Source organism: Nyctereutes procyonoides, unplaced genomic scaffold (genome assembly GCF_905146905.1).
Source record: "Nyctereutes procyonoides isolate TBG_1078 unplaced genomic scaffold, NYPRO_anot_genome, whole genome shotgun sequence".
Lineage (NCBI taxonomy): Eukaryota > Metazoa > Chordata > Mammalia > Carnivora > Canidae > Nyctereutes > Nyctereutes procyonoides.
In genome coordinates this window covers 968,987-1,041,075 of record NW_026575043.1, presented here as the reverse complement: position 1 = coordinate 1,041,075, position 72,089 = coordinate 968,987, and the positions used below count along the sequence as shown (strand labels likewise).

Below are 72,089 nucleotides of genomic sequence, written 5' to 3'. Positions count from 1 at the left end.
TAACATTTTTTTAAACATGTTTGTTCTGTTTTTATTTTTTATTTTTTTTTTATTTTTATTTATTTATGATAGTCACACAGAGAGAAAGAGAGAGAGAGAGGCAGAGACACAGGCAGAGGGAGAAGCAGGCTCCATGCACCGGGAGCCCGACGTGGGATTCGATCCCGGGTCTTCAGGATCGCGCCCTGGGCCAAATGCAGGCGCTAAACCGCTGCGCCACCCAGGGATCCCCCATTTTAACATTTCTTAAGGGCATCATCAGTAGCATTAAGTATATTCACAGTGTTGTACAACCATCACCACCATCTATCTTCTGAATTATATTGTCTTCCCAAACTGAAACGCTGTATTCCATTTGCGGTAACTCTTCATTCTCCCCTTCTCCCATCCTCTGGAAACACCATCTGACTTTCAGTTTCTATGAATCGGACTAAGGTCTTTTTGTTTAAAATGTTTGAAGCTTATTAATCTCTACTTTCCCCATCTGTCACCGGGATAATCATGGACAGAGGCAGAGAGGAAATGACATGAATTCTGGAGAACTGTTGGAGTCTTTATGATTGGATGTTCTTTGTGTGTTGATTTCATCACATTTATATCCATGACTGCAGTCTCTCACCAGCCATAATGGGAGTTGATTGGAACAGTTTGTATTAAATGAATGAATCCTAAAGGCAGGCAGGTTTCTTCAGACCTGAAATATTACCAATTGGACAAATTCCATCTCATAACCTGGGAAAACACATTACGTTAAAATTTCTGCAGGTGAATAAGGACTTTTAATGTGGGGATGTTGCCAGCGGCATCATTAGGGATTGGATAAAAGATAGGTTTACTGATTTTTTTTAAAAGCTCTCTCAAATCGGGGATCCCTGGGTGGCACAGCGGTTTGGCGCCTGCCTTTGGCTCAGGGCGCGATCCTGGAGACCCGGGATCGAGTCCCATATCGGGCTCCCGGTGCATGGAGCCTGCTTCTCCCTCTCCCTCTGCCTGTGTCTCTGCGCCTCTCTCTCTCTCTCTCTCTCTCTCTCTCTCTCTCTCTCTATCATAAATAAATAAAAATTAAAAAAAAATAAAAAATAAAATAAAATCGTTTGTATTTCCCTGGTGTTGGTAGTGATCTCTCCTTTCTCATTCATGATTTTATTAATTTGAGTCTTCTCTCTCTTCTTTTTAATAAGGCTGGCTAATGGTTTATGTATCTTATTAATTCTTTCAAAGAACCAACTCCTGGTTCTGTTGATCTGTTCCACAGTTCTTCTGGTCTCGATTTCGTTGAGTTCTGCTCAAATCTTAATTAACTCTCTTCTTCTGCTGGGTGTAGGATCTATTTACTGTTTTTTCTCTAGCTCCTTTATGTGTAAGGTTAGCTTTTGTATTGGAGTTCTTTCCAGTTTTTGAATGGATGCTTGTATTGCGATGTATTTCCCCCTCAGGACTGCTTTTGCTGCATCCCAAAGATTTTGAACAGTTGTATCTTCATTCTCATTAGTTTCCATGAATCTTTTTAATTCTTCCTTAATTTCCTGGTTGACCCTTTCATCTTTTAGCAGGATGGTCCTTAACCTCCACGTGTTTGACGTCCTTCCAAACTTCTTGTGTTAGTTCTAATTTCAAGGCATTATGGTCTGAGAATATGCAGGGGATTATCCCAATCTTTTGGTATTGGTTCAGACCCGATTTGTGACCCAGTATGTGGTTTATTCTGGAGAAAGTTCCCTGTGCACTTGAGAAGAATGTGTATTCAGTTGAGTTTGGATGTAAAGTTCTGTAGATATCTGGAAATCTATCTGGTCCAGTGTATCATTTAAAGCTCTCATTTCTTTGGAGATGTTGTGCTTAGAAGACCTATCAAGGGTAGAAAGAGCTAGATTGAAGTCACCAAGTATAAGTGTATAATTATCTAAGTATGTCTTCACTTTGGTTATTAATTGGTTTATATATTTGGCAGCTCCCACATTCGTGGCATATATATTGAGGATTGTTAAGTCCTCTTGTTGGATAGATCCTTTAAGTATGATATAGTGTCCCTCTTCATCTCTCACTACAGTCATCGGGGTAAATTTTAGTTTATCTGATATAAGGATGGCTACCCCTGCTTTCTTTTGAGAACCATTTGAATGGTAAATGGTTCTCCAACCTTTTATTTTCAGGTTGTAGGTGTCCTTCTGTCTAAAATGAGTCTCTTGTAGACAGCAAATAGATGGGTCCTGCTTTTTTATCCAGTCTGAAACCCTGCGCCTTTTGATGGGGTCATTAAGCCCATTCACATTCAGAGTTACTATTGAAAGGTATGAGTTTAGTGTCATCATGATATCTATTCAGTTCTTGTTTTTGTGGATTGTTCCACTGAACTTCTTCTTAAAGGGGAATTTTAAGAGTCCCCCTTAAAATTTCTTGCAGACCTGGTCTGGAGGTCACATATTCTTTCAGTTCCTGCCTGTCTTGGAAGCTCTTTATCTCTCCTTCCATTTTGAATGAGAGCCTTGCTGGATAAAGTATTCTTGGTTGCATGTTCTTCTCATTTAGGACCCTGAATATATCATGCCAGCCCTTTCTGGCCTGCCAGGTCTCTGTGGGGAGGTCTGCTGTTGCCCTAATACTCCTCCCCATAAAAGTCAGGGATTTCTTGTCTCTTGCTGCTTTAAGGATCTTCTCTTTATCTTTGCAATGTGCAAGCTTAACTATTAGATGTCGAGGTGTTGAACGGGTTTTATTGATTTTAGGGGGGGATCTCTCTATTTCCTGGATCTGAATGCCTGTTTCCCTTCCCAGATTAGGAAAGTTTTCAGCTAGGATTTGTTCAAATACATATTCTGGCCCTCTGTCCCTTTTGGTGCCCTCTGGAACCCCAATTAAACGTAGGTTTTTCTTCCTCAGGCTGTCCTTTATTTCCCTTAATCTATCCTCATGGTCTTTTAATTGTTTGTCTCTTTTTTCCTCAGTTTCCCTCTTTGCCATCAACTTGTCTTCTATGTCACTTACTCGTTCTTCCACCTCATTAACCCTCATCATTAGGACTTCTAGTTTGGATTGCATCTCATTCAATTGATTTTTAATTTCTGCCTGATTAGATCTAAATTCTGCAGTCATGAAGTCTCTTGAGTCCTTTATGCTTTTTTCTAGAGCCACCAGTAGCTGTATAATAGTGCTTCTGAATTGGCTTTCTGACATTGAATTGTAATCCAGATTTTGTAACTCTGTGGGAGAGAGGACTGTTTCTGATTCTTTTGAGGTGAGGTTTTCCTTCTAGTCATTTTGCTCAGTGCAGAGTGGCCAAAAACAAGTTGTACTGGGGAAAGGAGAAAAAGAAAGGAGAGAAAGAAGGAAAGAAAAGAGAAAAAGAAAAAAGGAAGAAAAAAGAAAAAAGAGAAGAAAAAGAGAGAAAAAGAAATAAGGGAAAAAAAGGGTGGGGGAAGCAAACAGAAATCAAAAAGCAAAAACAAAACAAAACAAAAAAACAAAACAAAACAAAACAAAAACACGGGGGAGTATCTTCTGATTCTGTGTACTTTAAGTCCCTTGACTTCCCCTGGAACTGGTCCGTCCAGCTGGTCTTCTGGGGGAGGGGCCTGTTGTGCTGATTTTCAGGTGTTAGCACTTGGGGGAACTGCTCTGCCCCTGCCTGGTGCAGGGGTTAGTGGGGGTTGTTTACCCCGTGAGGCCCCAGGAGGAACAACCGCAGTGGGCGCGGCCAGCTCTGGAGCCCTGGAGTCACCCCCGCAGGAACTACTGAGCTCTCCGTGTGCAGGGCCTGGAGGCTCCGGGGCGGGGCCGCTGATCTGCTCAGCTCGGGGCAGGAGCGTCCTCGCTGTCCTGGGCCCTCCCGGCCTCTGCCTGTCCCATGAGGAGGCCGGATCCTGGGCTATGCCCTGTGCTCCGGGGCCTGCGCTGTTGGATTCGCGCTCCCGCCCCGCAGCCCCCTCCGCGGAGCCGCCGCCCCAGCTCCTCCGAGCTGTTCCGGCCCCGCCGTGCGCGCTGCAGCCCTTAGGGAGCTCGGGGCGCTCTCCCGGGCGCAGGTGTCTGTTAGTGTCCCCGGGAGCCCGAGGGCATCCCCGCCCTCCTGGGTCCTGCTCTAACTCCCTGCGAGCCCCTTTCCGCCCGCCCGGGAAGGTTGGTGCAGCTCCTGCTCCTCCGGGACGGGGCTCTCCTGTCCTGGGGACACTCGCCCCGGCCTCAGCCCGGCTCCTCGCGGGCCCCTCCCCCTCGGAGGCCTTTTGTTTCTTTATTTCTTTTCCCCGTCTTCCTGCTTTGATAGAAGCACGAACTCTTCTCACTGTAGCATTCCAGCTGGTCTCTCTTTAAATCTCAGGCTGAATTCGTAGATTTTCAGGATGATTTGAAGGTTATCTAGGTAATTTGGTGGGGACAGGGGATTTGGGGACCCTGCTCTTCCGCCATCTTGCCCCTCCTCTAGATTTTATTTTAGATAAGGGCTTGTTAGAATGGGTTAGATTGGGCTGAGTTTTGATTATAGACAATATTCTCTTAATCCCATAAGAAGGTAGAATAATTAGAATATAGTTGATTTTTCCTACTTTATGAATTAAGTAAAAGGTGATACTGAGCCATGATGATATTTGTCAAGCGCATTATTAATACAGCTGAAGTAAAGAATCTGGAGATCCATGGCTTGGCATTTTCCATTTCTTCCACTGAAAAACAATTTGTAGTATGTGTCCTAGTGGCACAAAAACATTCTATGTACTTATAAGTAAACAAAAACTCTTTTAAAATCAACCTCTGGTGGCGCAGCCCCGGTGGGTCGGCAATTTAGAGATCCCGGATCGAGTCCCACATCAGGCTCCATCCATGGAGCCTGCTTTTCCCTCTTCCTGTGTCTCTGCCTCTCTCTCTCTCTTTCTCTGTGTCTCTCATGAATAAACAAAATCTTTAAAAAAATCAATCTCTGGTGAAAAAGATTATAATAATTTTTATGTAATTCTATGCTGTTTAGATATTTGTTATTTTAGAATCAATAACCTCTTGGGATGGGGGCAAGAGATCAAGAGAGAGTATAAGTCACTATAGAAATAGCAATTTTGGAAGCAACCTATGGAATTCCCAACTAATTCTCTTCAAAATTTCCCTTTCCCTCCCAAAATGGTTTTCTTTACACTCTTCTCTAAAAAAATTTAAATCAATATTACAGTTATGGGGAATGATAAGCATCAGACCTCAAGGGGAAAAAAAGGTGACTATGTCCTTATTAATATTGTCATGGCCCAGCACCACCTGTTACCTAATTTTTGAAGTACTTTATGAGGTTTCATTAATTTATTTATTTAGGCATAAAGTTAGAAGAACCAAATATATTCTACCTAGCCTACCATAGAAGGGAAATAACAGGGGATCCCTGGGTGGCGCAGTGGTTTGGTTCCTGCCTTTGGCCCAGGGCGCGATCCTGGAGACCTGGGATCGAGTCCCACATTGGGCTCCCGGTGCATGGAGCCTGCTTCTCCCTCTGCCTGTGTCTCTGCCTCTCTCTCTCTCTCTCTCTCTCTCTCTCTCTCTCTCTGTGACTATCATAAATAAATAAGTTAAAAAAAATTTAAAAAAAAGAAGGGGAATAACAGAATACCCCCCATAATAAAAAACACAGAAATATTTCATTTTTATTACCTACAGATGCTTCCTTTCACTAATTAATGCTTCATCCTTACAGACTGATCTTTTACACTAAGTAGATAGAGGTTTAGATAGAAATGAGCATCAGGATTCAGTTCCCCATGTACAGTTGTATATCTCTTAGAGCTTAAAATTTCTCCAAAGAAAGACATTGCATATATGTGTCTGTGTGTGTGTGTTTGTGTGTGTGTGTGTGTATTTAAACCCACTGTGATATTAAATTAAGAGCTATGGAGGCACCTGGGTGGTTCAGCAGTTGAGCATCTGCCTTTGGCTCAGGTTGTGATCCAGGTATCCTGGAATGGAGTCCTGCATTGGGCTCCCCAAAAGAATCTTGCTCTCTCTCTCTGCCTCTATCTCTGTGTCTTTCATGAATAAATAAGTAAAATCTTTTTTTAAAATTTATTTATTTATGATAGTCACACAGAGAGAGAGAGAGAGAGGCAGAGACACAGGCAGAGGGAGAAGCAGGCTCCATGCACCGGGAACCCGGTACGGGACTCGATCCCGGGTCTCCAGGATCGCGCCCTGAGCCAAAGGCACGCACCAAACCGCTGCGCCACCCAGGGATCCCATCTTTTTTTTTTTTTTAAGTAAAATCTTTCAAGAAAAATTAAGAGCTAGGAGATGATAGGTCAATAAATGCTTATCAGATTATCAGATCATTTTCCATCTTGCTGTCTTGATGGGTGGTACAGGGACCCTGAAGACAACCTTAACCTATTGTATATTTTGACTGTTCACATTTTTCCTTCTCATTCACCTATTCTGCAAATATATATTGTGCCAGGCAATGTTCTGGGTCCTGGAACAAAACACATGAAAAATTCACACTGTATTGAGCTTGCTTTCTACTGGATGAGAGAGAAAATGGACAAATTTGTGAAACCTCATAATGATAATGACATTTCTAAATGTTAGGAAGATAAACATGACAGGGGCAGAAGCTGGGAAACACAGCAGGGCTACAGTTTTCATTGGGGAGGATGAGGGGAGACCTTGGAAAATATGTTTAGGCAAAGACCTGGTGGAGAAGCAATGCACTTCTCTGGGGAAAAGGGCTTCCAGTAGAGGGAGCAGCAGGCACATGTAGGTCAGGAGGATGAAGAGTAACCAGAGAAAGGGATATACAGTTAGTGGGACAGACATCAAGAGCACGTGTGACCCTGGTAAGAACGGAAGGTGTTTCCAGAGGGATGACTGGTCAACTATCTAACATACTGCAAATGGTCACGTGAAACTAGGAATGAAAATTGACCAACAAATGTAGTGATGCGGGCCTCCTGGGCAAACCTGCAAAGAGCTATTTCAGTGGAGCGATGGGATGGGATTCTGGTTAGAGTTCCCATGAGAGACAAAGATGGATGTGAAATACAGGCAATGAGCACAGTCAAATCCTCCTAGGAGTCTAATAATGAAGAGAAATAGAGAAATGGATATTAGTCATAGGGATGAAAGAGTTATTTGATTCCCAGAATTATTTTTGAAAAGAGAGTAATTATAAACAAGTTTATAAACTGCAGGAAAGGGAATGATCTAGCAGTAAAATTTAGAAGACAGAAAAATGCAACAGTGATGACCTTGAGTAGGTGGAAAGGAACAGGATGCAGAAAGGAACAGGAGGGGACAGTTGGGCAGTGAATGGGAGCAAGAGTTTACAGCAGTCTGAGGGAAGGCAAAGGGCATGAGCACAGATGCTGATGTCAGGTAGCTTTGAGTCAGGGACTTGTGCAAGTTTTCTGACTGCTTTTCTTTTCAGTCTGAAATAGGAAGAAGGCATTGCAACCTTATTATTAACACTGCAAATATGTTAAATTAATAGAATAAGCTACCACTTAAATACCTGAAAGGAATAGATTATGGGACTTGTTGCAATTTAATCTTTCTCTCTTTGATACAAGTCAACTGTTCACTGTCTTTGTCTTTGTCATTTTAGCTGGAACATTCTTTCCTGCTTTTTCTAACTCACTCTCGTTCTTATGTTTCTCCTTTTATCAATGATTGCATAGCAACATTCTTAATCGGCACATTTCCTGTCTTGGTCAGGGTCAGTGCCATGTAGTACATCTCTTTTTTTCAGTAAAACAGTTGAAGCCAATTCCAGATATGCTGGAATTAACCCCCAAAATACATCCTAAATCCCTTCTCATTCAGTGGTAGCCTTCTGCAGGAGTGGAGTAAAGATTAAAGACTCAAGAGAACATAGAAGCTTCATGCTAGTCACCAAGAAAGATTTACAAAACTCCTCTTCATGTGGTTTATGCTTTCAAAAGCTCCTTCTAGTTGACTCCTTTCCTATCATCATAATAGCCTATGTCCAATAAAGAGCAGTCAGCACTGGTAACTTCTGGTGTCCTGGAGGGCTTGTGCCAGTTACCATGTGTTTTCCCTATGGCCCTTTGCTATGGTATCATAGCATATAGCCTACTGGCACCAGATAGTCTCCATTTGGGACAAGGTATATATAAATTCTCAAACATATGCTGCTCCATGGTATTCTGTCTTCCCTCAAATCTGGTATACATATGTCAAAGGTAAACCTAATTTTGAGGTTATGTGGATTCCCCAGTCAAGTGTTTAAGAACACGGACTTCTTGAATGAATGGAATCCCATCTCCACGGTGGATTTAACTTCTTTGTACCATAGTTTCTTTACTTGTAAAATGTGGATAGTAATATTGCCATTCTCAAAGGACTATTTTAATTTTAAATGAGTTAATACATGAAAGCATCTAGAACAGTTCCTGGCATGTAGTGAGTGCTAAGTGTTTGTTGTGTTTTTGTAACATAGAATATACTAAAGAAAGACCTTTCCTGCTTCCACTTTTTGGAATAGAATATTGTTTCTAAGGCCATTAAGCTCTGTAAGGTTCTCATTCTCACACTACTTTCAAATTCTTCTCTGCATTTGTATCTAGCCTCTATTCTTGAATCCTTACTTTTTCGGAGGCCTATACCCTCCCTTAACCCTACATACACCCAGCATCCTGTATAAGATGCCAGGATTACACACCTGAACCCTACCAGAGCCAAACCAACAATAACCCCAAGGGCAGTAATTAAGATTTGCTTGAGTCGTAATATTAGTTCATGGGAACCCACCTAATGCAAAGATATTCCAAATTTAATCTGAGCCTTTTACATGCTGAACCTAAGGATATCCTAAGACCTTTCCATCTTAAAAAAGGAAACTTTAAGAAAGAGGTTTGGATATCCTACTTTGATTTACACTTTAAACTAGCCCCTGCCATCATGTGCATGTTTCTAGCCACCGTTAATTCAAGCATAAACCCATGCATATTGTGGCAATAGTGCAGGAACTCCCTATGTTTTTCTCATATGCTGTTCTTCAGAATCCATAACCACCTGGCAATGAGCTTTGAGTTTATTATCTCTAAGTTTGAAACTGCCTCTGACCCATAAGCCTTGAGGTGCTTACTGTGACTCTGGGGTATTGAATACTTGGTGCTCCCTAATACACTATGACAGGTTTACCATTCTCAGTACTCAATTCCCCTGAACATGGTAGCTTCTTCCTGGGATCTAGCACTGAAGGATCTCACCCACGTCGGCTGTCACTGGAGTATCCCTGTGCACAGGTCTGTTCCATTCTCATACAGAGTGAATAGACAGTCAGAAATTAATACACTAAATTATGGCATTCTGGGAGCTCTTTCCTTACAAAAAAAAGAGAGTGAGAACTATGCCAATTAACAGCCCTCTGGGACATAAAGGTAACAAAAGGTGGAGAGAGAGATTGGCACTAGCCAAGAAGAGAAACTAAATTTCAATGAACCACAGTTATGTTTCATTGTTTATCTCTTGTTTCCTAACAGATTCCATAACTTGGGGGAAGTTTGTTTAACTTCTCTGAGTCTATTTCCACATTACCAAACTAAAGATGAAGGTGTAGCTATTTTAGAGGGCTTTGGTGAGGACAGTGAGAACCCACCAGATACTACCCCTGTTTGTAGTAAACTCTGCAGGTTCTTCTCTATTTCCAGGCCCTTGATAAATAGGTATTATTTCATAATTTTCCTGTTAAGGACTACTGAAATTTTTAAGTTTATTTATCTTGGTCTATTCTGTAAACCAAAGATTTGTTTTTATTCAGATTTTCTTACTGGTTTAGCCCTCAATTTTCTTTTTAAAATACTATTTTCTTGGGGTGCCTGGGTGGTTCAGTTGGTTAAGCATCCAACTCTCGGTTTTGTCTCAGGTTGTGATCTCAGGGTTGTGAAACTGAACCCCATGGTAGGCTCTAAGTTCAGCATGGGTATGTTGGAGATTCTCTCTCTCCTTCTGCCCCCCCCCCCACTCTCTCTCTCTATCTCTCTCTCTATCTCTCTATCTCTAAAATAAATAAATAAAAATCTTTAATTTTTTTTAAAAAATAAAATACTATTTTCTTTATTTAAATTACTTAACTATTATAAGAACTTGTGGGAAGAAAAAGGATAGCCTGCATTATGAGCATTATTTTTCCCCAAATGATTCCACCCTCATGCCCATTCTCACTTTCAGAGGTAAACACTGCTATTAGTTTGGGGAATTTAAGTTATTATCCATTATTTTTGGTGAATTAAATCTTATTTTTTTTCCTTTCCTGTTTTACCTGATGTTTCTTCCTTCCCCCACAGAAAGAAGGAATTCTCATTCTCATGTAATCCCATGCAGGGATATGATACATACAATTGTATTTAGAGCATTTTAGCCATTGTTTTATATAGTTAAGAGCGTGTTAGTGCAGATTTATTATTAGTCCATTCTCTATTGAGGGACTAATTTTTTTCTCCATCTTTGGCTATTGCAAACATTGCAACAATAAAAGTTCTTGTTCCTATGCTTTTATATACTGATAATTTTACTTCATCAAGTAGATTTCCATGAATAATATTGTTAGGTAGATAAATATATGTGTATTTTCAAGATTAACTGTCCTATTTATTTCTAAAAATCTCGTAATACTTTACATTTCTACCCATAATTTGTGAGAGTAGCCTTTTCCTTTTAGCAGGATTAGGAATAGGAGTTCCTACTGGTTACACTTTTTTTTTTCAATCTGGTAAATGACTTACTATTACTTCAACATATTTCTCTGATTGTTTGGGAATTTAAAATCTTCTCATATAGATTTGCTATTTTGAATTATATGTTCAAATTATTTGGTATTTTTTCTATTGTGTTATTTGTATGTCTTCATGGATTTTGTAAAATTTGTTAAAGTACTAAACTTTTCATAATTATATTTTAATACTTAATGTTTACTCCTCTGACAAATTGATATGTAGCTACTTAGTAGAACATATAAGAATAAATCCTGGGTAGATGGCACTATAGAAAAATATAAATCATTTTTTAAATCTTACAAAGACAAATCTATAAAACTATACTAAACAGAGGGAGAACTTCTTCACTAAGCCTAGAAATGCAAAAATCTTTTCTCTTTTTAGTTCCAAGTTTTTATTTAAATTCCACCTAGTTAACATACAGTATAATATTAGTTGTAGGTGGAAAAAAAATTAGTTTCAGGTGCCGAATTCGGTGATTCATCACTATACAACACCCAGTGCAAAAATCTATGAAAGAAGAGGTAGAAATATTTGGGTGTATAATAAATAAAACTGCTTTATGTAAATCAAGAAACAAAAGTATTTCTGTGGTAGATTAAATAGAAGTCTATTTTACTGATCTCAGAATTTCAGAGCAAATAGATGGTTTTCTTTTCCATGCTGCTTCACAGAACTCATTTGGTAGCTTACAAAAGCAAATTAACCCCAGGTTTCAGGGCACAATACTCAAGCCTATCTGATAAGGTAGTTTAGTCCCCATCGTCATTCTCTTTCATCTTGGAAAAAGCTTAGGAGATAGTCTCCAGAGAGAGGGTAATGGTGGAGCAAATCTAAGCTAAAAATGGAACTGGCTTCACTGAGCTCTCCCTCTCTGCCCATTAGCTGCATGGTCAATTACCATAAAGCAAAGAATAGGGTTGCCTTCCCTCATAAACCAGAGCACACACCAACACGATTCAATAAATAAAATTCTCTGTCCTCATTTATGTTGCAAATCTGGTGAGGAGAATTCTGAAAATAGCAGTTAATGCTTAATACTTTGCATTGTGATGCCAGAAAAACACAATCTGGTTACCTGCAATATTTTATTGCTTTTCTCATGTTTTCTGAGTTAATCCCTAATGGAGATCTCATAATTCACTGCTGGAAAAGGAGAAGAAGGACTTGGACAAACTTCGTCATACCCACTTTACAAATGAAGAGCTTATGAAGAGCTTGACTCTCATGCTTCTACTTGGTTTTATTTGGATTCAAAGCTTTTTGGTCAAGCACTCCCACATGTCATCCTATCTCTAATGCTTAATACAGAGGTATGTAGAACACTTTTCTGGAAATTATTCTATAAAACATGCTGCAATTTGAGTGTTCTGAAAACTCCTCTTAAGGACTTTATCATTATACTGCAAAAGTCTGACTAAGCCTCCCTTTCTTCATTCCATTTATTTGCTTATAGTGCTACTTTGCATATGTTTGTTACCTCTATGGAAAACTGAAACTTTGGAGCACAGCAGTCCTTGGTTCTAATCCTCAATCTGCTATGTACTAGCTCAGGAAAAGAAGTCCTCTGAGCTTCCTAACTTGTGTTTTGCCGAGTCAATCTTTCATGAAATGAGCGGGGAGAGGGGAATGACAAACTTTCCTCTCTATTCTAAACCAGATTGCAATGTTGTGTGAATAGTTTATTCCTTTTTTAAATAATTTTTTTAAAGATTTTATTTATTTATTCATTAGAGACACCTAGCACAAGAGAGAGAGGCAGAGACACAGGCAGAGGGAGAAGCAGGCTCCACGCAGGGAGCCCGACACGCGACTCAGTCCCCGGTCTCCAGGATCACAACCTGGGCTGAAGGTGGCGCTAAACTGCTGAGCCCCTAGGTTGCCCTGAATAAATTATTCCTATTATTTATCCTCACACTCTAGTAGCAAGACAGTTCAGTGTAGTATGTATAAGCTTTCCACAGAGGCATGATAACTTGAGGACACTTAGACCCCAACAGTTTTTACTTTACATGGAAAACAGAAAAAGTCCATGTTGCAAATTAAATTGCTTTCCAAAAAATAAAAAATAAATAAAAAATAAATTGCTTTCCAAAACCACTGAACAGCTGGCTAAGTTTTCAGTGACTTTGTGGTAGGATCAGAATGACAACTCTTGTCATCTTTCTTTCTTTTTTTTTCTTTTAAGATGTATTTATTTTAGAGAGAGAGCAGGCACATGAGGTGGGTGGAGGAACTGAGGGGGTGAGAGAAGCAGGCTCCCCAGGTGAGTGCAAAGCTCGATGTGGGGTGCAAACTCATACCCCTGAGACTGGACTTGAACTCATGACCCTGAGATCAGGACCTAAGCCAAAATCAAGAGGCAGATGCTCAACCAACTGAGCTACTCAGGTGCCCCTCTTATCACCTTTCTTATTTCAATGCTCTCTCCACCATCACAATTTCAAAAAAGGTTTCCAAGATTTTGTTGAACCTCATCATTCTGAATCCCCACAGGGCAGTCACAGAGTGAGAAAATCCAGCATTTAGCCAGGGATGTAACATCAACCGATACACAGGCAAGCAGATGGTAATAGTTTATATTTATCTCAGCAAAATAAAGGGAAATATTCTGAGCAACATACAGACAAATGCTCTATGGGTCAAAACAGCCCCCTTTAAACTGCTGCTTTTTAAAAAGCCTGATTGGCTTTTTAAAGCCAATGTAGTTGACTACTTTTATGTCTCACATTGTTTAAATATGTTCTATGTTGACCAAGGGAATGAATACTTGTTCCTCAAAATGAGAGTAATGTCCTCTGAAGATGCTGCAAGAAGAATCACACCCAGGAGCAGAGACACGGGTTGTGAGGTCTTCTCAGGCTTCAGCCATGACTAGGAATCTCTGGCTCTGTGTCAATGTCCTCCCTGCTAGGATTTCAGAGACACAGAGGACTTCTTCATTGTTTCCATTGCTAATAAATTCTTCCAATCTAATGTTAGTGGAAAGAATAACGATTCAAATTACTGAACTTTTTAAGATACAAAATGATATTTCAATTTTTTAAAAAGAAAGCCCTCTCTTCTAGAATGGATATATTTCAAGGTTACCAGGAGTTTGAAACGGAACAAAATTTGCCCCCAAAATGAGCAAAGCAGAACATGTGAATTAGGTGAATCACAATCTCCCAAGCACTTTTGTTCTCCTGCCTGGCCCTCTGGCTCACCATCCTTACCCCATCCTGCCTTCTCCAGTATTTTACTACTCCTTCCTCATGTCCTTACTGCTGAGGACAATGGAGAGACGTTGTCTGTGACAGTACACATCAACCAATGCATTCTATCAATTATAACAGAAACACATTTATTACTTTTATAGTTACTGTATCTCAGAGTGAAAGGGTGAGAAGTGCATTGAACTCCCCTCTCTGCTATCATCCTCAGTGATGACTTCCGGGAGAGGCAGTGTTTCCGCTGAGTTTTGGGAGAGAATTCAAGATGGACAGCCAGTCAGGAAAGTCCTTTGGTCTGGGCTAGAGGAGAAAACACATGCAGCGCCCTCGGAGAGACACCTCCTAAAGAACAGACAGACATTTACTCTTCAGTCTTATAGTTGGGGAGGCCTTCTAACCTGATCATCCAAACAAGAACACTTCTGAGAACGGAAGGGTTCTCTTAGCAATCTTGCCGGTACAGAAACCTCAGCAATAGCCCTCAGTACACAAGGCCATAAGCTGTCCTTAATTATAGGAACCTAAGGTGATTTTTTTCAACACTTGAGTAGCTCAAGGAAATTGTGAAGTCATGAAATCTCTACTGATTCCATTTGCCCTCTTTCAGAATTCCTATAATCAGGAGCTATTTATTTATTTATTTATTTATTTATTTATTGCCAATAAGATGCTCACTATCCCCATACTCAGCCTTTAGAAAATCTTCATATAGAGCCTGAATTCAGACTCAGTTTTAAGGATCTACTAATAAATAAAAGATTCAATTCATTTAAGACATTTTTAATGGTATTAAAGTCTAAAGCAATGTTGGTTCTTATACTAAAACCAGAGTGTAAGTGAGACATTTAAAGTTATTATATAACACAACAATTTTTATTAATAAAAGGTATTAATATACTTGTTTACTAAAAATTAGAATGAACAGGAGTAAAGATAAATATTAAAGTCTGATTTACTTTCTCTCCATTCTCACTCACCAGAGGTAACAGTGATAATATAACTAATGACTTTATTTAGTAGAGACTTGAATGCAAGTTTGTCTGGCTGCAAACTCCATGTTATTGTCTTTTTATTCTGATTCTGTGAGGTGTTAAAAGGAAATAGACATTTTTTAAAAATATGTCTGATGACTTGCTAGAACCTACTTACATAGTTTTAGGGGATGGTCTGAATAATTTTAACTATTTCAGTGATAAGGCTATCTCGATGGCATTGAGGAGAAATTAGAATGCAAAGATAGGATGGAAGGAATTATAACCAAATCTTTGCAAAAATAGCTATTAAGGTGGAAACAAAGATTAACAAAAATGACCAAAAAATCAAAGAACACATTTTATTTAAGTTGTTTAAATTGGGTATTTATTCTTAAATTTTGGCCTTCTTTTCTTTTCTTTTTTTTTTTCTTCCTTCTTTTTTTTAAAGTAGACTCTGCACCTGCAGAGCCCAATGTGGGGCTTGAACTCAGCATCCTAAGATCAAGACCTGAGCTGAGATCAAGAGTTGGAGGATTAACTGACTGAACTACCCAAGGTGCACCTGGGCTTTCACTTTGAAGTGCCTATACAGATATAGAAAGATTAAATTGTAGAAATACCTAATCATGAATATCTCTAACTATATATTTTTCACATTTCAAGCAATCTCTATTCTGTAAATATCTTCAAACATATAGTAAAGTGATTGTAAATAGTTGAAATAGTTAGTAAATATGGGTTCATTGACTTCCTGAATTTTCGTGTTTCAGGAAACGAAGAGTTGAAGCATTGATCATGAATTGGGTAAATAAGAGTTCATCCTCTTAAGTTTCTCAGATCAACCATGGCTAAAGCTCCCACTCTTTGTGGTCTTCTTCATTTCTTACACAGTGACTATCTTTGGGAATCTGACCATTATTCTAGTGTCATGGCTGGACCCCAAACTCCATACCCCCATGTACTTATTTCTTGCCAATCTGTCACTCCTGGACCTTAGCTACACCACAAGTACAGTTCCATAGATGCTGGTAAATTTATACAGCACTAGAAAGGGAATTAGTTATGGTAGGTGTGGCCCAACTCTTCATGTTTCTAGCTTTGGGGGCCACTAAATGTGTTCTGGTGGCTGTCAAGTCCTTTGATAGGTTTGTGGCTATCTGTCAGCCTCTCCATTATTCAGTTATCATGCACCAAAGGCTGTGCCTCCAGCTGGCAGAGGCAGCTGATCACTTTCTCTGTGAAGTCCCTGCTCTGCTCAAGTTGTCCTGTGTAGATACGACAGTAAATGAGGGTGAACTATTCTTTGTAAGTGTGTTATTCCATCTGATACCCCTGACGCTCATCCTTTATCATATGCTTTTATTGCACGAGTAGTGTTGAGAATCCAGTCTGCTGAAGGTAGACAAAAAGCATTTGGGACATGTGGTCCCCATCTGATTGTGGTGTCACTGTTCTCTGGTACAGCTATCTCCATGTACCTGCAACCACCATCACTACAAGGACCGGGAAGAGATGGTGTCCCGCTTCTAAGGGATCATTGCACCCATGCTGAATCCCCTTATATACACATTTAGGAATAAAGAGGTAAAGGAGGCCTTTAAAACGTTAATTGCCAGAGTCTTCTTAATCAAGAAATAAGGGATAAACAAATGATAAGCTTTGTAAGCCCTTAATATTTACTTGGCTTACTAATTTACTTCTCTTCAAGTTGCCCTGCTTTCATTATTCCTACACAGACACTATATGATGATCTTCCTCAAATAAAATGTCCTTGACAGAAAGTTACGATAGTGTTCTGTTGCCTAAACACACTCATTGAACTAGACTTCCAGTTGACCAGAAACTGTGTAACTTCAACTTCTTCAAACTTTACATTAATGTTTGTGTAATTTGGTGAACCTAGGCCTTTCTGAGAATGTGGTAAAAGCCAGAAATCCTTGCTGTGGAAATACCACAAGTACACACAAACTATTTTTTTCCACATAGTTAAAGGACGTTTACTGAAACCCCCCAAAACAACACTTTAAAGTTGGATCTTAGGCTCACAACCCTATCTTTAAATTTTCACTACCATTCCTGCACCAACATAATAAAAATCACAATAATTTTTTCTTCTGGAATTGCACCCAGACTTCCATTCACTTGCTATGTTTCTATATTCATGTTTTCCTCCTAAATGAAACCATCCATTTTTATTACCTTTATAGATCAAAAATCCTAGGTATTGTCAGGCCTAGTTAATTTTTACTTCTTTGAAAAGTTTTTTTCATAATTCTCCCAATTATCAATACTATTATTATCTCTTTTTTCTGTATATGTTTTTATTGGAGTTCAATTTGCCAACATATAGCATAACACCACTGCCCATCCCATCAAGTGCCCTCCTCAGTGCCCGTCACCCAGTCACCCCATCCCCCTGCCCACTTCCCTTCCCACTACCCCTTGTTCATTTCAAAGAGTTAGGAGTCTCTCATGTTCTGTCACCCTCACTGATATTTCCCGCTCATTTTCTCTCCTTTCGCTTTTATTTCCTTTCACTATTTTTTATATTCCCCAAATGAATGAGACTATATAATATTTGTCCTTCTCCGATTGACTTACTTCACTCAGCATAATACCCTCCAGTTCCATCCACGTTGAAGCAAATGGTGGGTATTTGGCGTTTCTAATGGCTGAGTAATATTCCATTGTGTATATATATATATGTAGACCACATCGTCTTTATCCATTCATTTTGCAAGGGACACCGAGGCTCCTTACACAGTTTGGCTATTGTGAACATTGCTACTATGAACATTGGGGTGCAGGTGTCCTGCCATTTTACTGCATCTGTATCTTTGGCGTAAAGCCCCAGCAGTGCAATTGCTGGGTAGTAGGGCAGGTCTATTTTTAACTCTTTGAGGAACCTCCACACAGTTTTCCAGAGTGACTGTACCAGTTCACATTCCCACCAACAGTGCAAGAGGGCTCCCCTTTCTCCACATCCTCTCCAACATTTGTTGTTTCCTGTCTTGTTAATTTTCCCCATTTTCACTGGTATGAGGTGGGATCTCATTGTGGTTTTGATTTGTATTTCCCTGATGGCAAGTGATGTGGAGCATTTGTCATGTGCTTGTTGGCCATGTCTATGTATTCCTTGGTGAAATTTCTGTTCATGTCTTTTGCCTATTTCATGATTGGATGGTTTGTTTCTTTGCTGTGGAGTTTAATACGTTCTTTATAGATCTTGGATACTAGCCCTTTATCTGATACGTCATTTGCAAATATCATCTCACATTCTGTAGGCTGTCTTTTAGTCTTGTTGACTGTTTCCTTTGTTGTGCAGAAGCTCTTTATCTGGATTAAGTTCCAATAATTCATTTTTGCTTTTGTTTCCCTTCCCTTCATAGATGTATCTTGCAAGAAGTTGCTGTGGCCAAGTTCAAAAGGGGTGTTGCCTGTGTTCTCCTCTAGGATTTTGATGTATTCTTGTCTCATATTTAGATTGTTCATCCGTTTTGAGTTTATCTCTGTGTATGGTGTAAAGGAATGGTCTAGTTTCATTCTTCTGCATATGGCTGACCAATTTTCCCAGCACCATTTATTGAAGAGACTGTCCTTTTTCCAGTGGATAGTCTTTCCTGCTTTGTCAAATATTAGTTGACCATAGAGTTGAGGGCCCATTTCTGGGGTCTCTATTCTGTCCCATTGATCTATGTGTCTGTTTTTGTGCCAGTACCACACTGTCCTGATGATCACAGCTTTGTAGTACAACTTGAAATCTGGCATTGTGATAACCCTGGCTCTGGTTTTCTTTTCCAGGAATCCCCTGGCTATTTGGGGTCTTTTCTGATTCCACACAAATCTTAAGATGATTTGTTCCAACTCTGAAGAAAGTCCATGGTATTTTGATAAGGATTGCATCGAATGTGTAAATTGCCCTGGATAGCATGGACATTTTCACAATATTAATTCTTCCAATCCATGAGCATGGAATATTTTTCCATCTCTTTGTGTTTTCTTCAATTTCTTTCAGAAGTGTTCTGTAGTTTCTAGGGTATAGATCCTTTACCTCTTTGGTTAGGTTTACTCCTACGTATCTTATGCTTTTGGGTGCAATTTCAAATGCGATTGATTCCTTATTTCTCTTTCTTCAGTCTCATTGTTAGTGTATAGAAATGCCACTGATTTCTGGGCATTGATTTTGTATCCTGCCACACTGCCGAATTGCTGTATGAGTTCTAGCAATCTTGGTGTGGAGTCTTTTGAGTTTTCTAGGTACAGGATCATGTCATCGGTGAAAAGGGAGAGTTGGACTTCTTCTTTGCCAATTTGGATGATTTTATTTCTTTTTGTTGTCTGATTGCTGAGGCTAGGACTTCTAGTACTATGTTGAATAGCAGTGGTGACAGTGGACATCCCTGTCTTCTTGATCTTAGGGGAAAGGCTCTCAGTGTTTCCCCACTGAGAATGATATTTGCTGTAGGCTTTTCATAGATGGCTTTTAAGATGCTGAGGAATGTTCCCTCTATTCCTACACTCTGAAGAGTTTTGATCAGGAATGGATGCTGTATTTTGTCAAATGTTTTCTCTGCATCTATTGAGAGGATCATATGGTTCTTGTTTTTTCACTTGTTGATATGATTTATCGCGGTGATTGCTTTACAAGTGTTGAACCAGCCTTGCATCCCAGGGATAAATCCCACTTGGTCATGGTGAATAATCTTAATGTATTGTTGGATCCTATTGGCTAGTAACTTGTTGAGAATTTTTACATCTGTGTTCATCAGGGATATTGGTCTCATAATTCTCCCTTTTGGTGGGGTCTTTGTCTGGTTTTGGAATTAAAGCGATGCTGGCCTCATAAAATGAGTTTGGAGGTTTTCCCTCCCTTTATATCTTTCAGAACAGCTTTAGTAGAATAGGTATGGTTTCTTCTTTAAACATTTGATAGAATTCCCCTGGGAAGCCATCTGGCCCTGGACTTTTGTGTCTTGGGAGGTTTTTGATAACTGCTTCCATTTCCTCCCTGGTTATTTGCCTGTTTGGGTTTTCTATTTCTTCCTGTTCCAATTTTGATAGTTTGTGGTTTTCCAAATATGCGTCCATTTCTTCTAGATTGCCTAATTTATTGGTGTATAGGTGCTCATAATGTGTTTTTTAAATCGTTTGTATTTTTTTGGTATTGGTTATGATCTCTCCTTTTTCATTCATGATTTAATTACTTTGAGTCTTTTTCCTTTTGTTTTTAATAAGACTGGCTAATGGTTTATCTATCTTATTAATTTCTTCAAAGAACCAACTCCTGGTTTTGTTGATCTGTTCTACAGTTCTTCTGGTCTCTATTTCATGGATTTCTGCTCGAATTATCAACTCTCTTCTTCTGCTTGGTGTAGATTTTGCTGTTCATTCTCCAGTTCCTTTAGATGCAAAGTTAGCTTGTGTATTTGAGTTTTTTCCAATTTTTTGAGGGATGCTTGTATTGCCATGTCCCTCTTAGGACTGCTTTTGCTCTATCCCAAAGATTTTGAACGGTTGTATCTTCATTTTCATTAGTTTCCATGAATCTTTTTAATTCTTCTCTAATTTCCTGGTTGACCCTTTCATCTTTTAGCAAGATGCTCTTTAACCTCCACTTGTTTTTGTTTCTTCCAAATTTCTTCTTGGGATTGAGTTCAAGCTTCAAAGCATTATGGTGTGAAAATATGCAGGGGACAATCCCAGTCCTTTGGTATCAGTTGAGATCTGATTTGTGATCTGGTATGTGGTCTATTCTGGAAAAAGTTCCATGTGCACTTGAGAAGAATGTGTATTCAGTTGCTTTTGGATGTAAAGTTCTGTAAATATCTGTGAAATCCATCTGGTCCAGTGTATCATTTAAAGCTGTTGTTTCGGGCAGTCCCAGTGGCCCAGCGGTTTAGCACCACCTTCAGCCCAGGGCATGACACTGGAGACCCAGGATTGAGTCCCACGTCAGGCTCCCTGCATGGAGCCTGCTTCTCCCTCTGCCTGTTTCTCTGCCTCTCTCTGTGTGCCTCTCATGAATAACTAAATAAAATCTAATAAAAAAAAAAAAAAAAAAAAAGCTCTTGTTTCTTTGGAGATGTTGTGCTTAGGATATCTGTCATTTGCAGAAAGTGTTGTGTTGAAGTCCCCCAGTATTAGTGTATTATTATCTAAGTATGTCTTTACTTTCCAGGTTTCCCGGTTTTTGGTTATTAATTGATTGATATACTTGGCAGCTCCCACATTAGGGGCATAAATATTCATGATTATTAGGTCCTCTTGTTGGATAGATCCTTTAAGTATGATATAGTGTCCCTCTTCATCTCTTACTACAGTCTTTGGGATAAACTTTATCTCATATGAGGATTGCTGCCCTAGCTTTCTTTTGAGGACCATTTGAATGGTAAATGTTCTCCACCCTTTCATTTTCAGGCTGTAGGTGTCCTTAGGTCTAAAATGAGTCTCTTGTAGACAGCAAATAGATGGGTCTTGGTTTTTTATCCAGTCTGAAACCCTGCGTCTTTTTATGGGCTCATTTAGCCCATTCACATTCAGAGTTACTACTGAAAGATATGAATTTGAGTGTCATCATAATTCCTGTTCAGTCCGTTTTTTTGTGGATTATTTCTTTGGGCTTCCTCTTTTTCTTTTTTAAGATTTTATTTATTTATTCATGACAGAGAGAGAGAGAGAGAGAGAGAGAGAGAGAGAGAGAGGCAGAGACACAGGCAGAGGGAGAGGGAGAGAAGCAGGCTCCATGCAGGAAGCCTGACGTGGGACTCAATCCCAGGTCTCCATGATCATGCCCTGGACCAAAGGCAGCACCAAACCACTGAGCCACCAGGGCTGCCCTGGGCTTCCTCTTTCTCTTACAGAGTCCCCCTTAATATTTCTTGCAGAGCTGGTTTGGTGGTCACATATTCTTTCAGTTTCAGTTTCTGCCTCATTCTGAATAAGAGCTTTCCTGGATAAAGTATTCTTGGCTACATGTTCTTCTCATTTAGTAACCTGAATATATCCTGCCAGCCCTTTCTGGCCTGCCAGGTCTCTGTGGAGAAGTCTGCTGTTAATCTAATATTTCTCCCCATATAAGTTAGGGATCTCTTGTCTCTTGCTGTTTTAAGGATTTTCTCTTTATCTTTGGAATTTGCAGGTTTCACTATTAAATGTTGAGGTGTTGAACAGTTTTTATTGGTTTTTTTTTTTTTTTTTAGGTGGGGACCTCTCTATGTCCTGGATCTGAATGCCTGTTTCCCTACCCAAATTAGGGAAGTTGTCAGCTATGATTTGTTCAAATATGCTTTGTGGCCCTCTGTCCCTCTCAGTGCCCTGTGGAACCCCAATTATATGTAGATTTTTCCTTCTGACGCTGTCATTTATTTCCCTTATCCTTTCCTCATCGTCTTTTAATTGTTTTCCTCAGCTTCCTTCCTTGCCATCAACTTGTCTTCTATGTCACTCACTCTTTCTTCTACTTCATTAACCCTCATTGTTAGGACCTCCAATTTGGATTGCATCTCATTTTTTTTTTATTTTTTTTTAACTTTATTTATGATAGTCACAGAGAGAGAGAGAGAGAGAGAGAGAGGCAGAGACACAGGCAGAGGGAGAAGCAGGCTCCATGCACCGGGAGCCCGACGTGGGATTCGATCCCGGGTCTCCAGGATCGCGCCCTGGGCCAAAGGCAGGCGCCAAACCACTGTGCCACCCAGGGATCCCTGGATTGCATCTCATTTAATTGATCTTTAATTCCAGCCTCATTACATCTAAATTCTGCAGTCATGAAGTCTCTTGATTCCTTTATGCTTTTTTCCAGAGCCACCAGTAGCTTTATAATTGTGTTTCTGATTTGGCTTTCTGACATTGAATTGTAATCCTAACTCTGTAACTCTGTGACAGAGAGTACTGTTTCTGATTCTTTCTTTTGTGGTGAGTTCTTCTTTCTAGTCATTTTTCTCAGTGCAGAGTGGCTGTATGAGTAGGTTGCATCAAGACTATCAACCACGACCTAAGTAAATTTCACCCTAGAGGATTCTTTTGAGGTCAGAGACCAGAAATTGAAAACAAAGATCAGAAAAAAATAAAACAAAAGGACCACTAAAGTGAAAAACAAATTTAAAACAAACAAATTTTATTAAACAATAAAATAAACAAATTTTATTAAAAAAATAAAACAACAAATTTTATTTAAAAAATAAAACAAACAAATTTTATTAAAAAATAAAAGTCCAGGAATCCTAAAGAAGAAGAGGAAAAAAAAAAAAAGGAAAAAAAAGGAGAAGAAAAGAAAAAAAGGGGGGGTACTGCGAGATGGTGGTGGTGAAGAAGTTGTAGTGGAGGGAGAAAGTAGTCTACCCAAGGGGCTCTAGAGGGTGATCCTCTTGTTTCTGAGTATATTAAGTTCTGTATATTGAAGATGCTCAGTCCCAAATTTATATAAACCAGAAATACTTGTAGAAGCCCCAACATTGACCACCAAAACATAAATGAGATAAAAGAGGAGGGCAGAATGGGGATGAGGAATCTCACAGAATGAACTTGCATGGTATACCACTTGGTTCTGGGTGCATGCTGGTCATGTTTTAGAGGGTATTAACTTCTGCCATTGTAGAGCAAAATGAGGCAGAGAAAACAAAAAACACAAAACAAACAAACAGAAAACATATCTTGTATATCTCCCAAAATTAAGTTGAGTATGTTGAAGGGAATCTAGAAGTGAAAAATATATTTAGGACCTGTAGAAATATGAAAGTCAAAAAGGAAGAATCTTAAAAATGAAGAGGTGGTAAAATATTGTAGTTAAGGTGGGAAAAGAGAAAAAAATGGAAATTTACAGTCTGATATAAAAACGAGTTGTACTGGAAAGAGGAAGAAAAAAAAAAGGAGGGGTACCCTCTGGTTCTATATACTGTAAATCCCTCGACTTCCCCTGGAGCTTTCCAGCGGTGCTCCGTCAAGAAGTTGCTCTTCCCCAGTTCCTTCCAACTGGCCTTCTGGGGGAGGGGCCTGCTGCGCTGATTCTCAGGTGTGTGCACCTGGGGGAGCTGCCCTGACCCCCGCCGGTGCCGGACTCAGTGGGAGCTGTTTATCCTGTGAGGCCTCTGTTCCCTGGTGGCCCCGATCTGTCCCAGGCACAGGGTGACACAAGGAGGAACACCACCACTCCAGGCGGCCAGCTCTCCAGCTCTGGAGTCAGCTTCTGCAGTAACTACCACAGTCTCCCAGTCCCCGGGGCCTAGATGCTGCAGGGGCAGGGGGTGCTGATCTGCATAGCCTGCAGGGCCCTGGGCAGCAGGAGAGTCCTCGCTTTCCTGTGCCCTCCCCGTCTCTGCCTGTCCCGGGGGAAGCGCAGGATCGCCGACTGTTTCCCCGGCACCCTGGGATCCGGGGCCTGTGCTGTTGGAATCGCACACCCAGCTATAGCTCCCGAAGGCAGCAGGGCGCAGCCCCCTCCTCCCGGAGCCGCCACCTGAGCTTCTCCCGAGGCCCCGCCGGGTGCATGCTGCGGCCCTTTACCGAGATCCGCCCGGGTCTGTGGTAAGCTTTCCCCCGGGGGGCGCGCTTCCTCCGTTAGTGACCCTGGGAACCTGGAGGCTCCACTGCCCCTCCTGCGATTCGGCTCGAATTCCTTGCTAAGCGCCTTTCCATCCAGGAAGAATCCGGGGCGAATTTTTAAAGTTCCTGCTTCTCCGGGACTGGGCTTTCCTGTCCCAGAGGCTTTCACTGCCTGGTCTTAGCCCAGCTCCTCATGGGGTCCCTCCCCTACTTGATTCTTTTTTCTGTTTTTTTCTGCCTTCTTACCTTGTTAAAAGCGAAAACCCTTCTGTCTGTAGCGTTCCAGCTGTTCTCTCTTTAAATCTCAGGTCGAATTCATAGGTTTTCAGGATGATTTGTAAGTTTTCTAGGTAAGTTGGTGGGGACAGGTGCTTTGGGGACCCTACTCCTCCGCCATCATGCCCTATCCCTCTATTATTATCTCTTATACCCCAAAACACTTACAGCCTAGATTTTAAAATAGCATGCCGTGTGGTGATTTTAATGATTTCTTATTTCATACACTTTGCACAATAACCATCTCATTGCATGTTCATCATGTCTCCTTGAGACGTTCATCCATTCCCAGGGAAGTAGCATGTGCTTACATTTTTAGTTGGGTTTCTTGGTGGTTGAGTGATTCATTTACACTATAGTTATTTAATTATGTTGCTTTTCTCCTTGTTTTTTTCCACCAATACATTATACATATGAGGAATACAGTAACTGAAAAATACATTTGTTTGTTTCTTCTTCAAACTTGCAGTAACAGCATATATTTTTGCCATAATATAATGCTAACTGATGAAAGAAATAAACATGCATTATTGGCAAGTTCCAATTTCAGTTCTCTCTTTTCTATTAGAAATAAATATCATTAAAAGAGTAAATGGAAGCAAAATACTAATAGAGTATATTGAACACATAATACTTTCCTCAGTGAAAATGAATTCATGCAAAAGGTCCTAATAAATGATATGTCAAATAACTAGAAGCAAATACGTGTTTCAAAGCCAATGTCCGTGAAACTTGATAAATTATAAGGACATAGAAAAGAAATCAAAATTGAAATTTGATTTTATCCTGTCATATAATTTTGTACTGGTAGAAAATGATTTATAGGGGAATTCCATAAGCTATTATTAAAAATATATATAACTCTTTATGTGTATTCATTTAGAATATGGATTTAATTGGAATTAAATGTATTAAACTAACTTCATCTCCTGTTTTTTGTTTGTTTGTTTTTGTTTTTACAATTCTGAGAAATTAATTTTGTAATCCCAACCATTTTTAAGGAAAATGTAGTTTGGGGTTTTTTGTTTTCTTTTTTATTTGAGTATAGTTGACACACAATGTTACACTAGTTTCAGGTGTACAACTTAGTGATTTGACAAGTGTATACATTATGTTATGTTCACCATAAAGTAGCTGCCATCTGTCCCAGTACATGATTATTATAGTATCACTGACTGTACTCCTTATTCTCTACTCTTTATTCCCCTGACTTACTCTATAACTGGAAGCCTGTATCTCCTACTCTCCTTCTCCCATTTTGCCCAACCCCCAACCCTCCCCTCTGGAAACCACCAGTTTATCCTCTGTATTTATTATTCTGATTCTGCTTTTTATTTGTTTATTCACTTTTTAAGATTCAATTTATGAATGGAATCATATGGTATTTGTCTTTCTCAGTCTGATTTATTTCATCTAGCATAAATACCCTCTAAGTCCCTCCATATTGTCTTAAATGGCATGATCTCATCTTTTTATGACTGTGTAATATTCCATTGTGTATATGTATCACATTTTCCTATCCATTCATCTACTGATACACACTTAGGTTGCTTCCATGTCTTGGTTGTTGTAAATAATGTTTCAATAAACATAAGGGTGCATATATCTTTTTGAGTCAGTGTTTTCATTTTCCCTGTGTAAATGCCCAACAGTGGCATTATTGAATCATACGGTATTTCTAACTTTTTGAGGAACTCCCATACTGTTTTCCAGAGTGGTTGCATCAATTTACATTCCCTGCAACAGTGCACAAGTGTTCCTTTTTCTCCACAACCTCACCAACACTTCTTATTTCTTGTCTCCTGGATTTTAGCCATTCTGACAGGCATGAGGTGGTATCTCATTGTGGGTTTGATTTGCATTTTCCTGAGGATTAGTGATGTTGAGCATCTTTTCATATGTCTGTTAGTCAGCTGGATGTCTTCTTTGGAGAAATGTCTATTCAGATCCTCTGCCCATTTTTAAATTGAATTATTGCATTCTTCCCAGTGACCCTTGTTACTCATGTATCTGTTCTCTGGTGCCAATCACATGTATAAAAAGGAGATAACATTAACCCAAATAAGGATCAAAATTCACCATTGTATTTGGCAAATTGGAGGCAATTTGGGGCATTGACAAAAATGGTTTCTGTATAGCAGTGGGGTCCAATTCCAGACTACAGGTTTTTTTTTTCATTTGAGATTTGTAACTTTATTACATATAAATTATATCTCAATAAAATATATATCCAATTATAAAATATTTTTAAACTTTATTTCTCAAATATAATGAATCTCTTTAAAAACATTTTTTTCTTTGTTCTTTTTTGTTCCTTTTTTATATTTAAATTCAATTAATTAACATTGTATTGTAATGTATTACTAGTTTCAGAGGTAGAGTTCAGTGATTCATCAGTCTTACGTAACATCCAGTGCTCATCACATCACGTACCCTCCTTCATGCCCATCACCCAGTTAATCCATTCCCTCCCTTCTCCCCTCCAGCAATCCTCAGTTTGTTTCCTATGATTCTTATGGTTTGTCTCCCTCTGATTTCGTCTTGTTTTTTCCTCTCTTCCCCTATGATCCTCTGTTTTGTTTCCTAAATTCCACAAATGAGTGAGATCATATGATCATTGTCTTTCTCTGATTGACTTATTTCACTTGGCATAATACCCTTGAGTTCCACCACATTGTTGCAAATGGAAAGATTTCATGTTCTCCTGGGGGCTGAGTAGCTTTCCATTGTGTATATGTACCATATCTTCCTGATCTGTTCATCTGTCAACGGACATCTGGGCTCTATCCACAGTGGACATTGCTGCTATAAACATTGGGGTGTAGGTGCTCCTTCAGATCACTACATTTGTATCTTTGAAGTAAATACCCAGTAGTGCAATTGCTGGGTAGTTGGGTAGCTCTGTTTTCAACTTTTTGAGGAAACTCCATACCATTTTCCTGAGTGGCTGTACCAGCTTGCATTCCCACCAACAGTGTAAGAGGGTTCCCCTTTCTAGGCATCCTCACTACAGTAGGTTTTAAAAAGAATGGGATAAGTAGAGTTTGAGAAATTTTTCTGTGAAGAGGAATAAATTATATAAAAAGATACCTGGTGGGGAAAGTGGGGCTAAAGTTTTTTTTAAGGTGTTAGAATTAATGGTATATTGGTTTCTTCCTGGGAATGACATAGTAAAAAGTGAGAACTTGATGATATAGAAGGATGAGCAAATTTCTGGAGTTATACTCCTGAGCAGATGTGGCAGAATGGAACATAATCAACTCATGGAGGGGCTGGCTTTGCTTTGACAATTAGTGTTCATTTGCAGTTACAGGAAGAAGGGCATGACGTCAGCAGGTGTTAGAGGCGGTCACTAAAGAGAAATCTAAAGTTCTCTACTGATTGCCTTGATTTTTTTTTTCAGGAAAACTACATGCAAAGTTCATAAACTATGAGAGTGAGAGTGAGCAAGGAGGTGTTGGTGGTTTGAGGAACTAGGAGATGTGCCAGTGGGAGGTACAGGATTAAGGAAGTAGGGCACAATCTCCCAGCAGCACTGAGGATTTACTTGAGGTAAATCATCAGTGTGGTTGTAGATTAGAAGCAAGATAGAGTTTTCTCCAGTCATACTGAACTACATTAAGAGAGGTAGGCAGTTGGTAGAGAGTTGAACATAACCAAAGTTTTGATATTGCAAATTTTGGTGAAGAAAGAAAGAGGACAGGAAGGAAGAAGAAAAAAAAAAGTAGACCAAAGAATTAGAGTGGTTGAAGGATAATTAGAAGTAGATTTCAAGACAAAGTCAGCTGGAAAAATAAGAGGTTTTGCTTATGAGGGAGATGTTTGAAACTGAGATTATAGAGAAGATTCAGTTGGTCAAACCAGAATTTCAAGCAACACCCACAAGTCAGTTCTTTTTCTACTGTTTACATGCAATCAATAATCAACCAATACCAAAACTTTCTTCATTTTCATTTAATGTCACATGAGATTCCTCCATTTTGATTCATTTTCTATACTGTGGTATATTCCTTTGTATGAGTGGACTGCCATGTATTAATCTCCAATTGATATTCAGTTAGATGCTGTTCAATCGTCTGCTGTGACAAATAAAGCTGTTATCAACATTGTTGTATCTATCTCTTGGGCATAGGTGCAAGTTTTTCCATAGTTATGGAATTTCTGGGACTTTATATATGTGAATCTTCAATTTTTCTATACATATCATCTGTTTCCACTTACCATTTTTATTATTTAACTATATGTTATTTATTATTATTTAACTACATGTACATAGTTGTAAATAAACAGAAATATTTACTTATGGTAAATGGAGATGCATGAAGGTAAAAGACAATCAGATGTCACCATTTCTAATCTACTCTATCAAAACTACCTGTGCTTTTTTTTTTTTAAGATTTTATTTATTTATTCATGAGAGACAGACAGAGAGAGAGGCCAAGACACAGGCAGAGGGAGAAGCAGGCTCCATAAAGGGAGCCCGCCGTGGGACTAGATCCCGGGTCTCCAGGATCAGGCCCTGGGCTGAAGGCAGCGCTAAACTGCTGAGCCACCCAGGTTGCCCTACCTGTGCTTTTTTTGTTGTTACAAAATGTTCATTGTAAAAGACAGCAAGTCTTCAACATATTATATTTACTATCACCTTATAGACTAATTGATATATTTACATATTATTTATTGAATTACTATTACGTGCTAACACTTTGCTAGGCATTGGGAAGGAGGCAGTGAATATAATACCAAAGGAAAGAGAAATATGGTAGAATGGGAAAATAATGAGCAATTAACAACACAATAGAATCAATAAGCCAATGTTTATCTTTTTTTCTGTCTTGAATAGGATAATAACTTTGACACAATATTATAACTTCCTCATTCTTACCTTCCTTTGAATTGTAGTCTCCTTAAGGGCAGATGCATAAAATTTATTCATACACCATGTGTCTTTCACAATGACTACAAATGTTTGATAAATAAAAGTTTATTGCATTCCCAGAGTGATCCTGCATTACAAGTTTTTATGAGAACTTAAATTATAGAACAACAGAAGAGTAATTATAGAACAACAAAAAAGTCACTGATAGAGAAAGCTCTCCTAGATACTCCTAGTAAATCTCTGCTCAACAAAATGCCATCCAGAAGTGAGGGGATGATTATTCCAGTTATGTTGGGAAAGTTGAGATTTGGTGTTTTGTTTGAAAGTTCAAGTGTGAATAACATTGTTAAGCAAATCCCCGGGGCTGCGGAGTAGCTCTGAGCAGCAACTGTACAACTAGGAACCCCACGGGGACAGGGGCTGACTCAGCTTAGCTCTCCACTGCAGACAGTTCTTGATTGTTTCTCCTCTAAGGCAGATAACCCTAGAGATTGCTCCATTCTGTGAATTATAATGAAACTCATTGGAAACTTTTTAATAGCTGCACACAGCATGGGGGAGAACATGACAATCAGTTCTATTCTCCAAGAGCTGATCCCTGAAGGCCTAGAGATGAGATCTTTGTCACCCTAGTCTAAGAATCTTTGTAATGAGCTCTCCAGGGTCTTGTTCTTCCTTCTAACTTTTATAAAAACTATAGAAGTTGAAAATTGCTCTCCCACCCGCTCTAGTTTTAAATGTTGTTCATGGACCTCATCATCCAGAATCCCTTAAGATTCTCCAGTTGTCCAGAGGGAGTCACATGAGTAAATGTAGCCATATTTCAATTTTACCAGAAAGCAGAAATGGACTAAGAAAAACCGCTTTTTTCAACAGATTCAAACATTCCCCATTCTTCAGTTTTTCCAGTCTATAATTCAATCTTTCTTTCTCAACCCCTTTAGAACATAACTATCACAGTAAAAAAGTCACTTGCTCACTGAAATAGTAGGCAATTATAGTTTATTTTTGCTTAGAAGAAAGGGAAAAGAGAAAAAAACCAGAAGACTAAAAACCCTGCATTTTCTTCTTAGTTATTTAGATTCATCAGTTTTATGTTCCTATAAAGACCTGTAAAATATTCATAGAAACAATGTATTATTATTATGTCTGATTTCTTCCATACTTATTCACGTTATTACCCTGAAAAAAGAAGAAATTTGTGTTTTTAAAAAACTACTAGTTTGTACAAAAACACTTATGGTAATGCTATGTTTCCAGGTTCCATTTGAGCCCACAGAAGCAAAGTGAAGTTTAAGTTAGGGGGATCAGGCAAATATCCAGTAGAAACTGCTAGATTTTATCAACTGAATTATGATTTGGTCTCAGTGCTACAAATCATTTTTCTTGCTTTGATTTTGAAAAATATTTGTTTTCTCTACCTAAATGTCAACTTGTGAAAGAGGCAAAATAATTTATCTCCTACCAAATTCCAGGGTGCTGTAAGGAATGATGGAGAGCTAAATGTAATTATACAGCTACATTACTGCGAGTCATAAATCTCAGCAGCTGGAGTGCCCTGGGTCTGTGTGATTCTGTGTCACAAAGATGGAATCACCAGGTCTGTAAAATGGGCATGCAGCCAATCACAATAATGTTCATGCTTTAGGAGTGAAATGCAAAGATACGTATTCTTTGTGAGGTTAAGATTGTTCTGGAGTCAAACCTAAATATTAAACTCAAATTGAATTATTTTTATTCACTTCCAAAATTTTATTTAACTCTTTTAAATGGTTAAAAGAGAGATCCCTGGGTGGCGCAGTGGTTTGGCGCCTGCCTTTGGCCCAGGGCGCGATCCTGGAGACCCAGGATCGAATCCCACATCAGGCTCCCAGTGCATGGAGCCTGCTTCTCCCTCTGCCTATGTCTCTGCGTCTCTCTCTCTGTGACTATCATAAATAAATAAAAATTAAAAAAAATGTTTAAAAGAACATAACCATGATTATATGTTACATTTTTATGCAGTTATATAGTTACATGTTAACATTTTTTTATTTTAAAAAATGAAGATTGAAAATCCATCTCCTCCAAACACCAATTATCTTTGCATATTTATGGAAGCATAGAAGTGAGAAGGCACTATTTCTGAAATTCTGAAAAAATTTTAAGTGTAATATATTTCCTATATTTAACATAATTATATTTTAATAATTTTATTAATTATAACATGTCTTAAAATAGAGTTTATATTTAATATAATTCTATATAGTCAATATACTTAATAAATATATTTAAAATATTTAACATATACTTGGAATACACTTTATATATTTTATTTTTGTTTCCATATCAACTTCATATCAATTCTATATCGATAGTAATATCAACACACACACCACATTTTTTGTGTAATTTTTATGTTATTTATTTTACAACAATGCAAACATTTATTTAATTCAGTGAATGGAGATTTTGTCTGTTTCTTTTTTTAGCCACAAGGTAACTGATATATATATAGATAGATGTAGCTATATATCTTTACACATCTATGGAAGCAATCCTAATAATAAATTAGGATTGGAATTGGAATTAGTGAGTCAAAGACTTTTGCATTTGCCAAATTTAAATTTCGTAAAACTGTCCTCCAAAAATTTAAGCCTGATTTACATTCCCACATAGAGCATATGAATGCCATCTTCTCACATCCTCACTGATAGAATACTACCAAACTGAAAATATCTCATTATTTTCAATTTGTATTTATTTAGTTATAAATAAGGTTGAAAAAGTTTTATGTATTTTGGGATTGTGTGAATTACAATTTTACTACATTTTATCTCAGCCTTTTCCCATTGTCTTATGCAGTCAAGTATCATCTTTATCTGAAAAAGTTATTTGTTGGAAAAGCCCTTTGATACTAAATATATTTGCTTTGTTCCAAATATGTGTTGTGGCTATTTTGCTCTGTTTTCAAAAATGATTAGCAGGCCTAGTCTAGGACTTATCATTGTGGCTGGTCCATCAGCTGTAACACTTGGTTCTTACATTTTTTTTACGTCATTATTATTTTTATAACTATAAAATACCATTTTAAACCCGGAAAACTTATATCTATGTTTTGCTTTGGAAGTGAGTTTTTAAGGGTTAGTCATGAGTTTCAAATAACAGCAGTTTGGGGAAAATGTATAAGCTGGAATACGTCACATCAGGGAATATGATTCATGGTTACTCTTAGGCTATCATCACTCTTAGAAGACTCTCTCTAGTCCTTGATTTCACTGGTTGCAAGAGGTGATGTTATCATTTTGGAGTTTCTTGGAGGCAATTTTACTTTCTCACAAGGGTAATCAGTGTGGCTTCCATTTTTTTGTTTGAATATAATTTAAAGAATATCAATTGATCAAATTTCAAATATTTATTTTATGTTTACTATATTCCAAGAACTTTAACCAATCTAAGTGAAAATAAAAATTACAAATCAAGTGACAGAGGGAAACTTGACATACTCTTTTGTGTTATCTTTTTGAAAATTATATTAAGATGGAAAGAAATTAGACTTTAAATTTTTTTTCCTCAGAAAACAGACTAAATCTCACTTTAAGGATAAAGAGGTGTTCAAAAGCTGCTCATATTTGCTCTATATTGCCAAACTGAAGTTTTTTTGCCCCACTAAACACCAGAAATAGTTAACTACAAAAATAAAAGATCAAATTTTGAGGATATGACTCCAGATAGAAACCAAGAAAATAATCTACGAGTTTTGATTTCTAATCATCTGGTGTTATTCCAAGATTCTTCCTAAGAATATATTCTAGTGTCTTCTGCAGCCCTGCTAATTACCCAAAGGAGTACGCAGTCCCTATGATCTCAACAAGGAAACATGCTATGCCAACCTCTAGGCACTGTATTTGATGCTAAGAAATTAGTCCTCCATTTTTTTTTTCTGTCTGGATCTATAAGAGCATTCACATCTGTGTTGGTTATCTTCTGGGCTCAGCAGGAAGTCTTTGCCTTGGGTTTTGGTTAAAGGCTCCTGAAAGTCTTCTGAAGGCTGGGTATTTTCCCCAAATGGTGGGCAGATAGGAAAGGATGCTAATGCTAGTTTCCTATTGCAATTGCCTCTTTTCTCTATAATTTAACTACCCTATGGAAATTACTCCATTGTACTTTTCCTCTGAGGCAAGGATATACCATTATTCTATCACTTTAGTCAAATCATTGGGAAAAAAATCACACAGCTTTTACATCTCTTCAGGAAGAAACTAGAATGTAACACATGCAAATCAGTTCAGGGCTTGCATGTCATCCCTTCTGTGGACAAGTTGAGATCTTTGTAACTACTTCTCTATGATTTCTGGTGCATTCGCCTCACATCACCCCATTGTTATTTTCCACTTATATTAACTGCACAATCTTCCACAAAATCCCAAGTAACAAATCCCAAGCTGAGGAAAAAACATTACTACGTGTTCTCCCTAAATCCCTTGGGAAAGTTACAGCCAGGTAAGCCTAAATGATTAGAGAAAATTAAGAAAACTTTCTTTTACTCTGGTATATTGTATTTGGCTGTGGAAAATAAATTTACTGTAAGAACTTTGAAGTTGAGAAGTTTTCACCCAAGGTAAGTATTTTATTTGAAAATTAAAACAGGGGATCCCTGGGTGGCGCAGCGGTTTGGCGCCTGCCTTTGGCCCAGGGCCCAATCCTGGAGACCCGGTATCGAATCCCACATCAGGCTCCTGGTGCATGGAGCCTGCTTCTCCCTCTGCCTGTGTCTCTGCCTCTCTCTCTCTCTCTCTGTGTGACTATCATAAATAAATAAAAATTAAAAAAAAAGAAAATTAAAACATTTGTGACAACAACACACAATTTGTGTTCTACTCTGCCTTTATTTTTTTCCAGCTTACTAGTTGAATATATTATTACTAATTGAAGCAGCCCTAGATTCTCTAGATCACACAACAGAGTAGATATTTTATCATGTCCATTTAATAATTTTAGTCTTCTTATTTTTGCTTCTATTATCAAGGAGTCAATGTGAATTGCATTTATTTCCTTCCTTCTGCTATTCTGCTATTTTCATACTTGTCTCCCTTTCACTGTTGGGTCATAATTATCCTAGGATCTTCTATTCCAACTATGAGTCTGTTTTTTATGAACCTGATCTCCTTATTCTTTTTAGCCATATTAGGGTCAATCTTTTTCAATTTACTATTTAATTTTTTTCTATGTGCTACAGTCTCCTTCCTTCTTTCTCCATTCCTTCCTATTGCTACCCATCTCTCTTCTGCAAGCTAATCATGTTGTTTTGATGTTTCTAAAAGACTACCAGAAGACAAATATACCCAAAGTTGCCATTTTATTACTGGACAGAATATCTTCCCTGATCCTGGAATTCTACGGTTCAGAAGGTCTTTTTCTTTCAAAGAAATGAATGAAAGAGATCCGAGTTGACAGCATTTCATAGGAATAAGTGAATATTTAGTAGATCCAATTATAACCTAAGTAAAAAGATAACATTGACACTATGAAGTAACTGCAGACTTTTGGCATCTTTTTTCTTTTTAAGATTTTATTTATTTATTCATTAGAGACACACACAGAGAGTGGCAGAGACAAATGGCAGAGGGAGAAGCAGGCTCCATGCGGGGAGCCAGATGTGGCACTCCATCCGGGACTACAGGCCGCACCCTCAACCGAAGGCAGATGAGCCACACCTGAGCCACCCAGGCGTCCCAACTTTTGGCATCTTAGTAAGAATATAACATCCGGAGCATGTGGGTGGCTCAGTTGGTTGAATGTCTGACTTCAGGTCGGGTCATGATCTTAGGGTCCTTGGATGGAGCCCACATCCAGCTATGTGCTCAGTGGGGAGTCTGCTTCTCCCTCTTCCTCTATACCTCCCCCTGCTTGTGCTCTCTCTCTCTAATAAACATATAAAATCTTTGAAAAAAAATATCCAACTCATGATAGGCAGTAGTTTCCCTGTACTTCGTGTTTTTCAAATCTCATCTTGGATACTGAACTTAGCCCTGGTTGTCGCAGTTCCAGAAGGTCATTTGTCAACATTGAGGGTATATGGAAGATAATTACAAGCTGAAAACAGACTTGATAACCTGTTATAGGGAGAATCGTTGTGGGAAATTCAACTTCTTGGCCTAAAGAAAATTTAGTTTAGTTGAGTTGAAAATATTTAAATGGCTGTTGCATAAAGAGAGATTAGAAATGATGTATAGTCAATAAAGTTGAAATACTTATGAATGAAGGAAAAAATTCCTACTTAATAAAAAGGATGATGATTATAAGTTGGAATTTCCCAACAGTAAAATAATTTGTGTTTTGTGTTTGAACAAATGATGAATGGTCTATGTAGCTGGGCAGAAGCTATCCTAGTATAGAATGGGTTGCTAGACTTGATGGCTTATCTGTTCCTTAATATTCCTAACATTCATTGGCTTTCATAAAATATAGATCAAGTATTCATTTTATTCTTACCAGGTATACAGACGATGTGAAAGGAAGACCATGGAAAAATCCAATGGCAGCTCAGAGTATGGTTTTATTTTAGTGGGCTTCTCTGATCGTCCCAAGCTGGAGCTAGTGCTCTTCATAGTAAATTTTATTCTGTATACAGTAGCTGTGTTGGGAAATTCAACCATAATCCTTGTGTCTATATTAGACTCTCGACTTCATACCCCAATGTACTTCTTTCTGGCCAATCTTTCCTTTCTAGATCTCTGCTTCAGTACTAGTTGTATCCCACAGATGCTGGTGAACCTCTGGGGCCCTGACAAGACCATCAGCTATGCTGGCTGTGTGGTCCAGCTTTTCTCCTTCCTTTCTGTGGGGAGCATTGAGTGCATCCTCCTGGCTGTGATGGCTTATGACCGCTATGCTGCAGTCTGCAAACCCCTCCACTATCTGGTCATTATGCACCCCCAGCTGTGTTTACGACTGGTGGCTGTGGCCTGGGGGAGCGGACTGGTCAATGCCATCGTCATGTCCCCACTCACAATGACTCTTCCCAGATGTGGCCGGCTCCGGATCAATCACTTCCTCTGTGAAATGCCAGCACTGATTAAGATGGCTTGTGTGGACGCCCGTGCAGTAGAAATGCTGGCCTTTACCTTTGCCATTCTCATCGTCCTCCTGCCCCTCGTTCTTATTCTCCTGTCCTATGGCTATATCACTGCAGCAGTGCTGAAGATCAAGTCTGCTGCTGGCCGCTGGAAGGCATTCAATACCTGCAGCTCCCACCTCACCGTGGTCTCCTTATTCTATGGGAGCATCATCTATATGTACATGCAGCCAGGAAACAGCTCCTCTCAGGACCAAGGCAAGTTTCTCACCCTCTTCTACAACCTAGTGACTCCTATGTTGAATCCACTCATATACACCTTAAGGAATAAAGAGGTAAAAGGGGCACTGAAAAAGGTTTTGGGGAGGCAACAATGAGCAAGAGCAACAATGTGCTACTAGTTATGCAGTCCTAGGTGATTTTTTTTTCAAACACTGCTATTTACTTAGTGCTTATAATAAAATTAACCCATGTGTCAAATGCTTGGGTTTTTAAAAATATGGATAAATGCCCTGAAGTGTATCCAGAGTCAATAGGAACCAACCATAGCCACGCAAAATATGGACCTATCTTAGCAAAATAATATTTAGTAAAAAAGAATTAAGTCTTAGAACAGTGAAAACATTTTCATGTAAATATAAAATAAACATGTGTTAAATATTTTATTCGACTCAATAAAGGAATCAGGCAAATTTAATAACCAGCTTTAAAAAAAGGCAAAGGATATCTGGCTGGCTCAGTCAGTGGAGCCTATAACACTTGATCTCAGGGTTGGGAGTTGGAATCCCAAGTTGAGTGTGGAGATTATTTTTTTTAAACCTTATAAAAATTAAAAGTCAAAAAGAATAAATTTATAAGAAGTGAAGGAATGTTGAAATGAATGTGCAAAAGGAGACAAAAAAATTGCTTCTTTTGCTATGGGGAGAGAAACCAGTTCCATTTCAACTTAACAGAACTGAGTTCACATGTCATTGACAAGAGTTATTTTCTATTGCTTTCAGCTTATCATCTATAATTTACAATTAATAATAATATATATCCTTTACACAGGATCAGAATCAGATAACCCAAAGGTACCTCTAGAGTCTACACAATGCATAATTTTCTACTGAAGCATATATTTTCCCCTACAAAGTAAACCATATATCTTATTTATGTTATAAAACTAAGTATACAGTCTCAAAACTCTTAATAAAAGGATGTAAGTATTTTCATATTGATTTTTTATGTGACAAAACTATGGTATAGATCCCATGTAAATTAATCCAGGTCACACCGAAGATAAGTGGGGTTCAGAAGTGGTGTGTACAAGTCTGCACCTTAGCTGTTATCCACTGAATAAAGCAGCTTTTGCTACTGAATGTATAATGCATGTACAGGTCACCTAATTAATAATCAACCCCAGCCCTGTTTTCTTTATCTACTTGTATAGTCCTCCCAGCATGCTGGATATACTCTAGACCTTATAAGAGAATTCTACCTTTCAGAAACTCATTTTTCTTTAACCGTTAATACCATGACATCACCCCTTTCCACAGTGCCCATGCAAATCCTCTGTCCAAATATTTCCCATGCTCCAGTGGTTAGCTTAAATTCACATAATATTTGTAAAATTATCTGAGTCTCTTTGATTTAAAAATGTTCTGTCCCTCCTCTTAACCAGTTGCATTTTTATACATTGAAATGACAGTTTTTCTAGTTAATATTACTATATTTATATGTCTATTAGTATGTAAGTTCCTTGATCACAAGGCTACTATATTTTTAGTCCTTTTTTAGCACCATTTCAGGTATTAAGTTGTTATTAAAATGCCTTGTAGATAGTAAGCAAGCAGTAATAGTTTCTGATGCTTATTAATTTTAACTGATTAATTACATTCAGAAATCAATCCTTCACTTTGATGCACTAGTTCTGTCTGTTCTTCAACATTACAAGTGGATCTATCACAACATACTGCCTGAATTTACATTTGTTGTCAAATGTTTTATAATTTTTTTTAAAGATTTTATTCATTCATTTATGAGAGACACACAGAGAGAGGCAGAGACACAGGCAGAGGGAGAAGCAGGCACCATGCAGGGAGCCCGAAGTGAGATTCAATCCCAGATCTCCAGGATCACTCCCTGGGCTGGAGGCTGCGCTAAACCGCTGAGCCACCCAGGCTGTACCTATAATTTTTTTTCTTAATTCAATGTAAGCTCTATGGTAAGAGATGAGAAAAAGCCATTGAGAAATCTCTATATGTATCAAAAATCATCCCCAACTTTTAGAGAAGAAAATATTTTCTTTTCCCACATAGGAATCATAAACTTGAGGGGAATTACCATGCATTCTGCCATGGTCTAGAGTTTGGACAGTAACAACAGTTCAGAATTTTAAACCTCTTTAGATTGACTTAACAAAGGTATCTTTCCCCTCCTCATTGAATTGATTTTCTTCTGTACAATGCCTTCAAAGGCCCCATTTCATTATTGCTTATTTGTTATTCATTTCCAATTGTTAATAGACTATTAAAACCAGTGAAAATACATTTTTAAGAGAAAGAGAGTGCGCGCGCGCACACACACACACACACACACACACACACAAGTAGGGAAGAGGAAGAGGGAGAAAGAGAATCTTAAACAGGCTCCACACCCAGCGCAGAGCTCAGTCTCAGGACTCTGAGATCATGACCAGAGCCAGAATCAAGAGTTGGCACTTAACCAACTGGTAGGTGCTCCACCAGTGACAGTATTTTTTTTTAAAGCTTCTGTAAATATGAGTGTAATAAAATGTTTACAAATCATAGATATGCTGGAAAGTTATAAGATGACCTTTGTGAATATGAGTGGGAAGGATTATATTTATAGAATAGGAATTTTACATTGAAAGTGGAAATTACTTTTAACAATATGCAGGTAAGAAATACCTTAAATGAATATTACTTTTGCCTTTGGCGCAGAGTTGCATACATCATTTCTCAACACTGGAGATTTAAGTTAGGTAATGCTTACAATTCTACTCTTGTGGTGCTGTAGCATCCCATAATATGTGTTACAGATCTGGTGATTAAAAAATAGCCTCCACTTCAATACTTCTTTTTCTTTTGTACTTAAGAAAATATCAATGGTAACTTAATATCTTAAAAGGCACATTTATTTTGCATAATCTGTATTGTACACAATATTTGTCTTGACATAATTTTTTTAATTTTTATTTATTTACTTGAGACAGAGCACGAGCACAGGGAGGGGAAAGGAGAGGGAAAGGAGGGTGGGCAGAGGGAGAGGGAGAAGCAGACTCCCTGCTGAGCAGGGAGCTGAAGCAGAGCTCCATCCCAGGACCCTGAGATCATGGCCTGAGCTGAAGGCAGACACTTAACCGACTGAGCTACACAGGAGTCCCTGTCTTGACATAATTTATTGGGAGTATTCTTAAGACAGAATCAAAAAGAAAAAGGCTTATTTTGTTTCGAGAGGTCCAACATCCAGCTGAAGTAATTTAAAGAGGTATAACAGAACAAATGTGAATGTGGAATGAGTGTCATACACCTATTATAAAATAAATTATATGAATTTTTTTATCATGTGGGATCTTCCTCTCATTCCTGATGTACTCCCTGTAGACAAATTCAAGATTTTTCACAAGAAACCGTGTATTCTATCACAATATACTATCTTTTGGTACCACAATATACTTTTGATACCAAAGTAATTCTTCTGTTGGATCTCAGTTTTTACTATCTTTAGAAGTGGGTTTTTTTTAAGATAAATTCAAATTTCTTTTCATTTAGGTATTTTATTGTCGTAGAGGATCATTAAAAAATAACCATTCAAAACAGTGAATTCGTAATAGAAGAATATCAACTTATTAAAAATAATATTTATCAATGTAGGGAGGGCTTACAAAACTCGACAAAGACTTTTCACATCCATTTTGTGTGAAATTATCAGTTGAAGTTGATAATAAAATTTAAGTTAAAAAATATACTTACTTTTTAAGCCTAAAAAGTAACTTCTTTCCAATTCTTTTTAACAATGCCAGTATTTTCTTCTTTATGAAGAAAACATTCTTTTTATTTTGCTTTGTGTAATTGATAGTTCTGAAAGTCCAGAATTGATTGGCTATCTGAAAAGCAAAAAATCTCTCTACCATAATCTTTCTACCATATTTTTTCTGCGATAATTTTTAATGTGTTAACTAGTGTTATTGCCATACAAATTATGCCTTATGTTAGGGGAATATGGCAAGCTTCTTTATAAATGTTATCTAAAGAGTCCCAATAGAGACAATCATAGAAAAGTAAAATGAGAAGTTTCATTATTCTATGACATCAAATATGTACTTACCCAAGATAACAAAAATGTTGAATTCCTTTGAAAATTTTTAGTCAGATGATTTCTTAGAGACTTCACACAGGCATCTTCATGAAAGTTCTGGATGGTTACCACCCACCAGATAGTGTGCCCACTGAGGTCTGCCATTTCTTTTGACAACTGTTGCAGGAAAGGAAGGTGTCCGTTGTGCAGGTTTGAAGGTGCTATGAGGCCTTTCTTCCCAGAGACCTCCCCTTGAAACTTGCCATAGTGAAAACAAGCTGCAGTTACATTCTGAGGACAATTCTCTGCCAAGGTGGCCTGTGACATCAGTATCATTTAGGTCAAGATGGTTGATGTGTTCAGAACATCTGTGTCATTACTGTTTTTTTTTCTATTTCTACCAAATACTGAGAAAGCAATTAATATATATGTGAAAATATATAGCTACGACTGTGAAACTATGTTTCTCTTTAATTTCATCAACTTTTGCTTAAAAACACGACACATGATATATTTATTCTTGTACAGGTGAATAAAAAACGTTGCTTGATATATTTTGGCAAAATAAATTTATTGCATTCATTTGCTGATGAATGTTGGTTAATAACTGCAAATCATATATATTTGAAATGTATTATACTGTAGGATCCTGAATCCCATGTAAAATACTAACGCTAGCCCTAATTCCTTTGAGGCTGAACAAATTAATTCTGTCAAGGGAGTAATTATCGATATGTTAGGATGCACAGATGAGAATTTCTGACCCTGTTAGTGCAGAAACCTCTAAGACTGTGAGTAGACAATACAGTTGACCCTTGAACAATGTGGGGCTTAGGACCACCGACACCCTGATGGAGTTGAAAATCTGTGCATAACTTTTGACTTCCTTAAAAGCTGACTACGAATAGTATACTGCTAACCAGAAGCCTTACCAATAATATAAATAGTCCATTAACACATATCTTGTATGTTACATGTATTTTATACTTATTCTCACAGTAAAATAAGCTAGAGAAAAGAAAATATTATTAAGAAAATCTTAAGGAAAAAAGAAAATCTTAAGGAAGAGAAAATACATTAGCAGCACTGAACTGTATTTATAAAAAAAAATCTGTGTGAGTGAACCCATATAGGTCAAACCTGTGTTATCCAAGAGTATATAAAGATTTCATCACTATAACATTTTCTGACTTAGAAGCATAATCTAATCTACACATTATGCCCAAAAGTGACTTCCGAATCACTGCAAACATTAGTCCAGATAGAATTAATTTTATATTCGATTCAAATATCTTATGATTAAGCTGTTTAATCTTTAGACACCTTAGTTTATTTTTTCTATCTTTTTAAGTTTTTATTTTAATTCCAGTTAGTTAACATAGAATAAACACCTCAGTTTGATTCCCCATTTGTATGCAGTGATACCCTTTTCAGAGGTTGGATACAGGTTTCCATGAAATTATCAGATGTCCTAGAAATTAGGAAAACATTTCTCCTTCTGAATAGACGCTAATCATTAATTTCTCATGGTGTATACAGTAATTGTTAGGATTCAGATTTAGCCGTGGATTTCAGAAAATACCCTTTTCCTTTCCCTTCAAGTCTTTAACTTTTATTTTCCTTCAATAAAGAGCAGTGGAAAGAGCATAGACTAGTTACTGAAAGTTAGAATTGAATCCCAACTCTGTCATAGTTTAAATGTGTATCCTTGCTTATGCTACTTAACCTATTTGACTCCTAGTTATTTAGCTGTAAAATATGAATTATTCTATAAATCTAAGGGGGTTGTTTAAACCGTTATTAATACTGTATTTGCATTAATGTAATAGCTTGCTTTAACTGTTAAAAGGCAAGCTGATTGTGCAGATGTTTGAAAATGTATGTGGTTGAAAAGAGCAGCCAGTGAGGGAGGACCATGTGTAGTGGGAAGGGAGAGTGAGTCACCCCAGGATGGAGGGTTGACTGTGGGCCTATCGCCCCCCAGGGTGTGCAGTTGTTTGGCCTCAGTCAGAACAGGGGTAACTCCCAGATTTTGACTCTTCCTCCTTAAATCATCAAAACTCTGAACAAAAGGTTAAGTTGCCCTAAAATGGCTTTGGAAAGATTCAAAGTTATTGCCAAATTATTTCCACTTTGAATCTATACTTAAGTTTATAAACTTTACTAATATTATTTAACAGTAATGATATTAGCTAATTTAGTCTTCCTGTTTTAATCTCCACATAAAAATTCTATAAAATGTGGTAAGGTGCCTTTCATACTATGGACTGATAGCAAACATCCCAACATGATCATATCATAATAGTGTCAGGAAACAATACAGTCAGACTAAATTAATCATTAGAAATATTTGAACCCTGGAAACTTCCTGGATTATTTGAGGAATAACAAATATTATCTTTGGTTGAGGAACAGCACATTTCTTGTTAAGATATATACTTATTTATTTAGAAAGAGAGCATGGGGGAGGACAGCAGGAAAGGCGGAAAAGCATACTCCTCCCTGAGAAGAGATCCTGAGGCAAGACTTGATCTCAAGACCCTGAGATTACAACCTGAGCTGAAACTGGATGCTTAACCAACTAAGCCACCAGGTGCTGTACTTTTTTGAGGAAAGTCTTCTTTTCTGAAAACTCATACTACATTATCTTTATTAGTGTAATATCAGTTCTGTGAAAAAGAATAGAAATACTAGACCACTAAGTCCAGTGGGAGAGGCACAAGACACAATAGGCCCTGCCCAAATTTTCCCTCGGGTTCAACAAGAATATAGTAACAAATATAAAAGGTGATACCACGAATGACCCAGTAATAACCCACCCTAAATGCAACACAACTCTAGAGTAGCCCTGAGCCACAGCCACTTGTCAGTTTTGGTTCAGAGACAGGACTTCCAGGAATGCTCATTTCTGTTTTATGATGTGTGGGACCTCAGTGGGGATGGCTTAAAAGGTAAGAAATGGCTGTCACAGCTCAAATGGGACCATATGTAGAGCCTCTTTTCTTCTTCATGTAGCATCTTTTGGGGACAAAATATTCAATATGCCGTTTCACTTTCCTGCCCGGTGTTTTGTCTGCAATGGTTGAAATACTGGGAGCTCTCCTTCTCTACCAAGTAGTCTCAGGGTAGACTTCTAACATGCCTGCTGGCTTCCTCTAGTGTGAATGTTCCAAAAAAAAAAAAAAAAAAAACATGCTGGGGGCAGTCCGGGTGGCTCAGCGGTTTAGCGCCGCCTTCAGCCCAGGGCGTGATCCTGGAGACCCAGGATCCAGTCCCACGTCAGACTCCCTGAATAGAGCCTGCTTCTCCCTCTTCCTTGTCTCTGCTTCTTTCTCTCTGTGTCTCTCAGGAATAAATAAATAAAATCTTTTTTAAAAAATGGTGTAAGCTTTAAAACTTTTTATGACCAAAACTCCAAAGTTCCAGAATGTCTACTTTCACAGCATTCTACTGGTCAGGTGAGCCAGTAGGCCAGCCAATCCAGATTCAAGGGGGGAAATGGCAGTATGTGCATATATTATTAGGGGAATGGCATTATATGTACATGGGGAAGAAAAAATTGGTGAACATCATGATGACACCCTACTACAAGCTTAGAAAAGAGAACATAGAAAAATGTCTTCATAGCCTTGATAAATGAAGACTTCAACAGGATACAAGAAGTACTAACCATATATGAAAAAAATAAGCTAGAATTCATCAAAATTTAAAACTTCTGATCATTAAAAGACACTGTTGAGAACAGCAAAGGGCATGCCAATGAGTCCTGGAGAAAATACTTACCTTCCATATACCTGATAGACTCCTAACCTAGAAAGAACTCCAGCATCAATACTAAAAAGAAAAATATCGACATTTTTTTCAATGGGCAATTAACCTGAACAAGAACTTCACAGAAAGAGATCTAAATGGCTAACAAATGTATGAAGAGGTGCTCAACTCAGTACTCATCCAAAAAAGTGCAATAAGATCCTACTACGAATAATGGCTAAAAACACAAGGAGAACAACACCAAGTGTTGGTGAGAATGTGAAGCAACTTGAACTCTCCTCTAATGCTAAATGAGAGTGTTGAAATGGTACAACCGTTTCAGAAAGCTGTTTGGCAGTTTCCATTAAAGTTAGTATATACCATATCAGTTATCTATTGCCACAGTAACTAACCATCTCAAAGTTTAGTGGCTTAAAACAGTAATTCTTTGTTTATGATTTCCTGGATCAGCTACCTGAGCTGAGTTCAGCCAGATGATTCTTCCAACTAGCCTTGTTCAGGGAAGACAAGACTGGGTAATGTCACTACAGTATTATGGCTCATCTGGGACCAGATATTCTAAAATGATTTCACTCATGTGTCTAGTGATGGCTGTTGATTATATGTCTTCAACAAACTAACCCAGGCTTCTTCATATGGCATCTGTGTTACAAAAGGACACTCACTTTTCAAATTTCGCTAATGTCATGTTTATAATGTCCCACTGGCCGAAGCTACTCACATAGCTAATAAGTGGGGGAACTATAAGACATGGATTTAGGGAGGAGGCCATTACTTGACAAGATATCATATGCCTATTCTCTGACCACGAAATTTATCCCTAGGCATATATTCAATAAGAATTAATGTGTAACAAAGATAAACTCAAAATGGATGAAAGATCTAAATGTGAGACAAGATTCCATCAAAATCCTAGAGGAGAACACAGGCAACACCCTTTTTGAACTTGGCCACAGTAGCTTCTTGCAAGATACATCCACGAAAGCAAAAGAAACAAAAGCAAAAATGAATAATTGGGACTTTATCAAGATAAGAAGCTTTTGCACAGCAAAGGATACAGTCAACAAAACTCAAAGACAACCTACAGAATGGGAGAAGATATTTGCAAATAAAATATCAGATAAAGGGCTAGTTTCCAAGATCTATAAAGAACTTATTAAACTCAACAGCAAAGAAACAAACAATCCAATCATGAAATGGGCAAAGGACATGAAGAGAAATCTCACAGAGGAAGACATAGACATGGCCAACATGCACATGAGAAAATGCTCTGCATCACTTGCCATCAGGGAAATACAAATCAAAACCACAATGAGATACCACCTCACACCAGTGAGAATGGGGAAAATTAACAAGGCAGGAAACCACAAATGTTGGAGAGGATGGGGAGAAAAGGGAACCCTCTTACACTGTTGGTGGGAATGTGAACTGGTGCAGCCACTCTGGAAAACTGTGTGGAGGTTCCTCAAAGAGTTAAAAATAGACCTGCCCTACGACCCAGCAATTGCACTGTTAGGGATTTACCCCAAAGATTCAGATGCAATGAAACGCCGGGACACCTGCACCCCGATGTTTCTAGCAGCCATGTCCACAATAGCCAAACTGTGGAAGGAGCCTCGGTGTCCATCGAGAGATGAATGGATAAAGAAGATGTGGTTTATGTATACAATGGAATATTCCTCAGCCATTAGAAACGACAAATACCCACCATTTGCTTCGACGTGGATGGAACTGGAGGGTATTATGCTGAGTGAAGTAAGTCAATCGAAGGACAAACAGTGTATGTTCTCATTCATTTGGGGAATATGAATAATAGTGAAAGGGAATATAAGGGAAGGGAGAAGAAAAGTGTGGGAAATATCAGAAAGGGACACAGAACATAAAGACTCCTAACTCTGGGAAACGAACTAGGGGTGGTGGAAGGGGAGGGGGGGGTGGGGGTGAATGGGTGACGGGCACTGAGGGGGACACTTGACGGGATGAGCACTGGGTGTTATTCTGTATGTTGGTAAATTGAACACCAATAAAAATTAATTTATTTAAAAAAAAAGAATTAATGTGTATGCTCACCAAAAACTTACACTGTATCTACTCAGTGTCAAATCCCTGAAAGACCACCATTCACAGCTGCTGATCAAGTAAAGCTGAACTTATCACACCCATCAAAGAAATGGAAAATACTCTCTTGACAGTGCTATTGGTATCTCAAAAGGGAAAAATTAGGGGGGATATTTATAAAGTTTTCAGGCCTGGGATGTGATTATGAGGTGAACTTTGCAAAACAGAGAATTGGTTGAGTTTGGGCAGAGCTTAAAAATAGTAGCTTTGGATTGGTGGGCATAGCAAGGCAAAAGTCTTGAAGGAAACCTTGACAAGTAAGTTGTTTAGTTGTTATTTCCTGGATCAAGCAGCTAACATATTATTGCTTGGTCTCAGTGTTGTTTAAAATAAGGATTGGAGCCTTGCAGATGCTGCTGTTCACGAACTGCCAGCAGCACCCAACCATGGTCAACCCCACTATCACTGTGGAGGGCAAGCCCTTGGGACACATCTCCCTCCAGCTGTTAACAGACAAATTCCAAAAACAGCAGAAAACTTTTGTGCTCTGGGGCACCTAGGTGGCTCAGTCTGTTAAATGTCTGACTTTGGCTTAGGTCATGATCTCAGGGACCTGGGAGGAGTCTCCAGTGGGGCTCCATACTCAGCTGGGAGACTGTTGCTCCCTCTCCCTCTCATGCTTTCTCTCCCCTCCACTCATGCTTTCTCTCTCTCAAATAAATAAATAAAATCTTAAAAAAAAGAAAAGAAAAGAAAAGAAAAGAAAAGAAAAAGAAAACTTTTGTGCTCTGAGCACTGGGGAGAAAAGATTTGACTGTAAAGATTCCTGCTTTCACAGGATTATTTCAGGATTTATGTGCCAGGGTGGTGACTTCACACACCATAATGGCACTGGCAGCAACTCCATCTGTGGGGAGAAGTTACTGATGAGAATTCCATCCTGAAGCCTACGGTCTTGGCATCTTGTCCATCACCGACATTGGACCCAACATGAATGTCTCCCAGTTTCTCACCTGTATTGCCAAGACTAAGTGTGATGGCAAGGGTGTGGTCTTTGGCAAGGTATGAGAGGGCAGAAATATTGTGGAAGCCGTGGAGTGCTTTGGGTCCAGGAATGGCAAGATCAGCAAGAAGATCACCATTACTGACTGTGGACAAACCAAATAAATTTGACTTGTGTTTTATCTCGACCACCAGACTATTCCTTCTGTAGCTCAGGAGAGCACCCCTTCATCTCCATCTCCTTGAAACATCCTATATCCTTTGTGTTATTTCTAACACAAGAAAATATGGTTATATTTTCCCTTACAAGTCTAACAAGATTGCAGTTAGATTTGTGATATGAAAAGAAAACCTAAACAACAACAACAAAATAAAATAAATAAAATGGGGGTACAAAGTGTGTCTGGACCCAGTTTAATGCAGGAGCAGAAAATTATGGCTTTGGTACTTCCCGCACAAATAGTTTGGTGTTCTGATATTAGTCAGTGAGAATGAGGATGTAAAGCAGCTTGCTATTGACTAGTGGGTCACAGAAGTGTCTTTTTTTTGACAGTGCCTCTCTAAATGTCATATATATTTCGGGTTGTAAGAAGTAATCAGTCTTAGTAAATGGGAATTTTTTAACTCTACATTTCTTATTTTGAAGCCAAATTGTAATTAATCCCAATCCCTTTATAGTTTCTGAAGTGCCTGCAGGATCACACTCAGGTGTAACTGAGAGAACTATATCTCCACCATATTCCTGAAAAGTACTGACCATATTAGTCATTCTGGTTTAATAGCTGAAAGCCAGTGTTTTAATTAATAACCTCTTACCAGATTGAATAAATTATTTGGTGTTAAGTAGAAAAATCCCCAGTAATTTCATCCTTGTCATCGTCCACAACTTTTCACCTCACATAGTCCCATAACAGTTATCTTGCAGTATATTAACTGATGTAGGAAAGCCAAAATCATTTCATGACTCTAATGTTAATTAAGTCATTTAGCAACTATTAATTTATTAGATGCTGCTAAAGACACAGTCCAGAGCAATGATCACATTCTCTGCTCTCTGGAAACTACTAGAGCAGTATGGGAGAAAACAGTAAGCACAAATTCACATACAAGTCCATAGGTACAATTTACCATAACAACAATAGTACTAATAGCTAACATGTGAGTGTACTACATGCCAGGAATTGTTCTAAGCTCTTCATATATTGAATTATTTAATCCTCACAAAAAAATATATGACTTAGTTCCTCTTATTGATATTTTTACAGGTGGAAAAACTGGCATAGAAAGGTTAAGTATACCATGACTCCACAACTAGGTGGCAGAGATGTATTTGACTCCATGCCACCTGGATCTAGAGTTCACATTCCTAAACACCATTGTGCTCTGGGTCTGTGAGTTCTCTTCATAAGTCCTTAAAGGATAAGGTGGTATCATTCAGCTAAAGAAGCAGAGAGAAAATGAGTACAGTTTTAGAGAAAAATAGGTTTCAAGAAGAGGGGGAGGGAAAAAGGTTTACTTGTTAAAGAACTTGGACATTGGTAGTGTGGATGCAGTGGGGAGAGAGGTGACGTTGGGGGAGTAGGTAAGAATCACAACACACAGGACTCAGAAGACATGTTAAGGAGTTTATATTTCAAGTATAACAGAAAGCCGTGAGATGCTATCTGCCCAGGGATAACATGATAATAATGCATCTGTAAATATCACTTCAACTGCAGTGTGGAGACACTCCTAACATATGGGTTTGAGCACCAGTAAATTTATATCTGAGAGTTGACATCTTTTTAGGATCGGATCTAGGGGTCACTAAATTTTTTCTCATTTTACTGACTTCTAGAGACAAAGCCCTCAAGGTACATGATCTGGATTTCTAAGAGAGCCTAAAATCTCACTCAAGCCATCTGTCTGCTGGCTCCAACAGTTAGCTCTGGCAGGTAGGATGAATATTTTGAGGTTAAGAACGGAGATAAGGGATGCCTGGGTGGCTCAGTGGTTAGGCGTCTGCCTTTGGCTCAGGTCGTGATCCTGGAGTCCCAGGATCGAGTCCCACATCAGGCTCCCTACATGGAGCCTGGTTCTCCCTCTGCCTGTGTCTCTGCCTCTCTGTCTGTCATAAATAAAATCTTTTTAAAAAAAAGTACAGAGATAAGACGTTAAACTAATAACTTTCCATGAATCTTCTCCAGTTTCTCAATGAAATGACACAGACAGATTGACCTTAAACCATTTCAAAGGCACATCAAACATATGCAAAATTTATAATGAGTTCAAATATTGCTGCAGAGAAGTTTAAATTAAGATTCAAAATATTGGGACGCCTGGGTGGCTCAGCAGTTGAGCGTCTGTCTTCGGCTCAGAGCATGATCCCGGAGTCTGGGATCAAGTCCCACATCAGGCTCGCTTCTCCCTCTGCCTATGTCTCTGCCTCTCTCCATCTGTGTGTGTCTCTCATGAACAAATAAAATAAAATCTTAAAAAAAAAAGATTCAAAATATTGAACAAGATAAAGGGGTTTTATTTATTTCTTTTTTAAAAGGTTTATTTATTTATTTTAGAGACAGAGAACAGGGGGAGGGAAAGGAGGAGGGAAAGAATCTCAAGCAGACTTCCCACTGAGCACGGAGGCCCACATAGGGCTTGATCTCATGACCCTGAGATAATGACCTGAGCAAAAACCAAGAGTCAGGCACTTGACCAACCATGCCACCCAGCCACCCCATAATGAGTGTATATTGTATATATTTTCTATATATAATACAGATGTCCCATGAAATTATTTAGCATCAATCTATCATTAGCTACTCTAAAAGAATTGAAAAGAAAGTAATATGAAAACATTTTCAGTAAGAAAATTAAATTGAACTTGCACAGTCATTAACAAATTAAACAGACAAAACTAAGTAAAGAGAGATATCCAATAATTTAAAATGTGGATCCAGGGGCACCTAGGTGGCACATTTGGTTTAGCAACCCACTTTTGATTTAAACTCAGGCCGTGATCTCAGGATCATGAGATTGAATCCTGTGTCAGGCTCCATGCTTAACATGGAGTCTGCTTGAGATTCTCTCTCCTTATTCCTCTGCCCCTCCCACTCATGCTCTCTCTAAAATAAGTAACTCTTTAAATAAAATAAAATGTGGATCCAGTTTATAAGTTTAAATGCTACAGGCTAAAAGCAACCAGCAGAAAAGAAAAATTAGAGTACAAACCAAGGAAATTGAAAACAGGAAAACAATGCAGAAAGATTAATGAAATCAAAGCCTGAATCCATAAAACTGATGAACTTCCTGTCAGACTACACAGAAAGAGAGAGAGAGAGAGAAAATGAGTTGCCAAAATCAGAAATGAAAGAGGGGTCATGAGCACTGACCTCAGGGACCTTAAATGGGTAATAAAGGAGTACTATGAACAAGTCTTTTTTTTAAAAAAATTTATTTTTATTTAAATTCAATTAATTAATATACAATGTATTATTGGTTTCAGAGGTAGAGGTCAGTGATTCCTCAAGTGCTCATCACATCACAGGCCCTCCTTAATGCCCATCACCTAGTTACCCCATCCTTCCACCCCACTGCTTTCCAGCAACCCTCGGTTTGTTTCCTATGATTAAGTCTCTTATGATTTGTCTCCCTTTCTGATTTCAACTTGCTTTATTTTTTCCTCTTTTTTTTTCTTGAATTCCACATGTAAGTGAGATTATATGATAACTATCTTTCTCTAATTTCACTTTCTCTAATTTTCACATAATATTCTCTAATTCCATCAATGTCATTGCAAATGGCAAGATTTCTTTTTTTTTTTTTTTGATGGTTGAGTAGCATTCCATTGTGTGTATATATACAACATCTTCTTTATGCATTCATCTGTTGTTGGACATTTGGGTTCTTTCCATAGTCCGACTATGGATATTGTTGCCAAAGATGTTGGGGTACATGTGCCTGTTCTGATCAGATTTGTTTCTGTAGGGTAAAGACCCAGTAGTACAATTGGGTCATAGAGTAGCTCTATTTTCAACTTTTTGAGGACCCTCCATGCTGCTTTTCAGAGTGGCTACACCACCTTGCATTCCCACCAACAGTGTAAGAGGGTTCCCCTTTTTCTACCTCCTTGCCGACATCTGTAATTTCTTGATTTGTTAATTTTAGCCATTCTGACTGGTGTGAGGTGGTATCTAATTGTGGTTTTGGTTTGTATTTCCCTGCTTTGGAGTATTTATGTGGAGCATTTTTTCATGTGTCTGTTGGTGATTTGTATGTCCTCTTTGGAGAAATGTCTGTTCATGTCTTGTGCTCATTTCTTGATTGGATTATTCATTCCTTGGGTGTTGAATTTGACATGCGCATTACAGATCTTGTATATTAGCTCTTTATCTGATATGTCATTTGCAAATATCTTCTCCCATCCTGTCCATGATCATTTCGTTTTATTGACTGTTTTCTTTGCCGTGCAAAAGCTTTTTATCCTGATGAAGTCCCAATAGTTTATTTTTGCCTTTGTTTCCCTTGCCTTTGGAGACATGTCTAATAAGTTGCTGTGGCCAAGGTCACAAAGGTTGATGCCTGTGACCTAGGATTTTAATGGGTTCTCCTCTAGGATTTTAATGGGTTCTGGTCTCACATTTAGGTCTTTCATTCATTTTGTGTTTATTTTTTATGTATGGTATAAGAGAATGGTCCAGTTCCACTCTTCTGCGTGTGGCTGTCCAATTTTCCCAACACCATTTGTTGAGGACTCTTTTTTCCACTGGATGTTCTTTCCTGTGTTGTTAAAGATTAGTTGACCATTAAAGATTAGTTGACCATAGAATTGAAGGTCCATTTCTGGGTTCTCTATTCTGTTCCATTGATCTATGTGTCTGTTTTGGTGCTAGTACCATACTGTCTTGATGATTACAGCTTTGTAATGGAACTTGAATCTGAAATTGTGATGCCACTAGTTTGATTTTCTTTTTCAACTTTTTTTTTTTTTGCTATTCCCAGTCTTTTCTGGTTCCATGAAAATTTTAGGATTATTTGTTTCAACTCTGGGAAATAAACTAATAGTATTTTAATAGGAATTGCATTGAATGTATAGATTGCTCTGAGTAGCATAGACATTTCAACAATATTTGTTCTTCCGATCCATGAGCATGGAATATTATTCCACTTTTTTGTGTCTTCCTCAGTTTCTTTCATGAGGGTTCTATAGTTCTCTGAGTGCAGATCATTTGCCTCTTTGATTAGGTTTATTCCTAGATGTCTTGTGGTTTTGGATGGAATTGTAAATGGTACTGACTCCTTAATTTCTCTTTCTTCTGTCTCAGTGTACAGAAATGCAACTAATTTCTGTGATTTGATATATATCCTGCCACTTTGCTGAATTCTTGTTTGAGTTCCAGCAAGTTTGGGGTGGAGTCTCTTGGGTTTTCCAAATAGAGTTTCATGTCATCTGCAAAGAGTGAGAGTTTGACTTCTTCTTTGCCAATTTGGATGATTTTATTTCTTTTGTTGTCTGATTGCTGAGGCTAGGACTTCTAGTTCTATGTTGAATAACATTGGTGATAGTGGACATTCCTGCTGTTTTCCTAACCTTAAGGGAAAAGTTCTCAGTTTTTCCCCATTGAGAATGATATCCCGTATGAGTTTTTCATAGATGGCTTTATGATATTGAAGTATCTTCCCTTTATCCCTACACTGTGGACAGTTTTAATCAAGAAAGGATGCTGTAGTTTGTCAAATACTTTTTCTGCATCAATTGAGAGGATCATATGGCTCCTGTCCTTTCTTTTTATTAATGTGAGGTATCACATTAATTGATTTGCAGATATTGAACCTCCATTGCAGCCCAGGAATAAATTCCACCTGGTCACAGTGAATAATCCCTTTAATGTATTGTTGCATTCTATTGGCTAGTATCTTGTTGAGAATTTTGGCACCCATGTTTGTCAGGAATATTGTTCCATAATGCTCTTTTATGATGGGGTCTTTGTCTGTTTTGGGGATCAAGGTAATACTGGTCTCACAGAACAAGTTTGGAAGTTTTCCTTCCATTTCTATTTTTACACAGCTTCAGAAGAATAGGTATTATTAATTCTTCTTTATTTATTTTAATTTATTTTTTTATTTATGTATGATAGTCACACACACACAGAGAGAGGCAGAGACACAGGCAGAGGGAGAAGCAGGCTCCATGCACCGGGAGCCCGACATGGGATTCGATCCCGGGTCTCCAGGATCGCTCCCTGGGCCAAAGGTAGGCGCTAAACCGCTGCGCCACCCAGGGATCCCTAATTCTTCTTTAAATGTTTGGTAGAGGGGCAGCCCCAGTGGCTTAGCGGTTTGGCGCTACCTTCAGCCCAGTGCCTGATCCTGGGGACCAGGGGTCGAGTCCCACGTCAGCCTCCCTGGATGGAGCCTGCTTCTCCCTCTGCCCGTGTCTCTGCCTCTCTCTGTCTCAAATAAATAAATAAATATATATATATATATATATATATATATAATATTTTTTAAAATAAATGTTTGGTAGAATTCCCTTGGGAAGCCATTTGGCCCTGGACTTTTTTTTTTAAGATTTTATTGATTGATTGATTGATGAAAGACACAGAGAGAGAAAGAGGTAGTGACACAGGCAGAGGGAGAAGCGGGCTTCCCACAGGGAGCCTGATCCTAAGACCCCAGGATCAAGACCTGAGCTAAAGGCTGACACTCAACCATTGATCCACCCAGGTGCCCTCTGGCCTTGGACTCTTATTTGTTGGGAGATTTTTTATTATGGCCTCAATTTCCTTGCTGATTATGAGCTGTTCGGGCTTTCTATTTTTTGCTGTTTTAGTTTTGGAAGTTTATACATCTCTAGGAATGCATCCATTTCTTCCAGATTACCTATTTGTTGGCACATAGTTGCTAATCATATGTATTTCTTCAGTGTCAGTTGTGATCTCTCCTCTTTTATTTGTGATTTTATTTATTTGGGTCATTTCTCTTTTCTTTTTTGATAAGTCTGGCCAGAGGTTTATGGAACTTACTAATTCTTTCAAAGAACCAGTTCCTAGTTTCATTGATCTGTTTTACTCTTCTTTTGGTTTCTATTTCATTGATTGATGCTCTAATCTTTATGAATTTTCTTCTCCTGCTGGGTTTAGGCTTTATTTGCTGTTCTATCTCCAGCTCCTTTAAATGTAAGTTTAGGTTGTGTGTTTGAGACCCTTCTTGTTTCTTGAGAATGGCTTGTATTGTCATATAATTCCCTCTTAGGACCGCCTTTGCTGCATCCCAAAGATTTTGAATAGTTGTGTTTTCATTTTCATTTGTTTCCATGACATTTTAAATTCTTCTTTAATTTCCTGGTTGACCCATTCATTCTTTAGTAGGATGCTCTTTAGCCTCCATGTATTTGAGTTCTTTCCAAATTTCCTCATGTGATTAAGGTCCAGTTTCAAAGCATTGTGGTCCAAAAATATGCAGGGAATGATCCTAGTCTTTTTTTTAATTTTTTTATTATTTATTTATGATAGTCACAGAGAAAGAGAGAGAGAGAGGCAGAGACACAGGCAGAGGGAGAAGCAGGCTCCATGCACCGGGAGCCCGATGTGGGACTCGATGTGGGACTCGATGTGGGACTCGATCCCGGGTCTCCAGGATCACGCCCTGGGCCAAAGGCAGGCGCTCAACTGCTGCACCACCCAGGGATCCCCGATCCTAGTCTTTTGATACTAGTGGAGACCTGGTTTGTGACCCAGAATATGATCTATTCTGGAGACTGTTCCATGTGCACTCAAGAAGAATGTGCATTCTGTTGCTTTAGGATGGAATGCTCTGAATATATCTGTGAAGTCCATCTGATCCAGTATGTGATTCATAGCCCTTGTTTCCTTGTTGATCATCTGCTTGGAAGCCCTGTCCATTGCTATGAGTGGGGTGTTAAAGTCTCCTACTATTATTGTATTATTATTGATGTATTTCTTTAATTTGGTTATTAATTGGCTCATAGAATTGGCTGTTTCCATGTTAGAGGCATAAATATTTACAGTTGTTAGATCTTCCTGTTGGACAGACCCTTTAATTATGATATAGTGTCCTTCTTCATCTCTTAATATAGTCTTGGTTTAAAATATAATATATCTGATATGATTGCTACCCCAACCTTCTGTCCATAAGCATGAAAAATGATTTTCCACCCCCTCACTTTCAATCCAGAGGTGCTTTGGGTCTAAAATGAGTCTCTTGCAGACAGCATATCAATGAGTCTTGCTTTTTTTAGCCAGTCTGATACCCTGTGTCTTTTGATTGGGGCATTTAGTCCATTTATATTCAGAGTAACTATTGAAAGATATGAATTTAGTGTCATTGTATTATCTGTAGAGTCATTGTTTCTGTAGATTGTCTCTGTTTCTTTCTGTTCTATGTTACTTTTGGGCTCTTTCTTCACTTAAAGTGTCCCTTTCAATATTTCTTGCAGGGCTGGTTTAGTGATCACAAATTCTTTAGTTTCTGTTTGTCTTGGAAGCTTTTTATCTCTCCTTCTATTTTGAATGACATCCTAGCTGGATAAAATACTCTTGACTGCATATTTTTCTCATTAACACTCTAACTATATCTATCTATATCTATATCTATATCATCTATATCTATATCTATATCTATCTACGCCAGTCCTTTCTGGCCTTCCAGGTCTCCGTGGTTAGGTCTGCTGCCAGTCTAATGTTGCTGTCCTTGTAGGTTATGAGCCTCTTGTCCCAACAGGCTTTCAGGATTTTCTCTTTGTCTCTGACATTTGCAAATTTCACTATTATATGTTGAGGTGCTGATTTTGAGGGGGGTTCTTTGTGCCTCCTGGACTTGAATGTCTGTTTGCTTCCCCAGATTAGAGAAGTTCTCTGCTATAATATGCTCCAAAATACCTTCTCTCTCTCTCTCTCTCTTTCCTCTTCTTCTGAGATCCTAATTATTCTAATATTATTTCACTTTATGGTATCACTTATCTCTCAAATTCTTCCCTCATGATCCCATAGTTGTTTATCTCTCCTTCTGTCAGCTTCTTTATTCTTGATCATTTTGTCTTCTGTATCACTAATTGTCTCTTCTCCCTCATTTATCCTAGCAGTTAGAGCCTCCATTTTGATTGCATCTCATTAATAGCCTTTTTGATTTTGACTTGATTAGACTTTAGTTCTTTTCTTTTAGTTCTTTTCTTTCTCCGGAAAAATGTTTTCTAGTGTGTTCTATGCTTTTTTCAAACACAGCTAGTATCTTTATAATCATTATTCTGAACTCTAGTTCTGACATCTTACTTATATCCATACTGATTAGTTCCCTGATAGTCAATGTTGACACTTGTTCTCCTTTACGAGGTGAGTTTTGCCATCTTGTCATTCTGTCTAGAGAAGAACAGATGAACAAGAGAACAAAATAGTAAAATGGCAACATCAAGCCCAAAGAAATATACTCTAAACAAATAAGAAGAGACTTGAAATGAACACAACTTTTAAAAGAGAGAATATAATCAGACAGGTGAACAGAACAGAGCAATACACTAGATCTTGTGTGTGTTTTGGCTCATCTGTTAGAAAACTAAATATCGGGCAGCCTGAGTAGCTCAGCAGTTTAATGTCGCCTTCAGCCCAGGGCCTGATCTTGGAGACCCAGGATTGAGTCCCACGTTGGGCTCCCTGCTTCTCCCTCTGCCTGTGTTTCTGCCTCTCTCTCTGTGTGTGTCTCTCATGAATAAATGAATAAAATCTTTAAAAAAGAAAACTAAATCTCAAAATTGTTACAAAAGAAAAATTTATATAAAAGTTAAATATAATGAAACAATAGAATATAACTGGAAAAATGAAAATTAAAAGAGAAAAAAGAATATAAACATACATGTGAAGACAACAGAGGAATACACTATATATTGAGTGTATATTGGTCATTTTTTTAGTAGAAACTCTTCTCAAAATTGTACAGAAAGAAAAATATATACAAAAATAAAATTAAATACATTGAAAAAATAACATGTAACTGTAAAGGTGAAAATTTAAAAAACTAACAGAAGAAACAAAACAAGAAAGAGAAGAAAAAAGGAGCAAATATGATCAAACAGGTGAAGAGAACAGAGTCATATACTAGATTCTGGGTATATTTTGGTCTCTTAGAAGAAACTGTATCCCAAAATTAAAAATAAAGAAAAACTTATATATACCAAAATAAATACTATGAAAGGATAGAATGTAACTGTAAAAATGAACATTAAAAATTATTTTTTAAAGAGTTGAAATAAATAATAAAAGGTAAGAAAAAATATTTAAAATTGAAAGACTAAAGAACCATGGGGGGAAAATCATGAATTGTATTTGCTGTATTCCCCTAGAACTGGAGTTTTGCAGTTCTCTCTGATTGGTAAACTTAGTTTTGGCTGAATATTCTTGCTGATCTTCTGGGGGAGGGTCCTGTCGCACTGATTCTCAAGTGTCTTTGCCCTGGGCAGAATTACACCACCCTTGCCAGTGAGCCAGGCTAAGTAATCTGCTCTGGATTGCTCTATGTGGCTTTTGTTCTCTGAAGGGTTTCCATGCAGCTTTAGAGGATGGGACTGAAAATGGTGGCCTCCCAAGCTCCAGCCCCAGAACCAAAAGCTCTGGGCCCCACTCCTCAGAGCACCCTCAGGAGAAAGCAATCAGTCACTCCTGTCTCCCTGGTCTTCATCTGCACTCCATGCTCACCCAGCTTGTGACTGAGCATTTCTATCTAAGGCATGCGACCCTGTTTGGAGTTTCCAAACCCTGCAGACTCCTGTGACCCACTCCTTCGCTGTTTCTCTCCAGGAGGGAAGGGGGTGTCTCACCAGTTCTGCCACTTGTTGGGCTTCCACTTGGAGAGCAGTTGTGCTAACTGTCCTGAGGTTCGAGGTTTGTGGCAACCCCGAGCTGAGAGCCCACTCCTGGGCTGGCTGATTGCAGCTAGCTTCCCTGCTCCAATGCCTGGGAACTCTGATTCTTGGAACCTCTGCCACACTCAGGTACCCTCTATCCTTCTGTGACTCCAAGGATCCTGAGACCACAATGTCCCATATAGGGTTCTGCCCCTGCTTCACTGCCTGAGCACCTTTCAGGCTGGGATGTCTCTCATTGGAGCAGACTTTTAAAAGTTCTGATTTTGTGCTTCACTGCTATATCACTTTCCATAGCCAGCTTATGGAGGCCCCCTCTCACACCCTATTATCTTCCCATATATTGCCTCAGATTCACTTCTCAGGACCTCCTACCTTTCAGAAAGTGGGAAAGTGGTCATTTTTCTTTTTGTAAAGTTGCAGCTATTCTTTTCTTAGACCTATGGTTGAGTTCACAGGTGTTCAGAATGATTTAATAGCTATCTGGCTGTGTTCCGGGGACCAGATAAAACTAAGAGTCTCCGACTCTTCTGCCACCGTGGGTTCTCCCCTATGAATTAAGACTTAGCCATGAATTTGATAAACTAGATGAAATGGACCAATTCCTTGAAAGAACAAATTAACAAGACTCAGATATGGATAAATAGGTAATTTCTAAAGAATAACTATTTCTATTAACGCAATTGAATCAATGATTAATACTTTCCCAAAGAATAAAGCACCAGACCCCACTAGCTACATGGTAAATTCTACAAAACACTTAACAAACACATACTCATCTTCCACAACCTCCTCTAGAAAATTTCTAGAAGTAGAAAAACTTCCTAACTCATTCTATAAGGCCAGCATTACCCTCATACCAAAACCAGACAATAACACACATATATTTGTTCTCTCAACTCAGAGTGTGTCGAAGCATTAATGTCCCAAGGACTGTGAGCAAAACTCACTCACGTCCTGATTCCTAACACTTGTCTTCAATAAAAGGAACCCAAGATTTCTGAAGAAAATAGCCGATTTTGGAACTAAAGAAGGGAATATACAAGATAACCTTGGAGAATTTTATAGTACCAGAAAGTAAAGAAGTACTTAAAGACAAGACAATGATGGGAGGAGTGTATCAAAGTGACATGGCAGGCAACTGAAAGAACTCCTAGTGGCCAATGCTGTAGCAATTTGAGCAAAAAAATAAATAAAATGTACTGAGCTATAAACCAAGTATAAAATAAATATGTGATCCATATTGATATAAATAAATGAGCAGTAAATACATGCGGAGAATGGACATAGGTGTCATGCAGAAAAATTCTGAATAATTTATGTAAATACTCCACCCTCAAGGAGGTGGAGCCACAACTCTGATATTCACATCATGATCTCCTCCCAAAGTGTACGGAAGTAATGCAAAAGGTGGTAAAAAGGATAACTTTATAGTGGAGAAATCTGACAAATACACTCAGCCAGGTGATTCAGAGCAACATTGACAGAGTAAGTCATGTCAATAGTATGTGCCCTTGATAGGATTTTGTGAGAATGGCACTTTATCTGAATGTGTTTCCTCCCAGAACATATAATCTCAGTCTAATTATAAGGAAAAAAAAAACAGACAAATATAAATTGAGGGACAGAACCCCTCCAAACTATGAAGGTCATCAAAAACAAGGAAAATCTGAGAAATTCAGAACCAAAAAAAGTCCTAAGGCAATATGATGACTAGATATAAACATACCACTAAATAGTGTGGTGTGCCGGATAGGATCACAGACCCGAAAAAGGACATTAGGTAAAACTAAGGAAAACATGGACATTAGCTAATAACAATGTATCAATATGGGCTTCTTAATTGGGACAAATATACCATACTAATATGTTTGTAATAGGGGAAACAGGATATTAGCTATTTGGAAACTCTCTGTAATATCTTTACAATATTTCTGTAAATCTAAAACTGTTCTAAATGAAAATTTATTTAAAAATTTACAGGTTAAAACAGAGCATTTGCCAGAAGTGCCCATGTCTTAGACCAGAAAGAACATTTCAATTAATTCTAAAAAGCAGGAATATTAAAGGCATAATTTTCTGATCACGATCAGAAGCAAAACCTAATAGCAAATCTTAAAAGCAAACAGACATAAGCTGTGGCTAGAATTTTCTACAAAGGCTATGAATGTATTCATTTTACCAACTAAAAAAAAGGAAAAACTACTGACAAGATACTAAATATTATTTTCTGGGATTTTTCTAAATCAGTGCTTACATGAAATTCATAGTTTCAAATAGCTAAGGAAGAAGATAGTAAGATCATATTTTATTCTTCATTTCTAGGATCACTCTGCTTTTTTTATTTTTTTGCTTTTTCAGTTTTGTCAACTCTCATCTCTTCCTGGGCTTTCCTTTAGTGTGTGTACATTATTTCTTTTAGTTTCAAATGACTAAATCTTTCCCATACTTCTCTGGAGTATATTTAAGCTCATTTATTATATTTTCTTTTAGTTTCAAATGAATAATCTTTGTAATACTTCTCTGGAGTATATTGAAGCTCATTATATTTTCCATGTAGAGTATCATGAGGTAGGTTACTACTCTTCTGGAAAAATACACTTTCTTCCTATATTACTGCAAGTTAACCATTGAATAGCTAAGTTAGATGTTGGAGAACAGCATTTCTTTTATTATGCAACAATTAACTATTCTGTCTTCTCTATTACCAGCACACATCAAGGATTTTCAATTATATTGTTGAAATATCTCTTAGACTGTCCCTTTTCTTTTATTCCCATTTATTGATTACTTCATACCATATATCAACAGGAAGACTGAACTCTGCCTTCTACATGATATTAGCATGCAATCCCTTCTAACATATACCCCACAGTGCCAGTGCAATTCATTTTCATAGGTGAAATATGGTACGTTATTGTTTGAATTTGCATCACATTGACTAACTTTGAATTTGAGAATCTTCAAATATTTTATTGGCTAATAGAATTTTCTTATCTGTGAATCACAATTAATATATTTTTCCATTTCCATTGATATTTGTTTTTTTCCTGCTGAATTGATTGGTTATATATTCAGGATTCTAAACTCCATACATTTTTTAAAGATTTATTTATTTATTTTAGAAAGAAAGTGCATGCAAGGGGGAGAGGGGCAGATGGAGAGGAAGAGAGAAAATCTTCAAGCAGACTTTCCACTGAGCACGGAGCCCCAGCCAGGACTTGATCTCATGACTCATGAGACCATGACTTGAGCTGAAACCAAGAGTCAGTCAAGTGACTGAGCCACCCAGGTGTCTCAGGTTTATTTTACTGTATATATTTTCTCCTATTGTTGTTCTTTTTAAAGCTTTTATTAATAAAGTATTTTTGTACTGAGTGCATAAAGCAATGTAATCATATTTATTAATATGATACTATAATATAATAAATACATATTTTTATTTTTTAAGATATACTCTTTTTTAAAAAAGATTTTATTTATTTATGAGAGACACAGAGAGAGAGGCAGAGATGTAAGAAGAGGGAGAAGCAGGCTCCATGCAGGGAGCTGGATGTGGGACTCAATCCTGGGCCTGCGGGATCATGCCCTGAGCCAAAGCCAGATGCTCAACCGCTGAGCCACCCAAGCATCCCAGAAATACATATTTTAAAATCTTTGTCCCTGACTTCTGGCCAAAGCTCCCCCAAATTTTTGTAATTTCCTAAGTGATAGAGGTACAAGGAATATCTTTTATTCTAATGTGTGGACTTTGAACCCAGTCCCTGACACAGAGTTCTAAAATCCTTTGGAATTTCCTAGGACTTTAGTTCTAATGAGACAAGTGTGGGCTCCACAGTGGCTTTAGATGGGAGCTGGCCACCAGAAATACTGAGCAATGACTACAGGCATGGAAATTTTCTACCTCACCACCCATCCTCCAGGGAAAGGAGGGGGCTTAAGATTGACTTAATAATTGATTAATGAAGCCTCAATAAAGATCACTCACATATGAGTTTGGGGGAGCTTCTGGTTGGTGAACCCATGCAGGTGCTGGGACGCTGCTGTATCCTCAACTGCACAGGGACAGACAGAAGCTCCTGTGCTGGAACCCTTCTAGACTTTGCCCTATGTATCTCTTCATCTGGTTGTTTATCTGTATCCTTTTCCATATCCTTTATTATGTAATAAATTGGTAAGCATATCTGTTTTCCTGAGTTCTTGAGTCTTCTAGCAAATTACGGAATATGAGGTGGGGGCTATTGGAACCCTGATTTATAATTAGCCAGTCAGAAGCACGGACAATAGCTTGAAACTTGCAATTTGTGTCTGAAGTGGGGTAGTCTAGTAGGACTGAGTTTAACTTATGGAATCTGACCCTTAACTACAGGCAGACAGTGTCAGACCTGACTTGAGTTGTAGGACACCCAGCTGGTGTTGGAGAATTGATCAGTGTAGAGAAAAAAACCATACATCTGATCACAGAAGGATTCTGTGAGTGAAGTAAGAAGTTTTCCTTTAGTTGATGTAGAGGGGTTTTCCTTTTCAACTGATCATTTTCTTTATGACTTTTGGGGTTTTTTTGCATATTATTTAATAAAGCCTTCTTTCCTCTAAAATTATGGAAATATTCTGATACATAGTCTTCTAAAGTTTTTTTTTAAAGATTTTATTTATTTATTCATGGCAGAGAGAGAGAGAGAGAGAGAGAGAAGCAGGCTCCATACAGGAAACCCGACATGGGACTCGATCGGTCCATGAATTAGGAATACAATGACAGGAAGGCCACAAGAAAACCCAAGTAGAGTGACTTAAACAATTGGATGTTTACGTATTTCACTTACAAAAATACAGTTCAGGTTTGGTGAATGAGTCAACAACATTATGATAGAACCTAAACTTTGTCTATATTTCTGTTCCATTATCTGCTAGACAACACTTTCACTCCGTGGGATGTCTCCTATGGATTCACTAAGACACCTGCCACTCCTAGTCTTATGTGGGCTTTGCAGCCTTGAAAATAGGTAAGAGAAGAATAAAACAATAAAAGTACTTGAGATAATAAAGATGTTGATTGTCTAGTGTTATGATGATATGCTTGATATCCCAAGAAATTTAGCACTTAAACTATTAGAACTGATGAACATTTGGTAAGGTAAATCGAGGAACATGCAAAATCAATGACAAGCCTTTTTTGCTGTTGTATACCAGAAATAACCATTGGACACTAAATTTATTTTTTTTATTTTTTATTTTTTTTTAAATTTTATAAATTAATTTTTATTGGTGTTCAATTTACCAACATACAGAGTAACACCCAGTGCTCATCCCGTCAAGTGTACCCCTCAGTGCCCGTCACCCATTCACCCCCACCCCCCACCCTCCTCCCCCTCCACCACCCCTAGTTCATTTCCCAGAGTTAGAAGTCTTTATGTTCTGTCTCCCTTTCTGATATTTCTCACACATTTCTTCTCCCTTCCCTTATATTCCCTTTCACTATTATTCATATTCCCCAAATGAATGAGAACATACACTGTTTGTCCTTCTCCGGTTACTGTGGCCAAGTTCAAAAAGGGTGTTGCCTGAGTTCTCCTCTGGGATTTTGATGGAATCTTGTCTCACATTTAGACCTTTCATCTATTTTGAGTTTATCTTTGTGTATGGTGCAAGAGAGTGGTCCAGTTTCATTCTTCTGCATGTGGATGTCCAATTTTCCCAGCACCATCTATTGAAGAGACTGTCTTTCTTCCAGTGGATCGTCTTTCCTCCTTTATCGTATATTAGTTGACCACAAAGTTCAGGGTCCACTTCTGGGTTCTCTGTTCTGTTCCATTGATCTATGTGTCTGTTTTTGTGCCAGTACCACACTGTCTTGATGAACACAGCTTTGTAGTACAACCTGAAATCTGGCATTGTGATGCCCCCAGCTATGGTTTTCTTTTTTAAAATTCCCCTGGCTGTTTGGGGTCTTTTCTGATTCCACACAAATCTTAAAATAATTTGTTCTAAGTCTCTGAAGAAAGTCCATGGTATTTTGATAGGGATTGCATTATACATGTAAATTGCCCTGGGTAACATTGACATTTTCACAATATTAATTCTGCCAATCCATGAGCATGGAATATTTTTCCATCTCTTTGTGTCTTCCTCAATTTCTTTCAGAAGTGTTCTATAGTTTTTAGGGTATATTTTGAGAACCATTTGAATGGTAAATGGTTCTCCAACCTTTTATTTTCAGGTTGTAGGTGTCCTTCTGTCTAAAATGAGTCTCTTGTAGACAGCAAATAGATGGGTCCTGCTTTTTTATCCAGTCTGAAACCCTGCGCCTTTTGATGGGGTCATTAAGCCCATTCACATTCAGAGTTACTATTGACAGATATGAGTTTAGTGTCATCATGATATCTATTTAGTCCTTGTTTTTGTGGATTGTTCCACTGAACTTCTTCTTAAAGGGGAGTTTTAAGAGTCCCCCTTAAAATTTCTTGCAGAGCTGGTTTGGAGGTCACATATTCTTTCAGTTCCTGCCTGTCTTGGAAGCTCTTTATCTCTCCTTCCATTTTGAATGAGAGCCTTGCTGGATAAAGTATTCTTGGTTGCATGTTCTTCTCATTTAGGACCCTGAATATATCCTGCCAGCCCTTTCTGGCCTGCCAGGTCTCTGTGGAGAGGTCTGCTGTTACCCTAATATTCCTCCCCATGAAAGTCAGGGACTTCTTGTCTCTTGCTGCTTTAAGGATCTTCTCTTTATCTTTGGAATTTGCAAGCTTCACTATTAGATGTGGAGGTGTTGAACGGTTTTTATTGATTTTAGGGGGGGATCTCTCTATTTCCTGGATCTGAATGCCTGTTTCCCTTCCCAGATTGGGAAAGTTTTCAGCTAGGATTTGTTCAAATACATATTCTGGCCCTCTGTCCCTTTCGGCGCCCTCGGGAACCCCAATTAAACGTAGGTTTTTCTTCCTCAGGTTGTCATTTATTTCCCTTAATCTGTCTTCATGGTCCCTTAATTGATTGTCTCTTTTTTCCTCAGTTTCCCTCTTTGCCATTAACTTGTCTTCTATGTCACTCACTCGTTCTTCCACCTCGTTAACCCTCGTCGTTAGGACTTCTAGTTTGGATTGCATCTCATTCAATTGATTTTTAATTTCTGCCTGATTGGATCTAAATTCTGCAGTCATGAAGTCTCCTGAGTCCTTAATGCTTTTTTCTAGAGCCACCAGTAGCTGTAGAATAGTGCTTCTGAATTGGCTTTCTGACATTGAAGTGTAATCCAGATTTTGTAGCTCTGTGGGAGAGAGGGCTGTTTCTGATTCTTTCTTTTGAGGTGAGGTTTTCCTTCTAGTCATTTTGCTCAGTGCAGAGTGGCCAAAAACAAGTTGTATTGGAACACGGGGGAGTATCACTGGTCCGTCCAGCTGGTCTTCTGGGGGAGGGGCCTGCTGTGCTGGTTTTCAGGTGTTAGCACTTGGGGGAGCTGCTCTGCCCCTGCCTGCTGCAGGGCTCAGCGGGGGTTGTTTACCCCGTGGGGCCCCAGGAGGAACAGCCGCAGTTGCTATGGCAACTCTGGAAGCCTGGATTCAGCCTCCACAGGAACTACGGGGTTCGGGGCTCTCGGCTCTCCGTCTGCAGGGCCTGGAGGCTCCGGGGCGGGGCCGCTGATCTGCTCAGCTCGGGGCAGGAGCGTCCTCGCTGTCCTGGGCCCTCCCGGCCTCTGCCTGTCCCATGAGGAGGCCGGATCCTGGGCTATGCCCTGTGCTCCGGGGCCTGCGCTGTCGGATTCGCGCTCCCGCCCCGCAGCCCCCTCCCTGGAGCCGCCGCCCGAGCCCCTCCGAGCTGCTCCGGCCCCGCCGTGCGCACTGCAGCCCTTAGGGAGCTCGGCGCACTCTCCCGGGGCGCAGGTGTCTGTTAGTGTCCCCGGGAGCCCGAGGGCATCCCCGCTCTCCTGGGTCCTGCTCTAACTCCCTGCGAGCCCCTTTCCCCCGGGAAGGTTGGTGCAGCTCCTGCTCCTCCGGGACGGGGCTCTTCTGTCCTGGGGACACTCGCCCCGGCCTCAGCCCGGCTCCTCCGGGGCCCCTCCCCCTCGGAGGCCTTTTGTTCCTTTATTTCTCTTTCCCCGTCTTCCTACCTGATAGAAGCGCGAACTCTTCTCACTGTAGCGTTCCAGCTGGTCTCTCTTTAAATCTCAGGCCGAATTCGTAGATTTTCAGGATGGTTTGAAGGTTATCTAGGTAATTTGGTGGGGACAGGTGATTTGGGGACCCTGCTCTTCCGCCATCTTGCCCCTCCCCCCCATTGGACACTAAATTTAAAAAATTCTATTAGGAAGAGTGAAAATTATGAAGGAAAATATCAACTTCAGCAAAGTCTTGAGTAACTACAGAAATATACCATAGTTTTGGAAGAGAAGTCTTAGTAGTTTATAGTTAATTTCTCAGGACGCCTGGGTGGCTCAGTGGTTGAATGGCTGCCTTTGACTCAGAGTGTGATTCCAGAGTCCTGGGATCAAGTACTACATCAGGCTTCCTGCATGGAGCCTGCTTCTCCTTCTGCCTATGTCTCTGCCTCTCTCTGTGTGTCTTTCATGAATAAATAAATAAAGTCTTTAAAAAATATAAAGTTAATTTCTCTTAAATGAATTTATAAATTTACTTCCATCACAATAAAATATTATTGTACGATTTTAAAATAATCTTGAAAAACTAATTTTAAATTATAAATGGAAGTTTCAATTAAAAAGTAATCATAGGATATTATAAGAAACTGGGAAACCTAACTTTTTAATAAGTATTTTATTTTAGAATAGTTTTAAATTTACAGAAAATTTATAAAATAGTGCAGAGAGTTCCCACTAGGCTCACCTCCAATTTTCTCTATTGCTTTTTAAAAAGATTTTATTTCTTTATTTATTGAGCTAGAGAGGGTGCACAAGCACCAGCAGAGTAGAGGCAGAGGGGGGAAGGAGAGGGACAAGCTAACTCTGTCCTGAGCACAGAGCCTACATGATGCTTGATCTTAGGACCCTGAGATCATGACCTGAGCAGAAACCAAGAGTTGGGCATTTAACCAACTCAGTCACCCAGGCGCCCCTCCTATATTCCTATATTAATAATATATTACAATAACATGGAACATTCATCATAACTAACAAACTAATACATTTACGTTATTATTAACCAAAGTTCATACTTTATTTACATTTCCTTTGTTTCTACTTAATGTACTTTTTTCCACTTCAAGGTCCTTAACAAACTAAATTTAAACTATATTTAAAAAGTATGTAGGAGTGGTCAACCATACTTGAAAGAGAAGAACAAAAAAATGAGTTGACATACAATTCATTTATAATATTTGAAATTGTTATATTAACATGAAAAAAAGGCAATCAATAGAAGAGAATCAAGTATCTACATGGACAAGTGCTATGTTGAGTTTATTACACAATAATTAGCATTTGAAGGAATGGGGTATTTTGGGAAGTAAATTTAGAAATGTGTGTGTTAATAAGTCCGTTTTTAACCTATAAAACCTATAAAACTTTAGCGCCACCACTGCGTCAGCAGTTTAGCGCCACCTTCAGCCTGGGGTGTGATCCTGGAGACCCGGGATCGGGTCTCCCACGTCCAGCTCCCTGCATGGAGCCTGTTTCTCCCTCTGCCTGTGTCTCTGTCTCTCTCTCTCTAATGAATAAATAAATAAAATATTTTTAAAAATAAAATAAAATTGAGAGACAAAGAAGTCATTCTATATGAATACCTATAGTGTAAAAACCAAAGGAAAGAGTTAAGATTTATAATATTAAATCTTTTTGATGGAAGCCAAACAAAATGGGAAAAATGAATTAAAGTTTCAATTCCAAATGGTAGGAAAATAACTGGAAATTGAATAAAAGAGGAAAGACTAGAAAAAAGAAGACTGATGGAGAAATTGGTGAAATAAGGTGAAAATGAAAAATAGTCCATATAACTAATATTTTCTGTTCAAAGGATGCATGAAATAGATAATTGGCAAGTATGATCTTGAAAAAGGATTAACAAAGTAACACGAATGAAAATCAGAAGCATGAAAAAATGTTCACAAAGGTTATAAAACAAGTATTAGAGAATGTTGTTCAACTCCCTATCAATCAGAGAGGTACTAGAATTATCTAGTATATGAGCAATATGAGCAATATTCTATGAAATATACTTACCAAAATTGACTCCCAATGTGAAACATTAATACTCAGTACATAAGTACACTTTTTTTGACACAGTTCTGGATTTTATCCACAGTCATACGATCACAACTGATATATATATATATTTGTATTTATATACCTTTAAATTACACAATCATGTACAAAACAGGTGCATTGCTGAGACCACAGCACTTCTCGGAGTGTCACAAGTGTTGGACGAATGGAGTCAGGAAGCCTAGGGCAGCAGATGGCGGGCAGCAGGGCAGCCCCAGCCCCTTGCAGGGCCAGGCTGTAGAATGGTGATTAACTGGGGACAAAACACATTAGTTGCCGAGCCCCATGGGGCGGGCCCGTGCAGCATTGAGGGTGCAGGTAGGGGCTACAAGAGATGGTGGGCACGGTGAGGGGTGCGGCCCCCACGCTTGGTGGTGAGTACATAATTCCATAAAAGTAATTGGAAATGTAATACATATCTATTTCTCAAAGACACACAGGTGGTTTTATGAATGACTTTATCAAACTTTCAAAGAACAGATAATTTCCACAATCATTTCAAACCATCAAAAACTGAAAAGTTGCCCAAGTCATTTATAAGGCTGGAATCATCCTGTTATTATTATCAGACCAACATAGTAAAAGAAAAAAAAATAGGTTCAGCTGTGAGCATAGATGGAATTTAATTATTTTATTTATATTCCAAATAAAATTTTAATAAATGGAATCTGTATAAAGAAAAATAAATTTACAAAATGAACAAATGGAGTTTATTCCAACAAAGCAAAGAAGTCTTACTTTTATGAAATCTAGGGGCACCTGGATGGCTCGGGGGTTGAACAGCTGCCTTTGGCTCAGGTCATGAACTTGAAGTCTTTGAATCAAGTCCCGCATCAGGATCCCCACAGGGAGCCTGCTTCTCCCTCTACCTATGTCTCTGCCTCTCTCTGTATCTCTCATAAATAAATAAATAAACAAACAAATAAAATTTACCACATCTACAACTTAAAGTGAAAAAAAAAAGTCTTGGAATAGATACATCTCACCAACAGAATACTTTCCACATAAATATGAAAAGATTTACCTTCCCGACCCCTCTCTCCTCCGTCTATATATTTCGCATTTGGTATATAATTCAAAAGACTTGGGCAGCACGGATGGCTCAGCGGTTTAACAGGGTGTGATACTGAAGACCCAGGATCAAGTCTCATGTCGGGCTTCCTGCATGGAGCCTGCTTCTCCCTCTGCCTGTGTCTCTGCCTCTCTCTCTCTGTTTCTCTCATGAATAAATAAATAAAATCTTTTAAAAAGTAATTCAAAAGGCTTAAAAGGATATAAAGTAAAAGTGTTGATACCAAAAAATATTCTGTTAAATTTATTATTCAGTAATGATCGGCACCTTGAGCCAAAGGCGGCGCTAAACCACTGAGCCACCCAAGCTGCCCTGTCTTTCAATTTTAAATAGATTGCCACTTCAATTTTTATTTTCAATAAACATTTCTCCAAAAGTGAACTTTCAATTCCTTTAAGTACATAGTTCGCTCAATGCTGGTGAGAGGGAACCCTTACTGGGCCCAAGCATGGTGCATTATTTATTGCCTCCTCTATAGTTGAAAATTTCTTGGCTGATCATCACCATGTAATACAGAGATGCATACACTGTGTGGCCATTCTTACAGATCCACTCAGATATTTATTTACCTCTCAGACCTTCTTGTCCTCAAATTTCCAATTTTATTTCTTCCAGGTCCCTGAGAAACCAGCCAAACCCACTCACCTCTGCCCAGGAATAGAGCAGATCCTTACCTCAGACATATGTTTTCTTAATATGAAGTGGATGACTAGGTGGTTGGCCTAAAGCTCTGTCCATTGGGAGGATTTTCTCTCACCAGTGCCTTCCTGAGACACCCTGGGAGGGGGTTGGTTATAAATCAGCAGCACTCTATTTTTGACTCTCTCTGGCTTACCAGACTGACTCATCTGTTAACCAGGTCTGTGCTTTCCTTTCTGTTTCAGACGGTCCTAGTGAACCCCACATTAATGTATTGGTCTAAGTTGAGAGAGAGGCATTGGTAAAGCTAAAGCAAATGACATAGGAATCTGGACTATTTTCCCCCAACCACTTAAAAACGTTATTGATGAATTCTAAATCTTGTAGGATTTATCTCCCACTCTCTGCAGTACATGTATCCTAAAAAGCATTTAGAGTACTTGTCATTTCCTGATGACCTGACCAGTTATAATAATGTCATCAGTATGGTGAAGATTACGATGTTCTTCAAAATGTCCAGAAAATCAAGCTCCCTTCAGGCTCTACTATCAATGAGGACAAAATAGGTAACATATCTCTGAAACATATTGTAAGTGTATGGTGTTGTCCACACCAAATGAAACCAAACTGCCTCTACTTGTCTGTATTGTTGGATGTTGATAAGAATGCATTCTTATCAAGATCAATGAGTGTGTAAAAATGACCAATGTGTGTGCCAATCTGTTTCATTTTTTACACCACAACTGCAATGGTGCTGCCATTTGGTGAACCTGCAGTAGGTCACTGTCACCCACCACAGTCCATGTGATATTTGCAGGAGGCAGACTGGTGAATGGAATAGGAATATGATGGAAACCACTATCTCTATACCTTTAAGTCCTTGATGGTGGCATTAATCTTCCACTTCAGTTGTAATGTGGTATTGATTCTGATATACTATTGTGACTGAGGGTTGGGGAAGTTTTATGGGCCTCCTTTTAGCATTTTATACCACAATGGACCCCAGGCAACAAGTTAAGAACCAATGGGTTAATGAATATGTGGAGATCTGAGGACAGGGGTGCCCTTGGAGAGGATGTGGAAACTCCACATCCTTTTCTCATACTCTGCCCTATGCATCTCTCCCATCTGACCTTTCCTAAATTATGTCCTTTTTTAATCAACTGATAATCTAGTAAGAAAAAAAAAAGAACCAATGTGAACCAGTTCATCCCAGTTATGCTCTGGAGCATGGGAAATGACCACCATTTGTCCCATGGATCCACTGAACTCTGGCAGGCACAGTAATAGCTCCCCAAAGATATTACTAGAATCTGTGAATGCTGCCATATGTGACAAAAGGGATTTTGTAGACATGATTAGGGATATGGAGTTTGAAACGGAGAGATTATCCTGATTTATCTAGATTGGACCCAATCTAATCACATGACTTCTTAAAAGCAGACTCTTTCCCAGCTGTGATCAGAAAGAGTGCAATGACAGAAAACTTAGAAAGACAAAATGAGAAAAACTCAATCAAATGGTGGCTTTGAAGATGGAGCAACAGAACAC

At 38.6% G+C, this 72,089-nt stretch overlaps 1 protein-coding gene and 1 pseudogene across 1 annotated transcript; both read left to right on the top strand.

The window, feature by feature from the left end:
• The first annotated feature begins 15,678 nt into the window (after positions 1 to 15,678).
• On the top strand, positions 15,679 to 16,521 carry LOC129508362 (olfactory receptor 2B6-like; annotated as a pseudogene).
• A 19,558-nt stretch (positions 16,522 to 36,079) lies between these two features.
• On the top strand, positions 36,080 to 42,984 carry LOC129507844 (putative olfactory receptor 2W6). The gene is made up of 2 exons (XM_055322589.1): positions 36,080 to 36,999; positions 42,951 to 42,984. The coding sequence occupies exons 1-2, from the start codon at positions 36,080 to 36,082 to the stop codon at positions 42,982 to 42,984; spliced, it is 954 nt and encodes a 317-aa protein (XP_055178564.1).
• The last annotated feature ends 29,105 nt before the right edge of the window (positions 42,985 to 72,089 follow it).

Bases quoted from the DNA above. Each gene is read 5' to 3' on its own strand.
- LOC129507844 (XM_055322589.1), top strand. From the start codon at position 36,080: ATGGAAAAATCCAATGGCAGCTCAGAGTATGGTTTTATTTTAGTGGGC. The intron at 37,000-42,950 runs GCAACAATGAGC...CAGTCAGAACAG, and splicing joins CTGAAAAAGGTTTTGGGGAG to GGGTAACTCCCAGATTTTGA.